Source organism: Macrotis lagotis, chromosome 1, assembly GCF_037893015.1.
Source record: "Macrotis lagotis isolate mMagLag1 chromosome 1, bilby.v1.9.chrom.fasta, whole genome shotgun sequence".
Lineage (NCBI taxonomy): Eukaryota > Metazoa > Chordata > Mammalia > Peramelemorphia > Peramelidae > Macrotis > Macrotis lagotis.
The window spans coordinates 782,714,659-782,786,747 of NC_133658.1; the positions used below are offsets into that span (position 1 = coordinate 782,714,659).

Here is a 72,089-nt window from a genome sequence, read left to right on the forward strand (position 1 = left end):
TTGTGGAAAACAAATTGGAGCTGTAACCCCAAATTCACTAAGTCGTGCGTATTTTTGACCTAGAAATATCACTGCATGTCTATGAACCAAGGAAATCAAGAAAGAAGGAATCCATAGGTCCAAAATATTTCTAGCAGTTCTTTTTGTAGTAATATAACAACCATTTTAAAAACTTTTTCTATATCTATTCAAAAGAAACAGAAGAAATCTGTGCTAGATGATCTATATTTTAAAGACTCTTAAATCAAAGGCAATTAATTTTCAAGATATCTTTAAGAGGAAATTAAAAAAAAAAACAGAAAATATCATGAATGGTACTATCACCAAAACAGACGACTAAAAGAACATCAGCAATTACCAAGCCAGGTAACAACTTATTCTTCTCTGCAAAATATAAGAATGACCTGTTCATTTTTTGAGGTTACCCTTGCTGCCTGATACTTACATTCTCTTGAATTATTTTAAGTTTCACAACTGTCTTAAAGGTATAGAGACTATAAAATTCCTTTGTCTGTTGTTATTTATTAATTTTAAAACAATCTTTCACTTGGCCAAACAAAATGCAACCTTAAAATCTTTCTTGAAAGATTGTTAATATGCACATATTAACATCTTGCAAACTACCATGACAGGTGCTACCATGGAAATAATCTTAACAATTCACTGAGTAGCAACATCAATCAAGGCATAAAACAGGGAGACGTGAAATATTCACCAGGGTCATGAGAGTCAACATAGTGTAGTGGAAAGAACAAGATCTTAGAGACAGAAGAACTGTGAGCTTTGCTTCAATTTTTGCTAGCTGTGTAATCCTGAATAAGTCACTTAATTTCTCTGACCCTCAGATTCTTCATATGTAAAATGGCAATAATAGTAATAACAATACTAATACCTGTGTCAAAGTGGGAAAAAACACTTTGTAAACCTTAAAGTAAAAGAAATGTGTTATTATTATTATTATTATTATATCTGCTCAGGGATAACAATATGCTAATTTCATTAAATTCTAAAACATTGGAATACCTGCCAGTGAAATCCACAGTTAATAAGTAGATCAACTTAGTCATCCGCATTGTAAAAACAAACCAAGTGAAAAAAACACGTTACCTAGATTATGGCATTCTCATAGATGAATGGGGCATTGAATAAGTCCATCTTGTTCAATAGTGCAGAGAGTTAATAAACAGAACCCATCTGAATGAGGAAGAAATCTGACTGAATTGCTCTTGTAAAGCATTTCAATGAGTCTAATATGATCTCTCTTACAAAAGTCAATTTTTTTAGTATCAACTTGGAATCAACCAATTATTTTGATGTACTAAACTCCCAATCACAAGGTCTAATATTAGAAAATCCCTCGTCTCTATTGAAGGAGAAAAAACGTTGACAAATTATTGACAAACAATGACATGTTAAAATCAGACAGTGCCATCTCTTATTGACATGCATATTTGTCATTGAAAAAGGAACCCTAGGTCAGTGAGGTGAAGTAGTGAATAGAGTACAGAATCTGTAGTCAGGAGAACCTGAGTTCAAATCCAACCTCAGACACTTAATAATTACCTAGCTGTGTGACCTTGGGCAAGTCACTTAACCCCATTGCCTTGTGCAAAAAAAAAAGAAAAGAAAAAGGAACCCTGCAGTTTGACCATGTCATGCCCTTAACTTAGTAAATACCAGTCATCATCTATTACCAGTAGGAATTAAATACAAACTCTTCCATCTGGAATTTAAGCCCTTGGTTACCTGACTCCAACCTATTGTTTCACCTTCATATACATCACTTAGTGAAGAGGAGTGATACCTATCAATTGAGAAAAGGCTAGACAAATTATAGTGTAGTAATATGAAGAAACACTATTGTGCAGTAATAAATAATGAAGGGGATGACTTCAGAAAAAACCTGGGAAGACATGTATGAATGTATGCAAAGTGAAATACAATAGCAATACTGTAAAGATAATCAGCTTTGTAAAACAATAACCAACCACAATTTCATAATATTCTGCCCTTGGAAACATGCTATCTACTTTGAAGTAGGAAGCTGATAGATTCAGATTTAAAACTGAAGCATATTTCCTTCTCTTTCTTATTTCTTTCTTTCTTTTTGGTCATGGTTAATATAGGAATAATTTTGTATTTATTTTTCTTGCCTTCTCAATTTGTGGGGTAAGGAGACAATTCTGAACTCAAAATAAACCTGAATTTTTTAAAAGTACTTTGGCATTTTATGTATTTATTTTGCATATAATAATTTTGTTTAAGCTTACATGTGTATTGTCTCCTATTACTAAATGTAGAATAGCCTTTTGGAGCAGAGACCTTTCATTTTTGTTTTTGAAACTTCAACACAGTAGTGTAGTGTTGAGCATATTATAGGTGCTTATTAAATGTTTCTTGATCAATTCATTGAATAAATCAAAAATTTATTGATTTAATACTCCTTTAAGTCAGAGATTCCTCACTTTTTTATGTACCCTGAACCCCTTTGACAATCTGGTGAATACCGACCATGGATCCTTCTAGGAATATTGTTTTTAAATGCACAAATTAAAAGACATAGGATTACAAAGAAATTCAATGGTATTGAAATATAGTTATTAAAATATATTTTTAAATAGGTGCATAGATCCTAGATTAAGAACCTCTACTCTAAGGGAATCTTGAGCAAGAAATACACAAAATGAGGGGGCATAGATGGACTGTGATTAGCAATTGTGAAAGAAATATCCACAATGATGAACAATGATAATGTCACAATCACAGAAATTCAAAGTTATAATAAACTGTCAATCTAGTTCAATTCATATCTGAACAAAAAGTTGTGCTAACACACACTCAACAAGTATTATCTAGCCTTTGACTAAAGACCTCCCAAGAGGGACAACCAAGAGGGAGTACATTCTACTTTAGCTATAGTTGTTTGGTAATTTTCCCTTATATCAAGGCCTTTTTGATTCCTTCTTCTGTCTTTTACAGTAAAAAACAAACCTGATCTCTCTTATATATGACAGCCTTTATAATGAAAGATGAACATAATACCTTCCCCCCTTCCCCCAGGCTTCACTACTTCAGAAAAAACATTCTCACTTCTTTCAACCAATTCTCATATGACCTGATCTTGAGATCCTTCAGCAACTTTCAGCTCACCCTCCTCTGGAAATTCTCTAGTGTATCAACGTCCTTTTTAAATTTTACCATATCTAGAAATAAGTCTAAACAAAAATATCTCACTATTTTGTTACTGGTTTTTGTTGCTGTCATTTATTTGTAACTAGAGGTCTGGTACCACATAGTTACAGTATTCAAGGTACTAAAAATAGATGCTTTTCCATCCTTATCTAGGATTTGTCTGTGAATCTCAACTCTATTTAAATACAAAGTGTGTAAATGAATGGAAATCAGGCAATTTACAAGCAAGATCTCAATCAGATGTTATTGGCTAGAGTTTGAGTTATATGCTACTGTCACTTCATGCATGTACTATATAAAGGAGCAGCTACTAAAAGTAATTTTCATTTTATTTACTCAGGAAAAAACATTTTTCTTAAAGAACTAGAACAAATATAACAAATGGTATCATGCTACAAAATATAGGTGACTTGATGGAATAGCTAGATAGATGATAGATAGATAGATAGATAGATAGATAGATAGATAGATAGATAGATAGATAGATAGATCTGGAATGTCTTATCAGACCTCTCAGGGAGACTGAAGTTCTAGCTTTGTGAGAAGCATATATATGACTCTAGCTGGGCAATTACTCCCTCACTTTCCTATCTTTAAGAGGACTATTGAGCTTAGAATTATGTACATCTAATATACATCAGCTAGTTGAAGTCTAGGGGCATGATTCTTCAGGGGTTTTTAGTATAAAAACCAGTTTCCCTGGTCACTATACAGAGGGAAGTGCTTCTGCCCCAGACCTTGGGGTAAATTGACCTAATTTCAGTCATATAAAGATTCCCTTCCTACCATCTAGGGCAGGTAGGTGGTACAGTGGATAAAGAAGCAGACCTCAGTTTTGTAAGTTCAAATCTGGCTTCAGTTATTATTAGCTGCATGACCCTGGACAAGTCATTTAATCCTACTGTTTCAGTTTCATCATCAAAATGAGCTGGAGAAGGAAATGGCAAACCACTCCAGTGTCTTTGCCAAGAAAACTCTAAAAGAGGTCACGAAGAGTTGAACATGACTGAAACAACAGCATCCCTAACACATGCTTATCCCACAAAAGACAATCACAAATAATGAGCATATAAATTTATCAAAGCAACTAAAATAATAATTGTGGAATCTAATGAAGACTAGGAAACTCTGACCCAGGAGTGAGATGAAACTTCAACTGGGGAGAACTATCTTACCCAGCGTAACTACTCTTAGCAGTTTCTGGGGTATATTGACCATGAATCAGGGGACATATTAATCACTAGCTTTCCCCTCCACATACCTGTATCTTTGGATTTGCCATTTGCCATGCAAAGTCCATGCCCTCTCTTGCTATCTTTCTCTGTTTTCCTTCATTTATCCATACCAGAAATCTCTCAGCCAATCAAGAATCATATCTCCCTTCACATATACAAGATCACATGTTTATTTTTCATGAAACTTCCAAACTCACTAGGACTAAGACTACATTAAAATGAATTTTAATGTCAAGTTTTCAAACCCTAGATGCAAAGTAGACTCCATAAAAGTAGATGAAAAGAAGTAAAGGGGGAAACTGAGATAAGAAGCCAAGAAGAACTATTGGTTTTTATAAGCTCCTAAAGCAAATGAGACATTGATTCTGAATATCAAAGTCAGCAATTTTTTTGGAAGTGTCATGCCCATGTATTTATTCTGCTGGATATTTTTACCAAAAAGGACTTATATTCAACATGTTGTTTAAAAGATTCAGATTCCTAGAAAAGGAGGTGGCAGAGTCATATTTCAAAAGCACATGAGTTGTATTAGTATCCATGTAGTACTTAAAGATTCCCAAAAAGAAGTTCCCAGAATATTGGGTCATTGTCCTTCACAGAAATTATGAGAAGATATGAACAAGAATCTCACAGGAGGAAAAACAAAAATGAGTTATCATCTGTATAGCATAGAGAGTATTCCACCAAGATGATATCATGAATCCATTATAGGTTTCTTTGACAATGCACACATATTTTCTAATGTAACACAGAAAAGTACACATTGGAAATATGTCCTTGGGTAAAATCACTCTTGTTCCATGCTGTCTTTAAGGTCTTCGGCAGGGAAAAAGCAACAGAAAATGGCATCAATCCCAGGGTGGTCACTGTATTAGTCAGTTTTACTTAAATGTATTTTAGTTGGAAAAGGACTATATTAAAAGCAAAAAGCATAGATCAATTTTTTTTTAAAAAAAGATGTTTGTTTAATTGAATTTGCTTGTTAGTGTATACTGAGATAGATAAATCAAACTTTGGCTCTTTTAGGACAGCATATGGCTAAGATTAGGAAGCTGTATTCTGTGGTATAAGTAAAAATTGCCCAATCTGCTTTACAGCAGTAATTTGACCCTTGTTTGCTACAATAGTCCAGTTCCACTCATTGCACCTTTTTTATGGTTAACCTTCAAAGTATGCCCAACTCATTAGGCAATATTGAGTGGTTTATAAACACTGTCAGTGGTAGGAAGGCAGGCTGCTAATGACTGAGAGATCAAAAGAAAGTGAAACAATCCATATTTCATGAAGAAATAGCTGTTAGATATAAAAGCTGTCTTCCCTTTCCCATGATTAAATGAGAAATCAGCATCTAATTATCTTTTCACATGTGTCCCAGCACAGATCATGCATCTTGGCCCTGAACAAATGAAAGGCATTTCAAAATATCTTCGCATCTGCACAGGCAATAAAACAAGAAAAGTAACCCAGGATGAAAATTAATAAATTTAGAATAAAGAAGAAATCAAATTAGCTTCCCTGGATATACCATCAACTGCTTTCATATTTTTTGTGTACGTATATATTTGTATGTAATTAATTTTATTTTTCTAATTACATATAAAAACATATTTTTAGCATTCATTTAAAAATGTTGAGTTCCAAACTTTCTCCCTCTCTCCCTCATCTCACCTTATCTTAAATGTTAAGCAATTTGAAATAGGGTATAAGTGTGGAATCATGTAAAACATATTTCCATATTAGTCATATTGTAAAAGAAGAAGCAGAACATAAGAAAAAAATCATAAAAAAGAAAAAGAAAAATAGTATGTTTTAATTTGCATTCAGGCTCCATCAATTCTTTCTTTGGAGGTGAATAGCATTTTTTCCTGAGACTTTTGGAATTGTCTTGGATCATTGTATTTCTCATCATATAATATTGCTGTTACTATATATAAAGTTCTCCTGGTTTTGCTCACTTTATCTTACAACAGTTCATGTAAGTCTTTCCAACTTTTTCTGAAATCCACCTGATCATTATTTTGTATAACAAAATAGTATTTCATTAAATTTACATACCACAATTTGTTCAGCCATTCTGAAATTAATGGACATTCCCTCAAATTCCAACTTTTTGCCACTACAAAAAGAACTACTATAAATATTTTTGTGTAAATTGATCCTTTTCCCTTTTTTCATCAACTATTTTCAAAATAAAATCATTATCCAGATGGAATTGTGCTACAGTGGAGCAAGGGCAGATATTAGGTAATTAAAAAAAAATAAAGGAGATAGAGGAAAAGGTCATTTGGAGATGAAAGGTAGATTGATTGGTCCTTAAGGATAATTGAAAAACTAAAGTAAAGAACTGTACATGTACTTTCAGAAAAGAAAGAGGAATATTTGGAGAGGAGGGAGGGTAGGTGTTTAAAGTATAGTGTCAGGGGCCGCTAGGTGGCATAGTGGATAGAGCACAGGCCCTGGAGTCAGGAGTACCTGAGTTCAAATCCGACCTCAGACACTTTCTAATTACCTAGCTGTGTGGCCTTGGGCAAGTCGCTTAACCCCATTGCCTTGCAAAAAAAACAAACAAACAAACAAACAAACCTCTATAAAGTATAGTATCACAGTGGCAGGAACTAACTATCATGGGCAAATAAAGGATACTAATACTGTCTATGAGTCTTTCTATGAAACTTTATCTGTGTCTAATAGAAAGAAAAACTGCCCTGAACAGCTAACCAGTGCATTGTATCATTGTGAAAAGCCAATCTGAAGTATTTCAAGGTTTATTTTGTCCCTAATAGAATAATTTGAGACCTGCATCTTCTATGTAGTTTCTTCTTTTTTCTCTATTTTGTCTGTGTAGATTTGGCCTTGTTGCTAATTCTTGGCACTGCTGTTGTCGTTGTTGTTGCTGTTGTTCAGTTTTTTCAGTTGTGTCCAACTCCTTGAGCCTCATTTTGGGGTTTTCTTGACAAAAACACTGGTTTTCCATTTTCTTCTCCAGTTCATTTTACAGATGAGGAAACTAAGGAAAACAGGATTAAGTGACTTGTACAGGGTCACACAGCTAGTAACTGCTTTTGGTCAGATTTTCATTCAGATATATTAGTCTACCTGATCTGGCACTCTATTTACTGTGCTACCTAGCTGTCCTATGCAATGACTATCTCTCACATGGAAGAAGAACTCTAATGATCCTTGAGTTGTATCTTTATTCACATTCAAGAGTCAAGTATAACTAATAAATATTCTGTGATTTGGAGCAGTGCCTCTACTTGGCTACACCATGTAGGAGGGATTCAAAAATGACAAATTTCCATTACTTCTATAAATGTATATGTAAGTTTCTTTAATAGTTCATTTCCAGTTTGAAAGATTTTTATTCAGCCAGTTAATTTGCATAATGATAGCAAATAACCATGGGCATAAAGTATTTTTAATGCATTCACATAAATGAATAGAAATGTAGTCCTGACACTCCAGGTTGACTTCAGCTCAAATCCTGGGCAGCTGGCAAAACCTTGCCTGATGTCAAATATTATATTGTCAATGGATTATAGAATGAGAAACATTATTTTGTTGTTGTTGTTTTTGCAAAGCAATGGGGTTAAATGACTTGTTCAAGATCAAACAGCAGGTATCAAGTATTTATGGTCACATTTGAATTCAGATTTTCCTGACTGAAGAACTGCTCCTCTCCTCACTGCACCACCTGTCATTCTGTCCCAAAAATGATAAAATTTAGAGTAGAAGGAAGCTTAGAGATCATAATGCCCAACTTCCTCATTTTACAATTAAAAAATGTTAAAAAAGAAAGAAAATGAGATTGTTATTTTCTTAAAACAGAACTGATAATGTCCTTTTTTTACTCAAAAATTTTCAGTGTTCCCTAATTCACCCAACACAAAGTCAAAAAGCATTGATTTAGTACCCACTATGTGCAAGTCACTGTGAAAAGTGATTTAGTAGACAGCTAATGAATAGTGCCCTGGACCTAGGGTTACAAAGACCTAAATTCAAATCCAATCTCAGATTCCCCAGAGCTTTGCAATACTGCACAAATCACTAAAACTTTGCTTGCCTTGGTTTCCTCAATGGTTAAATGGATATGGTAAAACCACTTACTTCATAGTTTTTAAAAGGATCAAATATTATAGTTTCTAGCACAATAGAAGTTAAATAAATACTTATTCCCTTTCTTTCTCCTTTATCACCTAGAATACAAAGACAAAAGGGTGACAACCCATATCTATTAGGGGCTTACATTCTATTTGCATTCTATTACCAAAAATCCTGGCTTTAATGTCCTCCATAGTCTAGTTCCCATCAACTAGTTTACATTTGTTTCATATATAAAACTTTTGCTGTTTCTCCCAGTTTTTAGTACTCTCTACCTCAAGAAATTATTTCAATCAGTTAATAAGAATTTATGAAGTACCTACCTACTATGTGTCGGTCATTGTGCTAAGTGCTGTGGATACAAAAAGAAGCAAGAGTCTCTGACCTCAAGAAGTTCACTATGTAATGGAGGAGACAACAAACTGTCCAGATACTATTAAGAGACATCCTGTGTTCTTGAGTTAAGACCCAGCAAGCAAAGCTGGGTCTGAACTTGGCATAGCACACTTATGACCTCCAAATGAACCAAACCAGGTGCCCTGCTGTTGCTCCTGGTCAGCCAACCTTGGTTCTATGCCCTGCTGAATAACCACAAGACTGAATGACCCCAACAACTTTTAGACAGTTTGTTGTGCTCCAACTGTGGACCCAGAGACTATTTATTCAAGACCCAAGAAAGAGTGTGGTCTAGTCAAGCCAATTGTCATTTTCATGCTTAAAAACCCTACCCTTGTCAAAAACAGGTGTCTCCCTTCTCAGGAAGGAGCACTTCCCTTGCAAACTATTTCCCTCACTTTGAAATTAGACTTCTTTTTGATTCCTGACTCTTCTGACCCTAGCCTATTCTATTCAGCTCCAGCCATTCACAAGTTAGAGATCAGTTCTGCTTGATAAAACAGATCTGTACAAACTAAAACAGGATAAATAGGAATACTTAACAGAGAGAAGGTACTAGAATTACTTAATGATTCTCTGTGTTTATGAGTAGCAGTGTGGTATAGAAGAAAAAATGTTGGAGTTGAAATTCCAAGATATGGATTCTGCCATTCACTGACTATATGACCTTAGGCAGCCTCTCTGAGCCTCAGTTCTGTAATATGAAATGATTGGGCCAGATGATCTAAAGGTGCTTTCTAGTTCTCACATTCCCTTTGGTTTTTGCACTGGTTACCCAACATACCTGGAATGCTTCTTTCCTCTCCACATCTAAAAATCACTTTCTTTCAAAAATCCACCTAATGCAGGAAACCTTCTACCTATAAGGTTATCTTCTATCTACTGTGTGTATTTGAATGTACCTAATTATTTATAGATTTTTTTTAACCTCTGAATATAAGCTTTTTATGGGCAGAGACTGTTTCTGCCTTTCTTATCCCCGGTATTTAACTTGCCTAATGCATTGCTGTTGTTCTGTTGTTTCAGTTGTGTCCAACTCTTCATGACTCCATTTGGAGTTTTCTTTTTTTTTTTAGTTTTTTTTGCAAGGCAAATGGGGTTAAGTGGCTTGCCCAAGGCCACACAGCTAGGTAATTATTAAGTGTCTGAGACCGGATTTGAACCCAGGTACTCCTGACTCCAGGGCCAGTGCTTTAACCACTACGCCACCTAGCTGCCCCTGGAGTTTTCTTGGCAAAGAAATTTCCTTTTTCAGCTCATTTTACAGATGAAGAAACTTAGGCAAACAGGTTAAATCACTATCTCAGTCACAGTCAGAAGACTCTGAGGTAGATTTGAACTAAGGAAGATGAGTCTTCCATCACCTACCCTAGAAAATATTTAATAACTGTTTATTGATTGATTGGTTGATTGTATCAATTAAATACACATTATATCAATCAAATAAAAACTGCTTGAAGGTAAAGATTATTTCCTTTTTGTATTTTCATCATTAACACATAGTAGCATGAATCTGCAGAGTACATGCTTAATCAATACTGTATAATTGAATGAATGTTGAATTATTCAGTGCCTGGTACACAGTAAATGTTTAATAAATCCTTATTGGTCGATTGATTAGGGATTCACTGAGGATTTTTGAATATAGTAGACATGGAAGACAAGTTGCTTTTTTTTTAATTTAACAGAAGTGACTTGTCTATGCCCCCTCGGGACCAGACCCCCATTCTCCTCTTTCCAGTATAGAGCCCTCTCCAATGACTAATCCCAATTCGTAGTCAGAAGAGATAATGTAAGTAGAGGGTAAAGAGAATTACAAATGATGTTTTTAGAGATTTAAAATTTTTTATTTAAATGACAGCCATGGTGACTAATTATATCACATTTCTTTCTTTCAGAGAGTTGATTTTTAATTGGATTTAGAAACAATGTTAGGGAGTAAGACAGACAAAGGGGCTGATAGATAGGGAGCTGGAAGCTTGGAGACAGCACATGGTACAATCTTGTTTCAGGATGAACCCCATTTCAAATATGTGGTTTTATTGACATCTGTAGAATCTGTAGAAACATATCCGATGCCCACTTGAAAGCAACTTTTGCCAAACTTTGAACAAAGGAGTTTTGGAAAAACATAAAATCATATTGCCATAGATTTCAGAAGCATGAGCTCATACACCTGGAGCCCTAAAACACAGCATTAGCACAGGACTGAAATGATTCTGCAAAGGGAAAATTCTCATTCTCTCCTAACTACATTGGGGTATAAGTAATTACAGGCAAGGATATCCTAAGGCATACTGAAACGCAAGAGAGCTCCCATGTTCTTGAGGGTTCTTCTGTGCTGTTCAATCATAGGATCTCTGGCTTCAACTTCTTAGTATTGATATGACCTCACCAGCAGCCACATGAGGATCACAGTTATGAGGACCACGGTAAAGTTGAGACATATCTCTCTTGTAGATCTCTCCATGCTCAAGATGGGTCAACAGGAAGCTTAAGGCAGCCTTCCTGAGCAACTGCCTGTCCTTTGCCTCCTGTCAGTGAGCAAAGAAAGAAACACACACTGAGGCTATAAAGTACCTTATATTGCTTGGAGTGAATGTTATTTCTTTCTTAGAAGTTTATGGATGCAGTTCCAAAGTCACAAGTACAAGAGAAGCTTCCCACCTTCTCCAATATCCACAATTTTGCAAACATTACATCCATATAATCCTGAAAACACCTCTCACATAATAGGCAATCCTAGGGAGTAAGTGCTAAATTTAGATGTACTGCTATTTTAATAAGAGCTTAAGCCACTTAATCTTACTCAGGTTATGTTAAGATTAGAAGTTTCTCGAAAAGGGGGCTATAAATTTTTTGTCTCGCTACATAGTGCTTGACATATTTTGTGGTGCTCAAGAAATATTAAATGATAGAATCATACTTACACATTTTATGCATTTGATCAGATTCAATAATTTACCAACCACATATCATATAAATGACACTGTGGCTATATTTTCTCTACATAAACCAAATAAACTGAACATCTACAATTAGGTAATATTAGAGAGAACTTGAATCCAGGTCTTCTGTGTCTAGAACCATGTTGTAGACCACGAAACCAAAACCCAGTCAGTTCATTTTTTTAAAAATCTGTTAGGTAAAGGTAAAAGGGGAAACTTGTAAAGCAATGTAAAAATAAATGTCATTAATAAAAATTTACTTTGAAAATATTTATATTAACAGCTTCATTAGATGGAAGAATGGAAGGGAGAGAAAATTAAAGTCAGAAGGTCTATGTTCAAATCCCCTAATTCCATTTTCAAACTTTAACTCCCTAAGCCTTCATTTTTAATCTGTAAATTACAAATAATAAAACTTGCCCTTCCTACCTAACAGGAGGGCTGTATAGCTCAAACAAGAACATCTTTGTAAATTTCTACTGAATATCTGCTACTATTTTTATTCTGGCATCTTAGAGATAGTACCATATATAGCAGTAAGTCAGCAGAACTTCCTAGAGATAAAGGAAATAATTCTAATACCTTACATCAGTATAATAATTTATAGTTTTCAGAGAATTTTTGAATACTTTATCTCATTTAATACTCATGATAACTTTATAATGCAGACTGTTTCCAGTTGAGGAAATGGCGGCTCAAAGAAATTTAATAACTTGTCCAAAGATTATTAACTTAATCAAAAGAGACTGTGACAAAGGAAGAGCATGGATTTGATATCAGAAGGCCCAGATGACCTTGGATAAATCACTTTGCTTCTCTAAGGTCTCAGTTTCTTCCACTATAAAATAAATGGTGTTAGAGAGTGGGGTTAGCCCTAAACTATGAGGACCTTTCCGGTTATGCCATGCTATGATGACTGACTACTGGGATTAACAAGTTTAGTAGATTAGAATAGCTGTAAATTCCCAACAGAGCATTCTCTTCTGATAGGCTGGCTGACATATTGCCTCTTTCTTGATGTTTATCTTGCAGAATTACTGGCTCTTTGAAGGTGACCCTGAATAGATTTGTTACTATGCATCATAAAGCATCTTGCAGTCTCATACTTGAAAACAATTTTTAAAGGAGTTTCATCATTAAACCTAAGAAAATGTAGTACAAGGACACTTTCCTTGGAAATAAAAAAAAATTGAAGGTTATCAGCCTGTGACAGTTTTTTAAGAACTCCTCAGGTTATTTTTATATAACCACAATCCCATAAGGGACATGAAGCAAAATATAGTAAGGACTCAGAACAGCAAACTTTTATTTTCCAGCAGATTACCTTCAAGGATTTATCATTATATCTAGCACAGAGAGTTAGGGGATAAACAGACGATATCATTGGCACTGATATTTTTGTTCAGTTGTTTCTGTCATATCTACTTCTTCTTGGCCTCATTAAGGGCTTTCTTTGGCAAAGATGCTAGAGTAGTTTGACATTTCCTTCTCTAATTCATTTTACAGATGAGGAAACTGAGGCATATTAGGTTAAGTGACTTGTACAGGGTCACAAAGCTGGTAAATGTCTGAGGCCAGATTTGGAGCTCAGGAAGATGAGTCTTCCTGACTCCAGTCCCTACACTATAACCACTGTGCTATATAGCTATGTATAAGGAATTACTAGTTGAAGAAACTTCTGCTGCCAAAGAAAGATGGTACTTTCTCTACAATTCATATAGCCTTAGTGAGTTGCTTAGATTATCTTTCAAGGGCAGATAACCAGCAAGTGTCAGAGGCAGGACTATAGAACCCAAGGTTTTTGTCTCTGGGTGGCTCTCTATTGATTGCACCATGCTATCTCTTATCTGACATATAGTAGGTGCTTGATGCATGCTTCTTGATTGGTTAACCTAAGGACAAGTTTCACCACCTCTCAAATAACACTCAGAATCCAGTTCACTTCACACCTGATGTCAAACCATCCAATTTTAATTGGGTGTCCTATCATGGGCTCATGATGTTGGTGTTGGAAGGGTCCTTACAGGTCATTTTACAAGGGAAGAAAAGGAGATCAAAAGTGACACACAGATGTGAAGATCCAGCAATCAAACTCATGTCCTCCACTCTTGAATCCTGCCCATTTTTCACTCTTCCTCACTGCTTCTTAATGTGGTATTGTCCCAGTAATAGGCTCATAGTTTTAGAGCTGAAAGAAACCTCAGAGGTCTGGTCTAATACCATCATTTTATAGAGGAGGAAATGAATCCCAGAGAAGTTGAATGATTGCCCAAAGACCCAAGTGGCAGATCTGAGAATCAAATGCTCTTTTCCACTGAATCACACTGCTTCTCATGAAATATGGATGAAAGGGAAATCCAGAAAAACTCAGATTAGTAAACCAATGCAGAAACTAGATGCTTTGCATGGAAATTTTGAGAGGATTATCATCTATAATCTTGAGACAAAACTCAAAAGGAGAAAGGGACTAAAAAAAAAAAGAGAAGAGGGAAAATAACCTCAAACCATGTGAAAAAAAATCAAAATTGCTATTCCTCTGATATTATAAGGAATATTAAGTGTATAATGTTTTCTTCTAAGCACATTTTCCAAAATCAATAACCTTTTGTATTCTCATTTGCAACTTTTACACACTCACACACATGCATACAGATATTCAACATAAATATTAAATGACAATTCTTTGTTACCAGGAGAGGATAAATGAAGCACCCTCGTCTGGGTCTTGGTTCTGAGCCTTTGTTCTGCCCTTGCTGTCTTTCCAGTGTTGTCTGGACTCCCAGGCTCTTGAGCAGCAACTAAAGTAGTCAGACCCAGGGAGGAGGGCCACAAGGGTGGTGGCAATCAGAGTGATGTCATTAACCAAGCATTTTCAAGGAGTAACCTGGACAGATGGGTGGCTATTTATGCTTTGGGGGACCAGAGGGTTGTACTGACTTACACATTTTAGTCCTATTCTTTGCTATCAATTGCTATTAAAATTATGGAGACCTCAAAAATGCTATGATTCTCACTGACTTTTGCAGTGCTTTCACTGATTCCTTCTGTAGAAGGTTTTAACAAATAGGGACTACGGCATCTGCTTTCAAGACTCACTAACTAAAAAAAGGATTAAGATCATCCTGGAACAGGACATTTGGTTGTCATACACCAGAATGGAACTGAGTATTAGAGAACCATCCCAGGATTGAGTTATTTGAACTAGAAAATTCTTACCCAGCACTGAATGAAGTCATCTTTAGTTTTTTCAGAACTGATTAGAGGCCAGACAGTATAATATTTACACCTGTTGCTGCATGATATTTCAACTATGGTTTTCTGCACGTCATCACACTAGCATATATTTTAATCTAAGACAACTGTGGAAAATGTGATTGGTTGCCTTTTATAACAAGAAAGGTTATTAGTATATCTCTGAAATTAAAAACTCAGTAGGTTAAGTTGGAAGAAAAGAAAATCAAGATTCATAAAATGAATGATTTCCTCTAAATCAGTATAGGAAATTTCCAGATCTTTCTCCACAAGATGCAAATTAACCATTTATAATTTTAGAGGTTTGCCTGTGATGTTAAATGATCTACAAATAGTCACTTAGCTAGAATGTGTCCGAAGAAGGACTTAAACCAGAATCTTTCTGATTCTGAATCCAGTCCTCTATCCACTACAAGTTGTCTTATAATTTGATGATTTTTGGAGTTTTGGGGGTAACAAGTTTCTGGGACAATAAGTTGTGTCTCAGGGAAAACTGAATTATAGAGGATCTCATCAAATAAAGCTTTTTTATTACTTTTAAGTAACTATAAAGAGTACTTAAAAGGTGACTTAGATTATCTGATTGATCTCATAATAATCCTAAAATGTAGGTAGGGATAGTCTGATAATGATAACTAAGTGGAGCAGTTGAGAATGTATTAGGTCTGGAGTAGAGAAGCCTTTAACTTGTAAAAAACTAATAAAAAATAAAAGTAAAAACTAATAAAAAATTTTAAAAGGGGACAGCTAGGTGGCACAGTGGATGGAGCACCAGCCCTAGAGTCAGGAGTACCTGAGTTCAAATCTTATCTCAGACACATAATAATTACTTAGCTGTGTGACCTTGGGCAAGTCCCTTAACCCCACTACCTTGTAAAAAAAATTAATTAAAAAAAAAAGAAGCCTTCAACTTCCAAAGGTGGCACCTACCTCCCAGAGTTGTTATGAGAATAAAATGGAATAATATTTGCAAAGAGTTTTGACATCTTTAAAGTCCTATATGAATGTTGGATATCTTCATGGTTACTATGAAGAAATAGAAACTACTTTTACAGAGATTTAGGCAGATCATTTAACCTTTGCAACTCTCTTAAGACTATAAATTGCATTTAAAAAAGTTACAAAAAAAGCCTCCCCTGCTTTAGTAGACAGTTTCCTTCTCCAGTAGTTTCCTTTAACAATGAAATCACAGATTCAATTCCTCTCCCTCTCCCTTTCTTTTACATGTTTATCTAATTTTAGCCTTATGACAACCCAGGAAGATAGTGCTATTATTAATCCCCTTTGACTAATAAGGAAATAGAGACTCAGATGTTTAGTGACTTACCACAACCACACAAGCTAGAAAATTTCAGAGGTGAGATTTGAATCCAGGTTTTTCCTGACTCCAGGTTCAGTATCTTTTCACAATAGTTCTGTTGTTGTTCAGTCATTTTTCAGTCATATTCTACTCTTCGTGACACCATTTGGGTTCTTCTTGGCAAAGATACCAGAGGGATTTCCCATTTCCTTCTCTGTTCATTTTATAGCTGAGGAAACTGAGGCAAAGTTAAGTGACTTACCCAGAGTCACATATCTTTTAACCATCTGAGGTCAGACTTGAACTCAGAAAGATGAATCTTCCTGACTTCAAGACAGGTGCTATATCCACTGCACCACCTAACTGGACCTACCTTTCTACAAATGAGGAAACAGACTTGGAAAAATCAAGTCATTTGACATTGCTGGTAAATAGAAGAGCTGACGCTTGAATTTAGCTCTTCAGATTCTAAGTCCTTTGTTTTGAATAAAAAGAGTAAGTGGAACTAACAAACTTTTGGTTAATAGTTTTTCAATTATTTAAATTATAATATTGTTACCCTTTTGAAGGGATTCAAAACATTGGAATGTAAAGGGGAAGTTTTTCTAGAAGCAAAAGAAACAATCTACTTCTCATAAAGGAGCTTAGTCTTAAATAGATCTTTGAAAAGACTAGAGAAAGCAGTAACTTTCCCCAGAAAACAGATCTCTCTTAATACGTTTATCATGGTCATTCATCTACACAAGATCCAATGAGAATATAACTGATCATCAGAAATAGAGATTAAAACTGAAGGAAGTCATCCATGAACAGGAAGAAATAACAGGGGAGATTAAGATCAGAATATAGGCTCAGAAGGAACTAACAAGGAGAGGCTTCTGCCATGAAAGAGACTCATACTACTCCCTCTAAAAAAGATCATTGCAGCACTCTGGCTGAAGAAAGCCTAGTACCACCCAACCAAGTCTGTGGTTGAAGGTGGTAAGAGATTGTAACACCCAGAAGAGTCCAGCAGAGATACAATGGTTCAGTGGTCATGCTAGCTACCAAAGTCATTCTAAAAGCAGCTGCCCAGGAGTTAAGTGACCTGCCTATCTCAGCCAGGGAGCAACTGGATCTTGTAGGCAAGAAAACTGTCTAGTCTATCCCAGGAGTCACTGAGTTCAGTGAGGAGTCAACTCAATAGCCAAGTAACATGCTTGATCCATTCCAGCAATGAATTAACTTAGCCATCTAAAACACCATACTTTGCAAGAAATCAGTTCAATTGAGCGAGGAGACAACTTTTTGTCATCAGAATTATACTCTACTTCTAACTTCATGAGGACCCTCCAGAAGTCAAAATAAACAAAAAAGACAAAACCAAACAAAAGTTATGACCCTACAGATCCAGATTGGTGGGTTGACTTGGCTTTGCATATGCTTCACACATGTACCCTATTACCACTGTACTTAAAATTTGTATCTATCCTTTCACAGACTCTGTGTGTCTTTGTGAAATAGTATACACAATTTTTTAAAGGATATACTTTGTAATAATTGGTTGTGCTATATCTCTGAATAAATGTTTTTTTTTTGCTATAGAACTTATTTTACTGTCTAGTTGTTAAAGGTGAGCACACAAGAAAGAGTTCATGTGGTATAAAGAGGATAGCCTCCCTAGAACCCTGAAAGTGGGAGTAGTTTCCTTTCTTGGAACACAACCTCCTTGGTACCAGTGTGGGTTGAGGGAATGACACTAAATGGAGTGTCACATAATGATTAGATATAACTGATAATCAACATGACTATTTTATGTATTTAAAGGTTGTTTCTAAAGAGTTTCAGTGTTGTTGTTTATCCTCTTAAATACTTTAAAGGTCCTCCTTATAATCATCTATATGTTATTATTTTATTAAACAAAATCTTAATTCATTGATAATACAGCATAAAGCAGTAAGGTTTCTACATAACCATAAATTTATTCTACCTAACACATTATCCCCGAATATAGACAGTGCCTTTAAAATAAGAACTCTCTGAAAAGAGATGAATGTGTGGATGTGTGGATGTGTGTGAATGTGTGTGAGATAGGTTGTGTAAGTAATAAGAAGAGAACTGGTCTTAGAGCTTAGAAGACCCGAGTTCAAGTCTATTCTCTGACAAATTCTGAATTTGTGATCCTGGGGAATTCACTTAATCTCTGAATGTTTTAGACAACTAAGATTATAATTGGCAGAGAATTGAATTGGAGGAGAACTCTTGGAGAGTTCTCTGTATCAATAAGATTACAGATCAAGTCCATATCTACATATTCCTAAATATGCCTATAAATAAGTATATGTAAATGGACTTTCATGTAGAAATATCATACTAAAATAGCATGAAATACATTCACTATCAAAGTGAGGATTTTTTACATTTCTTTTCCCTTAAATGAATGCTTTATTCATTTTTATAATCACTTTTTCTCTCTTGAAAAGTTTGTTCAATATCCAGATTATTGACAAAGATGATGTCTACCATCTGGACCCCATTCTCCTTTCCAAGGAAAGCTAATCACACTTCACCATTCCATCTGCCACATAAAAGCTCCCTCTTTCATTGCTGTTTTCTAAACTGTTTGTTCATGAAATCATAACTTTAGATCCGGAAGGGATCTCAGATTTCTTTTCTTTTTTTCTTTTTTTGTTTTTTTTTCAAGGCAAATGGGGTTAAGTGGCCACACAGCTAGGTAATTATTAAGTGTTTGAGGCAGGATTTGAATTCAGGTACTCCTGACTCCAGGGTTGGTGCTCTATCCACTGCACCACCTAGCCGCCCCGAGGGATCTTAGATTTCTAACTCAATTCTCTAAGTTAATAGATAAGGAAACTGAGACCCAAAGAGGCTAAGTGACTTGACCAAGGTCACACAGGTCATGTCCTCTGACTCTAAATCTATCATCCCTTCTGCTTCACTGTACCGTCTCTATGTTTCCAGTAATGCTACATGTTGAGATTAAGAAAAATTTGTAACTAATGGCATACCATCTGGCAGATTCACTTGTATTGTTCTCTTATTCCTGACCATCCTGCTAAGGGTGAGATTGCAGAATTTTTTACAAGGCCAGATTTAGAGAAGAGGAGAGGAATTGTGATCTATGTTTGGACCAAAATGTTAATGAAAGTTTACTCTAATTCATGCACAGAGAAACCTGTATGTGTTTGTTTTCTCAGATGCACATTTTCCATTATTCTTCAAAGCTTAGTGGCATTATTAAAGTGAATAAACTACTCTGTTTTTTTAGTATAACATAAGCCCAACATGGCCTGATGAATTTTTTTTCCTCCAGCAATGGGCAATCTTGATACAGCTTCTGTCACCACATGCCTTGTAATAAGATAGCATCCTGGAATGACAGAGAATGAGTAATAATTTTAGTACAGTCAAACATTCACAACTAGTTGGTTGCCATCTGGCAGATTCCTCACATACAGTCTTCATCTTTTGACTCTGAGACTTTGCCTGGCTATTTCAAATTCATGTAGTAACCTCCTTCCTCCTCTCCACCAAATTCTGTCTTTTGCCTCTTTTACATTACTTTTATCCAGATATTTTTCTCTTTGTATAAAGTTACAGTAAATTAGGCTTTATGAAGGAAATGACAACCCAGATTTTAGAAACACTTTTGATCTCTAAAGGGTAGGTAGCACTTATATTGTGGATGTCTGAGTATAAATTAATGGTGTATTATATTCAATGTATGATACAGTGTATATATGTGTGTGTATGCGTGTGTGTATATATATATATAGTGCCAAAAATGGATAATTTTATCAATTTAACCAAAAGTTGGTCAATTGAATTTGTCTTAGGAAAAACTATCCAACTGTTGGTCTGATCAAATGAATGAATCTATTAAGTTTAAATTTATGTGTCTAGTTTCCCTTCCAAATATTTATCAAAACCTGAGCCATAAACATTAAAGTTTCCTACTATTATTGCACTACTATCTATGTTTTCTTGTATTCATTTTTTCCTTTATAAGTTTGGATGCTATAGCATTTAGACTGCATAAGTTTAATATTAGTATTGGTTTGTTGAATTTGGTTCCTTTCAGCATAATGTGATTTCATTGCTTATCCCTATTTCTATTATGAATTTTTGTCTTTTCCTTTTTATGACAACAGTTATATGATAGCAAATCCTCTTTTGGATTTACCTAATACATATAAATTTTTTCCCACATTCTCATTCTTATTCTGTCTATGTCTTTGCATTTTAGATATTTTTTCCCTAAGCAAGAGATTTTAGGTTATCACTCTATCCAATCCATCATTCTCTTTAATTTTAATGGATTTTAAAAATCTCTTCACATTAAAAATTATGAGAATTAGGTTTATATTTTTCTCCATTTTTACTCTATTATTGCTTTTTTGAATTGGGATTTTGTTATTAGTTTTGTTTATAAGATATTATTTTATCTTTACAATTTTTTTTGTTTACCTACTTTTAGATAATTCTATTCTCAAAGACACCCTTCTCTTCATACTCAACCCCATCTCCTATTTGTTGGTCCTTTCCCTGGTACTATACTTTTATTTATTCCCTTCCTTCTTCCCTTCTTTTTCTTCCTCTCAGTTTAAATAATTTAAAAAATCCCCTCCTTATCTTTCTTTTTGACTTCTTTTGCTTGTAAGAAGGGTTTTTCAAAAAACTTTTCTGGTACCTTTTTTTTTTTAGGTTTTTTTCAAGGCAATGGGGGGGGTTAAGTGGCTTGCCCAAGGCCATACAGCTAGGTAATTATTAAGTGTCTGAGCCCAGATTTGAACCCAGGTACTCCTGACTCCAAGGCCGGTGCTTTATCCACTATGTCACCTAGCTGCTCCTATCTGGTACCTTTTTCTAAAAGAGATTTATTTATCTTGTTTTTTATTATTAATTCTCTTCCCTTTCAATTTTTTCTAATATTTTATTATTGAATTCATGCTCTTTATATTTCTTCTTTAGTTCTTTATAATTAATACAGAATTAAAGGTCTCTCTTCTAAATGTCTTATAGATCTTACTTCTTCCATATTTTTTTTTTGGAGCAGGAGACCACCCCATGTTTATTCTGTAACTTCTTACTGAGAGGCCTTGTTGTTTATTATTAGCTTAATAGAGGTACATATAGGTACATGTTTCTTTCTATCTTCAACCTTCCCTTTCTCTTTTTTATGCACTCTTATTTTTCAACCTAGTCTCACAAAATACATTAATTAACTGGGGGAGGGGGAGAGAGGACAACTTTAGGTCATGGTTTTTCAGACCTGTTCTTCTGCTACTAGTATTCATTTTTCTTCAAGTTTCAACTTAAATTGATCTCCTTTTGAACTTTTAGAAAGAAATTTATTAATGGCTCCTCTGTTAGTATTTTTTTTTTGGAGGAGGCTGTAGAGATTAAGTGACATGCCCCAGGTCACATAGCTACTATCTTTCAAGCATCTGAGGCTGAATTTGAATTTGGGTCCTCCTAACTCCACTGGAAAGCTTCCTTTTGTCAAGCAATCTGTTGATTTTTTTTTAACTGAAAGGCATCTTTCTTTTCCTGTGTATTTTTTCTTAATTGTCTCTAATGATGGAATAATTTATAACACTAATGTTTTCTTTGCAATTGCATTTATTTACCTTTGTATTGTTTCTGTGGAAATATTGTCTATATTTTTTAAGAAATATTTCAAAGGCCTCTCTTTTTTGTAACGTCCATCTTTCTTCAGCATTAAGCTGACATTTGCAGAGTAGGTCATTATGTCTTCTATCTTGAGTTCCTTTGCTCTTCAGAACACATTATCCCATTCCCTTCTTGAGTTTCTTAAGGGTGCAGAAAAGTTGTTTTATTTGAATTCCCTTTTCCTTATATTTGAAGGTCCTTTTCCCGGTTACCTGTGGAAGCCTGGATGCTTTTGTTACTGAAATTGTCACTGAAATTGTGAAACAGTGAAAAACACTGTTTCTTGAAGTTTGAAGCAAAATTTTTTTGTTTTGTTTTGTTTCTAGAAGCCTGCTTTGGATCTTTTGATTAGAATTTGTCTTCTGTCTTCCTAAGTTTTGAACAGCTTTTTGCTTTTACATAATGGTACTTGGGTTGGTTTTTTTTTTTTTGGTTGTTTTTCATGTTCTTCTGGGAGATTTGCAATATTTAGGTTCTCTCAACTCATTCCATCTTAGTGATCAATGTGTTTTGTTTGTATAGAGTTCATATGCTTTTTTTGTTTTGGTTCTTCTAGATTATTCTTCATTTTACTTTATTATATTCCCAATCAGTTCTCTTTCACTTCTTTGGAGAGATTTGCCAAGATGGATTTATATTTTTCTGCTTTACCAATTGGTTGTGCAGTGCAAGCCATAATTTTTCCCACTTCCCCCTTAAATATTCTGATTTCCCTTTTGAATCCTTTCAAAACTTTTTTTTATGGTTTAATGCTCTTTTGAGAATCTGAAAAGTCCTGTCTTTCATTAGTTTTTGGTTCAATTTCCTTTGCCTTGGAATATTTATTTAGAGAAGCTTGCAGCCACCTTCCTTTATGACATTAGTATCTTTCCTATTGATTACCTGCTTGTCTTCTAGACTTTTAACTGAGTTTACTTTCTCCTAAAGATCTTAGTTGGGTTTGGGGTTTTTTCCCTTTCGCTCACTTTCTGACTTTTGTGGTGGGTTTACTCCTGGAGGCTGGCCCTAAAAGTTTGGATTCTCCTTCCACTTTAGATCATTCATTTTTCATTGACATCAGTCCCAGTCCCAAGAGCCTTTTCTTCAAGATCAGATGGCTTCACCTACTGATAGCCTGTCCTATTTCCCTCTATTCTTTAGAACATGGCCTCCACTTTCCCATTCCCTTCTACAAGTGGCTGTGACAAAATTAAGGTTTACTGCCTATTGGCACAGATGTTGGGATGTGAACAGAAAATGCTGTTACTAATTGTAACAGATTCAGGGAAATTAATAAATGGATCCTAGAGTATAATCCATTGGATTAGATTGTGAGCCATGATGGATTGTGAAAGTTGCTGGGGGGCTAGGAATTTTAAGCAAATAGATTAGGAATTATTGCTATTTATCTTGTTTGACCTCCTGATTTCTTGTCCTATTAAGACAACTATAAATACATAACTCATCTTTTAGAAGTTTTTAAAGTGTGAATTAGAAAAAATACCTACTCCTTATTGGTCATATGATCTGGAAGTTTGCTCCTTTAAGTATTAACTGTGATAGATTATTTTGTCCAGATAGATGTGGAAGATTTCCATAATGGCAAATCATTACTTAGAATTGACAAAAGAATATTAATGATTGTGGCATCATATCACTAGAAGCTGGAGTTAAAAGCAGGACAGAGGCAAAATTCTACAGTTTTCTATCACTTTATTCTTTTCCCCTTCTGCAGAAAAATGTGACTTATCCACCAGTTACATTAAATATTTGAGTATGCTAGGGTTTGGAGTTAGAGGCTAATTTAGCCCAGTAGACAAGAAACAAATCCCAACTCTACCACATATATATGCTTATGTGACTTTGGACAAGTCATTTAATCTCTTGAGGACTCAATTTCTCTACTATCTCTAGATTTATGATTTTATGAAATGTTAAAACACCTAAGGAAGATTTTTAACATTGTGCATGACTGACTGTTGATCTACACCGGTGGAGAGAGTATCTACTTAAGTAATTTCTTGATCCATCAAAGCATTTGTTTTAATTATCTGAGGGGTATATGCATAATTTAATTGTATTTACTTGCTATCCTTCACAGAAGCTAGGGAATAGACTAATGGGCTCTGACCTCCTTTCTCAAGCTATGAATCTTTAAACCTTAGTTAAACCCTGGAAAGAATCAAGAATTAACATTTGACATTGAAACTCTTACTGGCTACTTTCCCAGTGTTAATAGATTTAACATCTTTTGTGGTTAAACATTATACTCTTGGGGAAGTGTTTTGCAAGATGAGATACTGAAACAGCTTCTTCCCTCCTCCCCCCCACCCCCTCCACTTTGGTTTTGGAAATAAGAGCCCAAGTTTATTGAGTCTTTGAATTCTGCAATTTTACGACTTGCTTGGAAATTTGACTGGTAATCAATAGTATAGGCTCCATTCCGAGTGTCACATCTTCCCACCCAGTACCAAGTAAGCTAGTTATTGTGCTTACCTAGGTAAAGATGGGAGATCTTTATCACTCTCCCTTACACTCTGCACCATTAACTAAGAAAAATAGTTAAGGAAATCAACCAGTACAATGATCATATTGGATAGTTTGTGCAATGTTCTATATCCATAGCCCTCTTCCTGTCTTCCAAGAGAAGGAAGAAAACATATTTCCTCAATTCTTTTCCATGGAAGAGGTGTAGAATAACATGTCTTGGTGTTAGTAAGCAAGATTATACTATCAGGGAGAATCCATAAAAGAATGCCCATCCCCTCTCTACCCAAGACCTAGTAATATTGCTCCTCAAGCTTCGGGAGGAGGAATTCCCTTCCAGAACATCTTTGTAAACCACTAGAAATCTTCCTGTAGTCAAATTGGCACTAAAATTTCTAACCTGATGTGCAGAGAAACAAGCTCATTGTCTTTGTTACCAGGAAGGATACATGTATCTGTGTGTACATGTGTGAGTCTGGGTCAGAGTCTGGGTGTATGTGTTAAAAAACAAAAGCTTAAGAAATCCTGGTCACTTTTCTGTTTTTTCAAAGCTAGAAAAAACATTATGTTTTTGTTTCTTTTTTCTTTTGAAAGGAAATCAAACAATTTTGATTCTCTGTGGAATTACAGATTCATAGCATCTTGGTCCCTATATCCAATTCCAACATCAGCAGAAAAAGATTTTAGGAGACATGAACATGTGCTGGTGACGAATGATTGCCAAACTCTTATCATTAGAGCTAAACTGGAATAGAAAAATTCCCTAAGGAACACACAAAAAAGAAAAAAAAAGCTTAGAAAAGGCAGGGACAAGCCTTCTTGGAATAAGCTTTTTTTTTTTAACAAAATCCACCATCAGTGACATATTATCATTTAATTAGCGATTAGGTGAATTATTAACAATAAGGTGGAATTTAAATAGAATGATATGATTAAGCCTAATTTAATAGAAAAAATATGCATCAAGAGGCTGAGTACTACACTGGCCTTGGGAACATGAAAAATACTAACTCACATTTGAATAATAGTTCAAGGTTTGCAAAACACTCTACTCACAACAATCCAATGAGTCAGGTAATGCATTTAGTATCATCACTATTTTATAGATGAGGAAACTGAGGCTCTGCAAGCTTAAATGAATTGATCATAAATACATAGCTAGATAAGTAGTTAAGGTTAGAATAGCAGATCAGCCAACAAATATTTAAATGTTTTCCTATGTGCCAATCAAGTCAACAAGCATCTATTAATTGCCTACTATCAAATATTGTTCTCGTATTAGAGATAAAAAGGCAAAAACATGGTCCTGCCTTCAAGGAACCCACATTGTAAAGACAACATATAAATAAATAGGCAAACCAAGACATAGATATAGAGATCTATAAATGGGCTGGGAAAAGTGAGAAAGGAAAAAGAGAGACAGAGACTGACAGAGAGAGAGACAGAGACAGAGACTGACAGGGAGACAGAAAGAGACAAAAAGAGAGACATAGAGATAGAGACAGAGATAGACAGAATGAGACAAAGAGAGAGACATCAAGACAGATAAAGAAATGAGAGACAGAGACAGTCAGAAAAAGACAAAGAGAGAGACATAGAGGCCAACAGACAGACTGAAAGAAACAGAAAGAGAGAGAGAGAGAGAGAGAGAGAGAGAGAGAGAGAGAGAGAGAGAGAGAGAAAGAGAATAGAATTTAAAATCTAATCAGAGGGAAAGCACTTGAGGTGGGGAGAAGTACCTTTCCTGAGAAGACAGAGAAAAAGCCTCTTGCAGAAGGCAGCATTTATGTTGTGTCTTTGAGGAATTCAGAAAAGTTAGAAGACAGAGATGAGAAAGGGAAATATTCCATGTATGGTATACAACCATTATAAATGTATAAAGTGTGAAGATGGAATGTTTTGTCTAAAGAATAGCAGTGTTGTTGGATTTTAGAAATGTGTGGAAGATCGTAAATTGTAAAAAGACTGAAAAAGTAGGAAAGGACCATGTGGTCAAGGTAGTTTAAATGCACCTTGTTTACTTTATCCTGGAGGTAATGGGGAGCCATAAATTTGTTAAGAGTGGGGAAGGGGCAATGTGGTCTCAAGAGACATTCTTACTAAATTATTAAAAGATATAGACTATCTACACTATTACTTGTATAGTAGCTGCTTCTCTTTCTTAAGGCTTTTGGTGAGTATCTAATAACCTATACCATTTAGTGAATGTATCATAAAATTTAATGCTAGATAAAAATATTGTCCTGTAATGCTAACATGTGGGAACTTTCTCCACCATCACAGATGAAGAGTATGTCACTTGTATTATTAGGTGCTCGTGGCTCAGAGAGATTGTGACTTGCCCATGGTCACACAGCAACTAAGTGCCAGAGAAAGCACTTAAATTCAAGGCATTCTGACTCAGAGCCAAGACACTTTCCATTAGTTTTTGCTTGTAGTATCTTATAGCTACTGTCCTATATTGCTATCTCAGTATCATAAGTGTATGAAATTTATCTCTAAGGCTGAGCTGTAAGTTTTGGGAGGGCAGAGAGAGCTGATATTTTGCTGCTTTTGTCCCTCCTGCTGTGCCCAACCTGGAACTGACCTCACAGTAACTGCTTTGTCAAATACTTTTTGATTTTACTGACTTTACAACTTTACCTTTTAATTTTTTTCTTATCTAAATTTGTTTTTCCTTAGACAGACAAAATCTTTAAGAGGCAATATCACAAAAATGGGAAAGGAGGGGAAACGTCAGGAGAATATATACATGACACCCAGAACTGAAACTTTCTAAAGTCACTCTGGTTTTTTTTAATTAATATTTTCTTTGTTTTCCAATTATTTACAATAGTAATTTCTACCTATCATTTTCTGTAATTTTACAATTTTTCCCTTACCCCTTCCCTCCCCCACCTCCCATAGAAGACAGTGATAATCTTTACATTGTTTCCATGTTATACATTGATAGAAATTGAATGTGTTGGGAGAGAAATCATCTCCTTAAGAAGAAAATAAAATATTAGAGATAGCAAAGTTATGTAGTACATAAGACACTTTTTTCAAAAAAAATTGAGGGTAATAGACTTTGTCTTTGTTTAAACTACACAGTTCTTTCCCAGGATACAGATGGTATTCTCCATCACAGGTGCTCTAAAATTGTCCCTCATTATTGCATTGATGGAATGAGCAAGTCCATTAAGGCTGATCATCACCCCCCATGTTGCTGTTAGGGTGTACAATATTCTTCTGGTTCTGCTCATCTCTCTCAACATCAGTTCATACAAGTCTTTTCAGGCTTTTCTAAAATTCCATCTCAGTTTCTAACAGAACAATAGTGTTCCATAACATACATATAACACAATTTGTTCACCCATTCCCCAATTGATGGACATTCACTCAATTTCTAATTCTTTGCCACCATATACATGGCTGCTATGAATATTTTTGTTCAAGTGGTATTTTTACCCTTTTGTATGATCTCTTCAGGGTATAGACCCAGTAGTGGTATTGTTGGACCAAAGGGTATGCACATTTTTGTTGCCTTTTGGGCATAATTCCCAATTGCTCTTCAGAAGGAACTCCGCCAACAATATATTAGTGTTCTATATGTCCCACAACTCTTCCAATATTGAATATTGTCCTTTCTGGTCATATTGGCTAATCTGATAGGTGTAAGATGGTACCTCAGAGCTGCTTTAATTTACATTTCTCTAACCAGTAATGATTTAGAATAATTTTTTGTATGACTATGGATAGCTTTGATTTCCACATCTATAAATTGCCTTTGCATGTCCTTTGACAATTTGTCAATTGGGGAATGGCTTATTTTTTTTTTTACAAATTTGACTCAGTTCTCCAAATATTTTAGAAATGAGTCCTTTATCAGAAATACTAGGTGTAGAAATTGTTTCCCAATTTACTACATTTCTTTTGATCTTGTTACAGTGGTTTTGTTTGTGCAAAAGTCCTTTAATTTAATGTAATCAAAATTATGAAATTTGTTTTTAATGATGTTCTCCATCTCTTCCTTGGTCATTAAACTACTTCCCTTTCCATAGATCCAATAAGTAACTCTTTGAACTCTTAGTTTGCTTATAATATTGTCTTTTACATCTAAATACTGAACCCATTTTGATCTTATCTTACTATAGGATGTGAGATGTTGGTCTAACCCAAGTTTCCTCCATACTAACTTCCAATTTTTCCCAGCAGTTTTTATCCAGGAGAGTTCCTTCTTCACCTATTTTTTCCAAAGAGTTCATATAGAATTAGAACTAGTTGTTCCTTAAATACTTGATAGAATTCACTTGTGAATCCATCTGGCCCTGAAGATTCTTTTCTTAGGGAGTTCAATGATAGCTTGTTGAATTTCCTTTTTTTCTGAGAAAGGGTTATTTAGGTATTTACCTCTTCATTTAACCTGGGAAACTTATATTTTCATAAATATTTATCCATTTCCCTTAGATTACCAAATTTATTGGCATATAGTTGGGCAAAATAATTCCAAATTATTATTTTTGATTTCCTCCTCATTGGTGGTGAGTTCACCTTTTTTCATTTATGATACTAGTAATTGGGTTTTCTTCTTTCTTTTTTTAAATCAAATTAATCAAAGGTTTATAAATTTTATTGTTTTTTTTTCATAAAACCAACTTGGTTTTATTTATTAGTTCAGTAGTTTTCTTACTTTCAATTTTATTAATTTCTCCTTTAATTTTTAAAATTTCTAATTTGGTATTTACTTGAGGGTATTTGGTATTTACTTTCTTTGATTTGTTCTTTCTCTAACTTTTTTTTAGTTGTATGCTTAATTCATTGATTTCCTTTATCCATTTTATTCATGTAAGCAGTTAAAGATATAATATATCCCCTAATAATTGTCTTGGCTGTATCTTATAAGTTTTGGTATGTTGTCTCATTTTGTAGTTATCAAGGATGAAATCATTAATTCTTTCTATAATTTTTTGCTTGATCCACTCATTATTTAAAAAAGAGGTTATTTAGTTTCTAATTAGTTTTAGATCTGTCTTTCCATGGCCCATTATTGCACATGATTTTTATTGTATTATGATCTAAGAAGGAAGCATTCACTATTTCTTCCTTTCTGCATTTGATTATAAGGTTTTTATGCCCTAGTATATTGTCAATTTTTGTGTAAGTGCCATGTACTGCAGGACAAAAAGTATATTCCTTTCTATCCCTATTCAGTCTTCTCCAAATGTCTATGATGCCTAGATTTTCTAATATTCTATTTACCTCTTTAACTTCCTTCTCGTTTATGTTATGGTTAGATTTATCTAAATCTGAGAGAGGGAGATTAAATCTCCCACCAGTAGAGTTTTGCTGTTTATGTCTTCCTGTAACTCATTCAGTTTCTCCTCTAAGAATTTGGATGCTATATAACTTGGTGCATACATATTTAGTATTGAAATTGCTTTATTGTCTATGGTATCATTTAAAAGGATATAGTTTCCTACCTTATCTCTTTTAATGAGATCCATTTTAGCGGCTGCTTCGTCTGAGATAAGGATTGCTACCCCTGCCTTTTTTCACTTTGGCTGAAGCAAAATATATTCTGCTCCAATGTTTTACTTTTACTCTACATGTATCTCTCTGCTTCAAATGAGTTTCTTAAAGGCAGCATATTGCAGGATTCTGGTTTTTAAACCACTCTGCTATTCACTTATGTTTTATGGGAGAGTTCATCCCATTCACATTCAAAGTTATTATTACTAACTCTTTATTGCCCTCCATATTATCTTCTGTCTGTTTGAATTTTTCTCCTTTTTTTCACTTTATTCATATTCCCCAGTATTTTACTTCATACTACCACCTCCTTCAGTGTAATTGCCCCTTATATCCACCCCTCCCCATCTTTCCTCTTTTCTTTGCCCCTTCTTCCTTCCCTTTGTTCTGTTCATTTCCCTTCCCCCCCTCCCCTTTCCTGTTTTAATATTTGAAAGGTAAATAAGTTTCTTAACTTAACTGAGTATGTGTATGTTAATTCTGCTTTGAGTCAAATCTGATGAGAGTAAGAATTCAGGCAGTTTTCACCTCCTCCCTTCTTCCTCTATATTGCAATAGTCCTTTGTACCTCTTCATGTAATGTGATTTACCCCATTCGATCTCCTCCATCCTCCTATCTCTTTACTATCCCCCCCTTTTAAAGGAGATATTATTTTTTAAATCATTCTAAGTCAGTCACAGACAGGTTATGAATGTCCATTACTTCTGGCTAAGGATATTCTCTCTAACAGAGTTACAATTCTCAAGAGTTAAGAGAATCTTTCTCCCAGATGGGGATATAGCCATTTTTATCTTATTGGTTAGCAATTTTTTTCCCTGAGTCTCCTGTTTGAAGTCCAAATTTTCTATTTACCTCTGGTCTTTTGGTCAGGAAAAGTTGGAAGCCTCCTATTTCATTAAATGTCCATGTTTTCCCCTGGAAGAGAAGGCTAAGTTTTGCAGGGAAGTGAATTCTTGGCCACATTCTGAGCTCCCTTGCTCTTTGTAATATTGTATTCCAGGCCCTTCAATCCCTTAACGTTGAAGCAGCCAGGTCCTGTGTAATCCCTACTGTGGTTTCTTGGTATCTAAATTTTTTCTTTCTGGCTGCTTGCAGGATATTCTCTTATACCTGATAGTTCTGAAACTTGGGCACAATTTTCCTTGGTGTTTTCACTTTGGGATCCCTTTCAGGAGAAGATCAATGTATTCTTTCAATAACTATTTTGCCCTCTGGTTCAATGATATCAGGGAAATTTTTCTTCCAAAGATCCTGGAATATTGAGTCCAGGATTTGTTTTTATCCTCAATGTATCCTCAAAGTATTCAGGAAGCCCAGTAATTCTTAAAGTTGTCTCTTTTGGTCCTATTCTCTAGGCCAGTAGGTTTGCCAATGAGGTATTTTACATTTTCTTCTATGTTTTCAATTTTGTGGTTTTGTTTAATGGATTCTTGTTGTCTCATGAAGTCATTAGTTTCCATAGATTCCATTCTATTTTTTAGAGAAGAATTTTCTTCATTTAGCTTTTCCAACTCCTTTTTGAAAGAATTTTCCATTTGCCCAATTGTGGTTTTCAAAGAATTATTTTCTTTTTGTACTTGTCCAATTGTATTTTCAAAGGATTTTTTTTTCTTGTTTCAGGGTGTTAATTTTCTCTTGCAAGCTGTTAATTTTCTCTTGGGTTTCTTTTTCCAATTTTTCCAATTTCTTTTTAAACTCTTTCCTTATATCTTCTAATAAGTCCTTCTGGGTTGAGACCAATTTATATTCTCCTCAGAAGTTCTAGCTCTCTCTGAATTAGGGTCTTTGTCTTTGAGGTAACTTTCAATGTACCCCCCCCTTTCTGATGGCCTTTCTTCATTTTCCTAGGATCTTGTGTTGAGGGAGAGGCTGGTTCACAGACCTTTGGTTTTGAAAACTCTAGAGGCTTAGTCCACTGGGTTTATTAACTCCAAGTGGGCCAGCCACTAAGGTGTGCTAGAGGCTTTCTCTGGAGTCTTTGTGACCTTGATTTGCTGCCCACTCCCTAGGCCTGGGCTGGGGGAAGCAGCAGGGTCTGGATTATCCTTGAACAATGTGGGCTAGGCCCTCAGGCTATTATTCATTAAATACTGAGAGAGATCTGCTGCACACCTGGAGGGGGGGCAGGAAAGTTTTTACTGTGTTTGTTTTGGGAAGAGTCCCTTTTTCTCACAGGGATGGGGAGGGGGGTTCAACTGGAAACATGGGGACTCCAGTGAAGATATAGGGCCCATGGCCCTGGTCTTCCAGGCCAGTGGACCTGACTGGATTGATGTCTAGCCACCAGGCACTCTCCTACCCCCTGCACTAGAACTCTCCCTCCAACCTTGCTGGAGCTCTCCTGCCCAATTACAAAATCAAAAGCTTCTGCAGTTGTTCGGAGGTTAGTCCCAGATCTTACCCCACTTCCCCTGTGCTGGCTCTCTGCTCTCTGCTCCCAGCTCATCCATGTTCCCTTGAGATAGACTTTGTTGGTAGATGTTCTTATCCTTTGTTCTTCTCTAGATTTTGTGGATTTGAATTCTGTTAAAAGGGTTGTTTCATATTATTTCTGAGGGAAAGCCAGAGACTTTAGCACAGTGCCTGGCTTCTCTCTGCTCTCTGGGCCAGAAGTCTTAGATCATCACTCTGGTTGCTACTCAATATCACTGTGCTTCAGTTTCCTCATTATAAAATAAAAATAATTATGCCTCAAAAGAGGCATTAAATAAAAATGCATTTCATTACTTTAGAAGCTCACAAAAGAGATTTGCTTATATCTTTTTTCTTTCCTAGAACAAGAAAATAACTGTACAAAAATAAGATTGTTATAAGTAAATGATTCCTCACAATACATTGAACATAGCTTCTAAAGAAAAAAGAGCCAGAAATGTGTTTACTATTAAGCTAATACCATCTGGCCCCAGAACACTCCCAGATTTAAAACTCTTGGTTAATTTTTTTTCTTGATGGATAAAAATAGCTCAGCTCCCTTTTTAGATATTCTTCTTCAGAATCAGCATAAAATTCTGACCAGAAATTGGTACACAAAACACATCATGACTTGAATTGAATTGAAGTATTGTGGTTTAGTTGTTTCTGTCATATCCAAATCTTTTGGTCTCATTTAGAGTTTTCTTGACAAAGATACTGGAGTTGTTTGCCATTTCCCTCTCCAGCTCATTTTACAGATGAAGAAACTGAGGTTAAGTGATTTATAAGATTTAAGAAGTTATAAAAATGAACATGCATAGTCTGTATATGAAAATAAATTAATACCATTATCTATCAAAAAGTAGCCATGCTCCTTGTGATAGCAAAAGTCTGAAATGAATATTTTAGCTGATTAAATTATGATATATGAATATAATGGAATATAACTGCTCTATATGAAATAAGGATTATGAGCAATTTGGAAAAACAAGGGAGGAATTAATTAACAAGTCAAAGAAAGCAGAACCAGGAGAACAATATACAGAAAGATTACAAATGAAGACAGTACTAAAAGATAGCTGACCTTCAGATTAAATAAAGAGGACAGAATACAAAACCCACTTTTGTCCTCTCTCTCTCTCTAGACCAAAAGGTGGTTTACAGGTACAGAATGTTCATTAATTATCAAATATAGTCACTATGATGTTTGGTTTTGCTTGACTCTTTACCTTTGTTATGTGGTAAGGTTTCATGTGTGTGGGTAAGAGAAGTATATTAGGAAATGAATGTGGAGGGAAGACAAAAAAAGTGATAATATAAATTGAAGTTAAGGAACAACAGTCAAAGCAGTTGAGGGTTGGAGGGGGTGGGCAGAGTAGAGATTAACCAGATGGAAGTTATGGGCTCATTTTCCCCTGGGATTAGACTTGCAGTTCCTCAAGGGTAATTGGACACTCATAATTAAATCTAGGAAATAAGCTAACTTTTTTTTGCACATTTACAAGGTGAACAACAACAGCTTTGCCTGAGGACGGTATCCTGGGTCTGTCCAATAAGGCCTTTAGATCTTTAAATGGACAATGCAGCAAATAATATTGACTGATTTTCAGAGAATTCTTTATCTTCAAACTGGGTTCAGAGTAGGAAATAGCTAATCTATACTTCAAATACAACATATAGTATTCCTACTTGAAAGTAATGGGCAATTAAATGCTTCAAATATCTTATATTCTTTAAAATACCTTTCTGACCTTTTATTTGTTTGAGTAGGAGAAAATGATGTTTACAGGAGCATTTGTAATTTGACCTACTTATGTTTTCTAGATCTAAGAATAGTACATTCTAGGCTTCCTCCCACTGAGCAGGACTAACAGCTGTTTGTGACATTAGCACATAACATACTTGGAGGGGATTTTTTTCCCCTGCTAAAGAAGTTGAGCAATGAGTAATGTATTTATTTTCTTATTTTTTTTTTTAGTGCTGGTTGCTATAGAAAACAAAACAAAATAAAGCAAAAATTTATTTTAAAAGAATAAAAGTTTTGAGTTTGATTCTCCAAATTGATTATCCTTGTGCTCAGAGTCATAATGATAATATAATAGGAATATGTTTTTAAAAAATCACTGGATTTGGAATCAGAGGAGCTAGGGTCAAATCTTAACTGTTATTCACTATTATCTTTGTGACTTTAGACAAGTCACTTCATTAATTTCCCCATTTATAAAATGAGAAGATTGGACTGGATGATTTCCTATGCCCCAAAAGTTTTTTTTTAAATCTTTTCAAAGCATTTTTAAATATTAAGTAAGCGACATTTTCATTTACACCTTCCAATCCTGTGTATCTCATCCATGTTCTCCTGGAAACCCTTCATCTGAGGTTCCAACCAAAGGGTTGGGGATTGTCCTTTTGACATTGAAGGCATATCAGCGGAGTACATGCCTATTTACCAATTATCTATCTCTCACTGTATGATCAACCTATCTTCTTTTCAGCCATTCAACTCTGCAGAGATGTGATGCTATTTTTTTTCTCCTCAGAGTACTTGATCCTTACACTCTCTTTGGGATAGGTAGTATAGAAGATAATATAGCTAAGAAGTTTTATAAAATTTAAAGCACATGTAAATGTTAATTAAAAAAGCCTAAGAGAGACAACTATAAGGAGTTATTAGGAGTGGAAGTAGAAGGGTAGGAAGAGGAAAATAGACAACGTCATTAGCCCAGATATTATCAAGTTAGCCCATCTATTACTATTTACATGGAAAAGAGAAACATAGCAGAGTCACACACACACACACACACACACACACACACACACACACACACACACTATTTCACCATTTTCTCACCACAGCAGAACTTTGAGAATGTTTAAAGGGGAAAGGGGTGACAGAATATGCTAAGATCTAAGAACTAAATAGGATTTTTGACCAGAAATTAAAGAAAATTGAAATGAGGGACTCAGAGGAGAAAACAGTCAAATTCTAGGACAAGTCCAAAGATGAAACCTGATCTTAATTGTACCTTTGCTACTTTCAGGTACAATTTGAATGGGAGAAAAAGCTTCTTAAACAATTGACTAAGAGGGTTGAGGGAGGAAGGGAACCAAGGAGGAGGGACAGGTAAGAAGGAAAGAGAGGGGGGAGGGGAAATAAATATTTATATAACATCCAGCATTTTATTAACAAATATTATCTCATTTGATTCTTACAGCAGCCATGTCAGGTAGGTAGTATCATGACTACTTTTATAAATGAAAAAATTGAGACAGAAAACATAATTGCAAAATAGATAATTTTTACTACATCAAATTAAACAGTTTATGCACAAATAAAACCAATGCAATCAAGGTTAGGAGGGAAATGATTTTCACAAATGCTTCTAATAAAGGATTAAAATATAGAGAGAATTGAGTATAATTTACAAGATTACAAGTCATTTTCCAATTGATAAATGGCCAAAGGATACAAACAGGCAGTTTTCAGATGAAGAAATTAAAATTATCTATAGTCATATGAGAAAATGTTCCAAATCATTATTGATTAGAGAAATATAAATTAAAATAACTCTGAGATACCACCTCATACCTTTGGCTAAAATGACAAAAAAGGAAAATGATCAGTGTTGGAGAGGATATGGGAAAAGTGGGACACTAATGTTGGTGGAGTTGTGAACCGATCCAACTATTCTAGAGAAAAATTTGAAACTATGCTTAAAAGGCAAGAAAACTGTGCATACCCTTTGATCCAAAAATACCAATTCCCAAAAAGATCATAAAAAGGAAGAAATACCTACATGTACAGAAATTTATAGCAGTTCTTTTTCTAATGGCAAAGAATTGGAAATTAAAAGGATGTTCATCAATTGAGGAACAGCTGAACAAACTATGGTATATGAATGTTATGGAGTACTATTTATCTGTAAGAAATCATGAGCAGCTAGACTTCAGAAAAGCATGGAAACACTTCCATGAACTGATGTTGAATGAAGCAAGCAGAACTAGAAGAACATTATACACATTAACAGCAACATTGTGAGATGAACTACTATGATGCATGCAACTCCTCTCAACAGTTCAAGGACAATCTTGAGACCCCTGTTAAGGAAAATGCCACATCCAGAGGGAAAAAAAAAACTATGGATTCTGAATACTGAGGAAAATATATTATGTTCACTTTTAAAAACTGCTTTTATACTTTTTCTTCTTTTTCTCATGTTTACTCCCATTAGTTCTAGTTCTTTCACATTTTGATTAATGCTAAAAGAGATTTTACATGTACAATCTATATCAAATTGTATGCTCTCATGGGGACTGGGAAGGGAAGGGGGTAGAAATCTGTGAAACTCAAAAGTAAGCAAAAGGATGAAATTTGAAAACTATTTCTGTATGTAACTGAAAAAATAAATAAAAAGAGGGAGAGGGGCGGCTAGGTGGCGCAGTGGATAGAGCAACAGCCCTGGAGTCAGGAGTACCTGAATTCAAATTTGGCCTCAGACACTTAATAATTACCTAGCTGTGTGGCCTTGGGCAAGCTACTTAACCCCATTGTCTTGCAAAAACCTAAAAAATAAAAAAATAATAATAAAAAAATGAAAAGAGGGAGAACTAAAAGCACAATACTGACAAAAAAAAAAAAGAAAAAATTGAGGCAAAAAGAATTTAAGTGATTTTCTCAGGATAATGCAACAAGTAACTGTATGAGACTGGTGACACCAGGCCCAGAGCCTCCAGCTGCCTCTAAACTGAGAAGAATAATATCCCTTTCCTAAGAAGAGAGATTTACTATTCGTTAACACCCCAGTAAGCAAAGGAGTTGACACTTATATTGCATTTTAAAGTTGGCAAAGTACTTTATAGTCATTATTTCATTTGAACCTCATAACAACGCTATGAAATAGGAACTATTATTATAATTTTACAAATGAGGAAACTTCTCACAGAACTAATCTGCTCATGGGTTAATGTTAAAGGTCAGATCTCTCTGAAAAATAGAGAGCATGCTGGTTTCCTAAGTGGGCCTTCTTCTCACTTACAGGGGATTCTTCCTTCCTGCAAGGGACGGAGAAATGCCATCCTGCTCACTCCACCTATCTCCTGGTCTGTTTATAGAGAAAGAAAAGAAACACAATTCCATTAGCTCCCCACACTGATCCCCCTCAACCTAACTGCCTAACACCCAGACAGAATTGTACCCTGAAACCAAACCCCTAAAGATGTCAATAATGAAACAACTCATTTGTCAACAATTAACAAATACCTACCCTATTATGTCCTCTCCAACCTGCTTGATTTTGTATCTCTATCCTGGCTGTCATTATTCAAACTTATTCTCATCCTCAGCTGCCTGCTCCCTTATCACTATCCCCTTTAATCTAAACTTCCCTGCCAGCTAGAGTGCTGGGCCTGGCATCAGGAAGACTTATCTTCATGACTTCAAATCTGGTCTCAAACACTTAATAGTTTTGTGGCCTTGGGCAAGTCACTTAACCCTGTTCACTTCCTCAACTGTAAAATGAGTTGGAGAAGAAAATATCAAAGCATTTTAGGATTTTTGCCAAGAGAACCCCAATTAGGGTCACAATGACTATACAACAACTCTTCCAATGTCCCGCTCTAAAGCAACCCAACCTTTACATTGTTGAATAATCGCTCCATAGGTAACACTTGCTATCTTAAGTTTGTTTCCTTTTTTCATTTCTTTCATCTTTTGACACTCACTGACATCTAGTTCCCTTCTATGTTAGATCACTGGTCTACCAGCTAATACTGATGCATTTTCTTTTATTCTGTCTCTCTCCTCCTCCCAATTCACTGACTGAAATAGGGAAGTTGGATTACTACTTGTTTCCCACTGCCATTTTTAATCTCACACTCTATCACCATCACTCAGTAACCTTCTCCTCTTTTAAGAGTCACTAAATTCATTTCTTACCCCCCCCATCACAATTCTGGTAGATGTTCTCTACCTATTTTAAGGGAATTTCCTTTCTTTCTTCAATGAATTCAGTCCCTGGGTCAGGTTTTTTCTCTTCTACTTCCTTTTCTCATACAAAGAAATTTCAAGATGCAGAATCTTTCCTCAAACACTCTATTCTCATATATATTCAACTTAGTCACTTCCCATGACCTATTCCTCCAACACACTTCAAATATACATAGAGAAGATCATAACCTTGAACTTGCCATTGCCCATAAATGTACCACCTCCATCTTCAGGATCTCTAAAATTCTCTTATCTGATCCCTCTCTGTTATGATTTCACTTGTTCCTCTGCTTTGTTACCTCAAATCCTGTTCTTCATTATTACTATGACTTTGAACTTTTAGTTCTTTCCCAGGCCATCACCCCTGCATTGGCTATACTCTCTACCCTTCCCCATTTTAGCCCTTTGGTAAACCAGTTCCATTCAATGAACTTTCTTCCCTTGAATCTTTTGCTTCATTATCTAATAATTAATCTTTTTTCTTTTAAGCCACAGCCCCATAATACTCCTACTATCCTCTGCCTTCTTTCCCACTAAAGAAAACTAAAGAAAACCATAAAATCATGCTGACTGGATCCACTACAAATTTGTGTTTCATAACCTCAAGCGATCCCTTAATGATGCAAAGCAATCCTTTTATACCTCCTTAATTGGCTCACTGTCCCATTCACCACAGTGACTTTTCCAAATGTTTTCATCCCTCCACAAATTTTCCATTACTCCTCTCTTCCCATTCTCTGAGTTGAGAGCTTCTCCTGATATATTTTTAAAATTTTTTAGTATTTTTATTTAAAATTTTTTGAGTTCAGAATTCAATCCTTTCCTTCCTCCTCCTCCCTCCCCCATCTGAGATGGTATGAATAATATATATACAATTATATAAAACATTTCCATAGTAGTCATTTAGTACAAGAAAACTTGAATTAGAAAAAGAAAGAAAGAAAGTGAAAAATAGCATGCTTCAGTCTGAACTCAGTCAATATCAGTTCTAACTGTGGAGGCAGATAGATTGTTTCCACCATTAATCCTTTTGGATTGTCTTGGATCATTATATTGCTAAGAATAGCTAAATCAAGCTTAGTCAAGCTAAGTCAAGTTCTTCAGTGAACAATATCAATGTTCTGTGTACAATATTCTCAGAGGCTTATTATTCTGGATGACTTTAATGCTAGAGTAGGTTCAGACTATCAGATATGGCAGAGTGTCCTTGGGAAGAATGAAGTTGGAAACAGCAATATCAATGGTCACCTTCTGCTGAAGACTTGTACTTCTCAAGACCTCCTCATCACAGACACTTTTGTCCATTTACCTAAATGCAACATCACTTACTGGATGCATCCTTGTAGCAAATATTGACTTTTAATAGACCATGTGATTGTAAGGAGGAGAGACAGAATATGAAAGTGACAAAGGCAATGTGTGGTGCAGAGTACTGGACTGATCACAGACTCATCCTCTCCAAGCTAAATATTCACACTCAATCAAATAGACAGCCCCAAGGCAAAATGAGAACTAGAAGAATTTTTGTTTGTTTTTTGCAAGGTCATTACATTAAGTGACCTGCCCTAGATGACATAGCTAGGTAATTATTAAGTGTCTAAAGTCAAATTTGAACTCAGGTTTTCCTGACCTCAAGATCAGTCAGTGCTTTATCTACTGACCACCTAGCTGCTCCTACTAGAAGAATTAATGTCAAGAGATTAAGAGTGTCTTTCTGAATGGGAACAGTTTGTTGCTAACTTTGAGGGAAATCTGAGCCAACACACAGTTGGCAACAGTGGAGCAGAAAAAGAGTGGGCAGCCTTCAGAGATCTGGTATACAGCTCTACGTTTGCTCATCTGTATAAGAACCCTTACAAACATCAAGACAGGTTTGATTAAAATGATGGGGGAAAACATAGGCCGTTAATTGAAAAGCGAGAACTCTACAGGGTTTGCCAGCAGGATACTTCATCCATTTCTAAGAAGGCAGCATTTAATTCCATCAAAAGCAAAAGTACAAGCAAAACTTAGAAAGGTGCAGGACTCTTGGCTCAGTAAGACTGCAGATGAAATTTAGTTTTATGGAGATGGTAACAAACCTAAGTTCTTTTATGCTGCCCTGAAGACTATTTACAGGTCAAAGACATATGGTGCATCTCAGTTACTCAGTACTGATGGAGACCTATTGATTAATAGAGAGATGGGCTGAACACTTCCATAGTATTCTTAGCAGACCATAACCATAACCAGTCAAGGCAGGAGCCATTGACTATTTACCTCAAGTTAAAGTCAATCATTCCCTAGCTGAAGTTCCAGTTGAAAAAGAGGTTTTGAATGCTAGTTGGCTTCTTTAAAGTGGCAAAGTTTCTTGAGCTGATTCTATTCCAGCTGAGATATTCAAGGTAGGAGGTTCATTGCTCATTCAAAGGTTGACTGAAATTTTCCAGGTTATAAGGCACAAAGAGGTTTTCCCCCAAGAATTCAAGGATGCCTCCATTGTCCATATCAATAAAGATAAAGGGAATAGATTTTCCTGTGACAGTCACAGCAGTATTTCTCTTTTGGATAATGCTGGTAAGATTCTTGGCAGAGCCCTTCTCAATAAACTGTTCATTCACCTGTAAGATGATCACTTCCCTGAGAGCCAGTGTAGCTTAAGAAAGAGCAGAAGAAAAGTTGGTATGGTGTTTGCTACCTAACAACTACTGGAAAAATTCCAGGACAGAATAGAAGTCTGTATATACCATTTGTAGATCTGATACTATCAGTCATGAGAGTTTATGGAAAATTATGTCAAAATTTGGTTGCCCAAAGAAATTCATCAATATTGCATGTTAGTTTCACAATGACATGCTTGTCCAGGTTCTGAATAATGGATGATGCTCTCAAGATTTCCCAGTCACCAGTAGAGAGAAATAAGGCTATGTCCTTGCTCCCATGCTTTTTAGCATTATATTTTTAGTATGTTATTAAATACTTTCACTGAAGATGAACATCAAGGTCATCTACCTCACTGATGGAAAATTCTTCAACTTGAAAAGGCTACAAGTTAAGACTAAAGTGGAGGGAGTGTTGATGCATGATCTTCTGTTTGCAGATGATTGTGCCCTCAATGCAGCCTCTGAAACTGAGATACTACAAAGTCTGGATCAAATTTTCTGCTCTTTGCACTAATTGTGGTCTAATAATAAACACCAAGAAAGCACAGGTGTTCCATCAGCCAGAATCCCCTATCCATATGTGGAACCATTGATTACAGCAAATGGAGAAGTTTTGAGTACTGTGGACAAGTTCATTTACCTTGGCAGTGTCCTTTCCAAGGAGGTGCATATTGGTTATGAGACTGACACTTGCATTGCCAGAGCTGGCTCAATATTTTGGAGGTTCTAAAAGAAAATATGGAAGAGAAGAGGTATTAGACTGACTATCAAACTAAAAATCTACAGAGTCATTGTACTGACCTCATTGTTGTTTGCCTGTGAAACCTGGACAGGCTACCAGTTCCAAGTCAGAAAATTGAATCATTTCCATTTAAATTGTCTTAGAAAGATTATGAAAATCATCTGATCCAATCAGACACTGAGGTCCTTTAAAGCTAAAATGCCTAGCATTCCAATATTACTATAGAGAATACAACTAAAAAGGGCTTGTCATGTTGTTAGAATGCCAGATATACAATTGTGAAAAAGACTATTCTGTGAGGAACCCACACAGGGCAAGTGCTCACAAGGGAATCAGAAGAATCAATACCCTGAAGGTCTCTCTTAAGAACTTTGGAATTGATTGTACAGCATGGGAAACACTGGTACAGGACCTCCCAGCATGGCATGCTCTTATCAGTAAGAGTGCTGCATTGGGAAGGCAGAAATGAAGCAACTCAAAGGAAATGTGAGATAGTAAGTTTAGAGTAAGCACACCAGGTATTCACATGGACCATTTCTACCATTGTGAGCTCTTATGGATCTGATCAGCCACAATAAGACACACTGTAATTTGTTTCAAACACAGTGATGTCATTTTGGTTTTATGAAGGACAAGAGTCAATCAACCAACAACATTCTCATGATTCTGTTAATTTCACTATATATCAGTTCATGTAAGTTTTCTAGGTTTTTTTTTCTGAAATCATTTTGCTTATCATTTCTTTCAGCTAAGTAATATTCCATTCCAAATATATACCACAGTTTGTTTAGTCATTCCTCAATTGATGGGCATCCCTTTGATTACCAATTCTTAGCCAACATAAAAAGCACTGCTATAAATATTTTTATACAAAGAGGTCTGTTTTCCCTTTTTTTGGATGTCTTGGGATATAGATCTAGCAATGGTATTGCTGGATCAATGGCTATGCACAGTTTTATAGACCTTTGGACATAGTTACAGATTGCTCTCCAGAATGTTTGAATCAATTCACAACTCTACCAACAGTGGATTAGAATCCCAGTTTTTCTATATCTTCTCCAACATTTATCATTTTCCTTTTCTGTCATTTTAACCTTAACTCTTAGAGTTGTTTTAAATTGCATTTCTCTGATCAATAGTGATTTAAAGCATTTTTTCATATGTATATAGAGTTTTAATTGCTTCATCTGAAAACTGTCTATTCATTTCCTTTGACCATTTATCAATTGGAGAATCCTTGTATTTTTACAAATTTGACTCAGTTCTCTATATATTTGAGAAATGAGACCTTTATCAGAGATTATAGTTGAAAACTATTTATTCTAGTTTAGTTTTACTTTATAAGTATTTTTGGTTGCATAAGTTTGTTTGAAAAACTTTTAAATTTTATATCATCAAAATTATCTACTTTATATTTTATAATACTCTTTATATCTTCTTTTGTCCTAAATTATTTCCTTATCCATAAATATGAAAGATAAAGTATTCTATGCTCTCTTAATTTACTTATAGTAGTAGTGGCAAGGTAGCATAGTGGATAGAGTATTGGCCCTGGAATCGAGAGGACCCGAGTTCAAATTTGGCCTCAGACACAATAATTACCTAGCTATGTGACCTTGGGTAAGTCACTTAACCCCACTGCCTTACAAAAACAAAACTTATGGTATCATTCTTTACTTGTAAATCATGTACTCATTTCGACCTTATCTTGGTATATTGTGTGAGACATTGGCCTGTATAGTTTTGTCAAATAATGAATTTTTGTTCCAAAAGTTTGCATCTTGGGCTTACTATATACTAAATTACTATGATCATTTACTATAATGTAATCTGCACCAAATCTATTCCACCATTTTGTGTCTTAACAATACCAGATTGTTTGATAATTACTGCTTTATACTACAGTTGAGATCTGGTACAACTAGATCATTTTCTTTCTCATTTTTTTTCATTGATTCCTTTGATATTCTTGAGCTTTTCTTCTTCCAGATGAATTTTATTCTTCTTCTTCTATCTCCTTTAAAAAAATTTTAATTGTTTGATTGACATTGCACTGAATAAATCGATTAATTTAGAATTGTCATTTTATTATATTGGCTCAGTTACCTATGAGCAATTAATATTTTCCTAGTTGTTTAGATTTGACTTTGTTAGTATGAAAAAAGTTTTATAGTTGTGTTTATATAGTTCTTGGGTTTGTCTTGGCAGGTAGACTCCCAAGTATTTTATCTTCTCATATTTCAATTGAAAATTCAAGCCAAGAGGTCTCTCTTTTCTCCTCCTCATATCACATTATCCAGATGCTTCCTGTCACTCTATCCTTCACCCTTGCCTCAAATGAAGAAATAACTCTACTACTTTCCTTAAATGCATACAACTAACCCCATTCCATCTTCTCCAGAAGACTCTCCCTCTATCATTCCATTCTCCCCCTTATTTTCAGGCTGTTTGTGGCTGCTGAATGCTTTCCTGTCATCTCAAGGATGCCCACATTTCCCCCATCCTCAAAAAACTTTCAATTAATTCATCCATTCTCACTAACCTTCACACATCTCTCCTCCCTTTTATGGTTAAACTTCATCAGAGGCTGTCTACAATGGAATGCTTCCCCTTTTTCTCTCACACTATCTTCTTAACTCTGTAGTCTGGCTTCCAAATTTATCATTCAATTGAAACTACTCTCTCCAAAAATTACTAATGATCTTCTATTTGCCAAATCTAATGACCTTTTCTCCATCTTTGTCTTTGACCTCTCTGCAGACTTTGACAATGTTGAAATCCCTTTTCTCTTCAATTCTCTCTTCTAAGTTTTTTTGACATTAATCTTTCCTGGTTTTCCTCCTAACCTATCTGATCACTGCTTCTCAGTTTCCTCTACTAGATCTTCATCCAGGACTACTAATCCTGAGATTCTCCAAGATTCTATCCTGGGCCTTCTTCTCTTCTCTTCTCCATTTAGTATATTATCATTTAATGAATAATTAATTCATCAGTTTCCATAGATTCAATTATCATCTCCATGCAGAAGATTTGCAAATCTACTTATCTAATTAGCAACCCTAAGCTTGCTACTGACCAATTGTCTCACATGTCCAATTGTCTATTGGACATCTCAAACCAGATAGTCGACTGGTGAGACTGCCTACCTCAAATCTCACTCCCACTCCAATCCATCCTCCCCATTTAGGTCAAAATGATCTTTCTAAATATCAGGTCTAACTATGTCAAGCTCCTTCTCAATAAACTCCAGTAACTATCAACTCCTTGGATTAAATATAAATTTCTCTATTTGGCATTCAATACCCTTATAATCTGCATCAATTATATTTCTGGGTTTCTTAAACCTTGCTCCCCCTGATCCCCAGACATAGTCTCCATCTCCCAACTTGGCATTCGCACTAGCTGCCCATTGCTGGAATTTTCTTGCTCCTCTTCTCTACTTCTTGCTTTTCTTGGCTTCCTTCAGGTCAGCTAAAATTCTACTTTGTATGAGAAGCCTTACAATCTCCCTTAATACGAATTCCTTCCCTCTGCTTATCATCTCAATTTATCCAATATAATTTGTTCATGGGTCTTTTTTATGTCATTATCCTCATTAGACTGTAAACTCCTTGAGAGCAGGAACTATCTTTCATCTTTCTTTTTAGTTCTAGAACTTAACCTAGTGCTTGGAAGATAACAAGTATTTAGTAAATGTTTATTGAGTGACTAACTGAAATCTTTCTGACTTTTAAGTCAAACAGTTCCTCTGTTAAGGCATGCTGTCTGTCATCACATTAGAATGGTAGTAGCATTACCAGTATCTTTTCTTGATTGCTAATTTCAGCCTTTCATCTATATTTTAGCTGGGGTTTTTTTACCCCAAACCATGGAAATCCATGAAAACATCCCCATACTACTCAAAGAATTAGCACAATTCCCATACTATACATTAATTGCTTGTAGAGATGATTAATGACGATAATGATGGGAAGTGGGGTATGGAGGGTATCATCAAAGGACCAACTTTAGGCTCATAGTTTTATAATTTGAAAATTCATTCAGAAAACATATAGTCCTTGGATGGAAAAAATAACCCCATAAATGCACAAACTCCTCACACATATACATACACACTGGCCTTTTGATGATTCAATAGAAGAACAAAATGAGACCAAGTTAAAAGAAGATAAATAGAAAAAACAAGAGAAAAGACATAATATACAATCTTCTTCCCTTTTCCAAAAGGCTTAAGGAAATCCTATGAATTTGATCAACATTTCTCATAAGAGATTGCATCATGTTAAATAATTTTACTCTTAGTTGTTAAAACTCAAACTTAACCCTGAACTCATTAAAGAAAGAAAAGAGACTTTAAAGATAAAGGCCAGTACTGACTTTTATGAATATTTTATATGGATATAAGAGATTGATATAAGATCCAGCTTGGAAATCTCTACTGCTAGAATAAAATTTCACCGTTTGAAATTTTTGTATGCATTTTTTGCAGTAAACCATAATTATTAGCTAGAAAATATATTACTATGTCAATTTTTATTCAGAGGTATTACTTTCACCGCTCTTTAGGAGAAAGGTGAATATGTGAGCAATCTTCATCATGAGTAGGAACAAATTTCTAACAGAATGCTGGAATAATTTTTTTGAGTAGCACAAAATCTAAAGCTGAGTTTAGTTCAATGAAAGCAGAAAGAATCATTTTTAATAGTGGCATTGAAAGAAGTTCATCTTCTTCTGCATCCTTATCAAAATGGAATCAGTCCATTTAGAAACAACCAGAAGCCAAAGGGGATATTGCCCCCCCCCCAGATGATGAATTGGGAGTATTTGCTATCCGTGTAGGGATATTCAGACCTGTAAATATGCTCAGAGTTAGCAACTATTCCCAGGATACTTCTATTAGTGTTGTTTCATAATACAATATTTGAAGGAAGACATGACTGGATAGATCCTAAACAGAATAGTCTTGGAAAGGATTGTTGGCATCATTTAGTCTATCATTCCATTTTACACAAAAAAGAAACCAAGGACGAGAAAAATGAATTGACCTGCCTATTGCCAAAGAGATTGTAAACAGCAGACATAAGCCAGTATTTTCCATGCTTGAGCAAATCTTACTCAACACCCTGGAGAGAGCTTCCCCAAAACTACATTGGTTAAGCAGCATGAGAAAGGACCTCAGATAAATTCATTTGTGGAGAGTGAAAACAGGAACTACCCTCAGAGTTCTAACACTAATTATTCTCTGGTACTAATCTAGTCTAACTTGCTAATTTGCTAAGTTTGTTCTATGCTACAACAAAAAAGTACAATACAAAATACACCCTCTGAATTTCAGTACACTAAAGCAATACACTATTTTCCCAGCCCTAGTTACAGTTCAGGAAGCAAAAATATAGGGATCTGGTACATGGAATGCTATTGTTCAATAAGAAACTATAAATAGTCAGACTCTAGAGAAGCATGGAATGAGTTACAGGATCTGATGCTGAGTGAAGGGAACAGAAGGAAGAGAACATTGTACACCTTAACAACAACATTGTGAGATGAACAGCCTTGATGGAAGCAGCTCCTCTCAGCAGGCCAGAGAGTTAGGACAACTGTATTATACTGGGTATTGACTATATCATCCCTATCCAGAGGAAGAAAAACAAAACAAAACAAATCACACATACAAACCTGGCCCCCCCCAAAAAACCCAACCCTTTAGAATCTGATGAACACTTTACAAAAATTATCTCTTATGTTTCTCTTTCTCTTAATGCTTAATTCCTCACACAGAAATTACTAATCAGTAAATATGGTTATAAAAATATGTAGATACAATGCTAACCTGACTGTTGCTGCTGAGGGGAAGGAGTTAGAGAGTGAGGGTGGAAGGAAATTTTGTAACTTAAAAATATACATGTGCATATGGATGAAAATAAATAAATAAGTTTTAAAAAATAAAGATCATTTGGACATAATAGAAAAAAAACCCAAAAATATAGGGATCCTCTCACTTCAAATCCAGAGCTCTTTCTGACCCATAATAGAGTACATTTGAGACAATGTCTGTTGGATAAATCAGCAGAACTTTACAAGACAGTGTTACAAACCAGGGTAGATGGGAGTGAAAGGGATGAACTATCCAACAGCAGAAACACTGCAAATGAACCTATTCAAAATTCATGCTCAGAGAATTCTGAAGGTGTTTAATTAAAATTGTATTTCTAAACTAAAATGTGTTAGAAATATATTATATGCTCTCACCAGAGGGTATGTGAAATTTACACTTTCATTTTAGGGATGAAGACAATCAGCTCTGAGAAGGTAAATATTTCATTGACTAAAGTTATGGACAAGCATATAATGAGCATTGTGGCTGGTCTTTGACCAAAGAATTCAACAGCTATTTAAGGACTACTCAGTTTACTTTATAAATGTCAGTGACAAACTGTCACAAGAGTAGAAAATGCTGGAAACAGATGTAAACAACACCAGTTTCTCCATTCCATAAGGCAATGTTTTGACATGGGAAGAAAAAAGCAGAATTTACAGCCAGATCCAAGCATGCCTAATTGGAGCATGCTTTTTTTTAGAACCCATCATTTTGATAATCTGCAAACTTCATCATTCTTCTGACTTCAGATTCTGCTATAAAGATTTTGTGATGTCTCTTGTGACATATTATTCTCAGCATTTGGTCCTTTAATTTGCAGAAACCTAGTTCCTTTCTATTTTTTATTGCCTTTGAGCCAAATTCCACAGAAGGTATTATTGATTTCTGCACTGTGTCCAAAAAAATAAAATTTCAATCTATGTATTATGAAGAACTTAAGGTTTTCTGAAGTAAAGATGAATGTTAATTTTAAGTGCTATTTTTCCTCATGAAAATCCTACTCACAAACCTCATCCCAGTTCAGTCATTCTCTAGACTTTACTTTACCTTGGCAAAAGCAGCCTTGCTCCCTCAAATCCCCCCTCCTCAGGCCTGCTCTTCTGATTAATAAATTCCTAGAACAGATTACTATTTCTTTTAAAGATTACAGCCATGCTCACTTCTCCTAGTTCAACTCATTCTCCTGACTTATCTATCTCCTCTGAAAGTTGCTTATCTCTTTACCCAGCTCCTCCCATACTTTTCAGTTTCCCTTTATATAATAACTTCCATTAAAATGTAAACTTTGTGGGAAGTGAATGACTTATTGGTTTCTGTTTATTAAGGAAGCAGCTAGGTATAAAGCATATTGGACTTGGAATCTGGACAGGGTTCAAACCTTGCCTCAGACACTTTCCAGTTGCATGGAAAAGTCATTTACACTCTGTGCCTCGGTTTCCTCATCTGTAAAACTGAGATAATAATAGCAGGTACTTCATGAGGTTGCTGTGAAGATCAAAAGAGTAACATATATAAAGTATTTTGTAAACTTTGAGGCACTATAAAAGTGCTTGCTAGGAGTGGTTTAGTAGTGGTAGAAATTGTGGAAACAGTAGTAGTAGCAGTATTATTCCCAGTTCTTAGCACAATGTCTAGTACATGATAAACTGTCTGTCTATCATCTATCTATCTATCTATCTATCTATCTATCTATCTATCTATCTATCTCCCAGCTTTATCTTTTCTCTCCTTACTCTACTTCTAACTCTTCCAATTTCACCACCTTAGCTACTTTCTCAGCCCTCAAATTCCCTCCATGCCTGTGATTTTCTCATCCTTGGACAGTCATCTGTCCCTGCAGTCCATTCCTGAAACTTCTAGTTTGAAGAAGGGACCCAGGTCAGTCATCCTTCATTCCTTTCCCAACTCTGCTTCTGGTTCTCTGTACTGCACTACCATGTTCCTGAGTGGGTACCATGTCCCACCCCTTGTTTTTCAGCTCCCTTTTGTGTTGTCTTTCCCCATTAAAGTATAAACTCATTGAGGACTGAGATGTCCTTTGAGTTTATTTGTATCTCTAGTGCTTAGTAAAGTGTGTGGACATAGCAAGCTCTTAATAAATGCTTTTTTACAGACTACCCGTCTACCTATCAACTATCCATCTATCTTTCTTAACATGATGTGAAGTTGACCTTGGAATGTTGAAGACCACTGGAGTGTAAAGCCACTGAGTCTGGCAGGTCCTATTTAGAAAGATATAATTTCAAAATAAACCTGCCAACAAAAGTCCAGTCTAGCTAAGTTCAGACTTAGTTCATCACCAGAAAGTTACTTTTTGGGTTGTTGTTTTTTTTTTTTTTCTGTATCATGGGAGACAGAGTGGTATAATAGAAAACTAGACTTAAAATCAGGAAGACCTAGGTTCAAGTATTACCTCTAATTCATGTTGGCTGTGTGATGTTGAGCAGATCACTTAACATTTCTGCATCTTAGCCATCTCTAAGACAATATCACAAAACAGATGCATTGACCAAGTAATTTCCCTATTGGGCAACCCCCCACCCCATGAAATTGGTTCCTCATAATGGTGGCATTATGCTAGAAATAGCCACAGGAGAGGCAAGAATCACAGAGTTCTTAGTCCTACAACATTCTTTTAGCTGGTTATACTCAACATCTGGTCTTTGATTGACAATCTTTTCAACTTCCCTTGGTATGTTTTCTTCCATCAGATTGTAAGTTTCTTGAAGGCAGGAACTTTCCCTTTTCCATATTTGCATCCAAAGTGCTTAGGACAGTGCCTGGAGCATAGTAGACATCGAATTGATTTGAATTACATTCAGTTCCTCATACAGTTTCTTGAATATGACTTAATAAATAATTTGTTAAATTTAATTGAATATTGACACTTTCGCAATAAATGAAACCATTAGACCTAAAGAAGAAAATAAGGGATGAGACTGTCAGTCAGCCAATAAGCATTGTTGTACAAGACACTGTGCTGAGAATGATAAACAAATAATCATTCTATCAAAAAAAACTCAGATCGTTAGGGAGAGATGACATTCCTAAGGATTATCCCTAGTTCATTCATACACAGGTGTGCATGCCTACACACAAACACACACACACACACACACACACACAAATCATGGAAGCTAATCACATATTCATATTTGATCACTGAAAAAAGCCCTATTGATAGAAGATTTTTCCACTATGACTCATCTAAGACAGTTCATTCAAAAGTCTAATTTTATATTTCAGTGAACCAAAATGTAGATACACAACAGTACGTCCTGTTATGGAAAAGCAACAGCTGCCAACCCATATAAAGAAACATCCAGATTTAGAAAACATCTTCTAACTCTCATCCCATGTGTGCACTGCGAACAAGGAAAGGAAGTTCAAAGATCCAGAAGCACAAAACTTGAACCTGTGTATTTCACTCAAAGAGAGTAACTGAGCTAACTTTGTCCATCTGCCCAGAGGCCACTCATTCTCTTATATTCTAAAGAAAGAGAGGCCTTGAGAATTTCTGGTCCCAAAACAAGAGGCTTGTGGTTTAACCATCTATTAAGAGGAGACGTGCATCAGATGAAAGGAGATGAACTAGACAACTCATAAGGTTCTTTCCAGCTATAAGAAGCTATGATTTTGAACATTATGTTCACTTTTTTAAAATTTTCTTATGTTTTTCCTTCCTATCCCATGGTTTTCTTTCTTTTTTACTTGGACCTAATTCTCATAGCAAAAATGATTAATATGTAAACTTGTTAAACACAAATGAACTTGTACAACATTGACTAGACTGTTCACCACTGATGGGAGAGAGGTAGGAATGGAGGGTGGAAGAAAATCATGTAACTAAATATACTAGTGAATGAATGTTGAAAAACTTTCATAGCATGTAGTTAGAAAAATAAATATCAATCTAATAATAATAATAACAATAATAATAATAATAATAAAGAAGCTAAGATTCTTCCCTGATCCAAATTAAAGGGATTCAGTAAATATGTCATGAAAAACTAGCAAGGAAGGAGAAAAGCAGTCACAGTGGAACAGTGGATAGAGTATCTGGCCTAGAAGCAGAAAGACTCATCATCCTGAGTTCAAATTCAGCCTCTCTTACTTACTTACATATTCACATATGCTGTGTGATTCTGAACAAGTCACTTAACCCTGTTTGCCTCAGTTCCTCATCTGTAAAATGAACTGGAAAAGGAAATAGCAAATTATTTCACTCTCTCTGTCAAGAAGACCCCAAATGTGATGACAAAGAATCATATATGATTAAAAAATGACTCCATGAGAACAACAAATATACCATTCTGGTCCCCAGCATCCATTGGTATTCAAGATTTGTTGAAATAACTAACATCTCTGTACTCATAACTGAAATACTTTTTTGAATGGTGAACTTTCTGAGAGTGTAATCTTTCCCCTCTCCCCCTAAAAAAATCATTAATCTAATACCAGGCAAATAACCAACTGGTTTTCAGTTTCTCCTAATCACCAGAGAAGGAAACTTATTTTAATGTCATTTCAGACAGTTCTCATAAGTCTCTGGAATCCTAATGAGTATGTGAAAAAGTTAATTTCCCTCCTGAGATTCCAAATGATTTCTTTGAAAAGTATGTTAGGAATTGGAATTTTTCTTTGACCATAAAACAAGCTCTTTTGTGATTTATCCCATCCCTTTGCCAAACAGCTCAGAGTGGTATATTACTCTCCATTTATTGCTCCCATAAAAGTTCTGCATAATACTTTGCCTTGACTGATTACATTTCCTGAAGCCTTTATCTGCTTTTATTTCCTTTCACCCCTTTTTATTTCTATCCAAGAGAGGAAAGAGTCAACATTTGACCCCTCGGCCCCCAACCCACCTTTCTAACCTTACTCAGCATTGATCACCTTCATGAGCTCTACAATCTGTTTGGACTGACCTTGTTGTTTGTCAAGCCTGACCCTCCATCTCCTGTGTCTTCAGCTCTGGCTATTCCCATGCCTGGAGCAGATTCCCTTCTCATCACCAGTTCTTAAAAACCCTGACTTCCTTCAAAGCTCAGCTCAAGCATCACCTTTTACTTGAAGGTTTTTCTGATTCCTCTTACTTCCCCCCAGCTGTCACTGTCTCTGTCCCATTGCCCCCAAAAGACTTTGAATTCATTTATATAGATTTATGAGCAGACTTATAAACTTATGGGCTAGATGGCAAACATTATAGATCGGGGTTTGATTTATTGCTCTATTGATTGTTTTGGTTTTTTAAAATGTTGGAGAAAATATTAATAATACAGATTAATGACCAGGGCAGCGAGGTAGCATAGTAGATAGAAAGCCAGTCCTGGAGTCAGGAAGACCTGAGTTCAAATATGATCTCAGACAATTGACACTTACTAGTTGTGTTATCTTGGGCAAGTCACTTAACCCCATAACCCTACAAAAACCAAATGATAATAATAATAATAATAATAATATAGATTAAACTTTAAAGTGTGTTGGGTACATTGCTTTGGGAAAGCTAGTCTTTAACTACTCACCAGTATAGCCCTATTTATATGTGGATGCAATGTTTCTCCCAAAGAATCTAAGCCCCTTGAGGGAGGAGATTGATTCATTTTTGTGCCTGCCATAGTTTCTAGCATGTAGTATGTTGTGTTGGATTGATCATTAGTTCAAATAAAGAAACCTCAAGCTTGGAGCACTAAGGGTCTTGTCTATGGTTATATATCTAATACAAGTGTCTAAGGCAGGATGCTGACCCAAGCATTCTTGATTCCAAATCCAGAGTTCCAATATGCTGTTGTCTCAATATACTATGCTGCCTTTCTAATAATAGTTCCTTGGTACACATAGGAATCTTCAAACTGTATCTCCAAGTTGCTTCCACAAACATATATTGTACCTTTTTCAAAGCACAATAAATGTCAAAATGTAGAAACTCAAAGAGAACATAAACAACACACACACACACACACACACACACACAGAGTCAAGAGAGACTAATTCTCCCAGAGACAAGATATAAGTCATTATAGGATCCTAGATCCAGGACTAGAGTGGACCTCAAAGGACATGTAATCCAATCCCCCACTATTTTACAATTGAAGAAACAAAGGTCCATGACGTTTATGTGAATTAGCCAAGGTTACATCAAAGATAGAAAAATATCAGAGATGAGATTTGAGCCTGAGTCTTCCAACCCTGCTGCCTCCTTGTCTTCTGCATAGGAGTAGAAAAGAACAAAGGGAAAAAGGGGAATTCTTACTGTGCATTTTGGATGTGTTACCATGGAAGGAAGCACAACAAATGTACATTCCCTAGTTATGTCCCAATACTAAGGAAAAGCCAAGTGGACAGCCACAGGTAGGTACAACTATCATATAGAGCCAGATCTGTCATTTCCATTATAGAGAGTACATGGAAAAGTGAGTGAATAGAGTACTGACTTCTTCAAGTCCAGAAGGCTTGGTTTCAATCCTTTCTCTTAACAGTTCTGGCAACCACTCTATTTCCCAAATTTCTTTATCTTTAAATAGGAATAATCATCAATACCCATAGTAAGAGGCAGCTTGGTATCTTTAAAGCACCCAGGTTTGTAGCTAGGAAGTGCTAGATTCAAATTTTGCTTCTTATAGTGTAACCTCTAGCAAGTCACTTAAAGTACCTTAGTGTCCCCTGGCAACTCTGTAAGATTCTAAATTACTGATAAGTTGCTGTACTGTTTCAATGAAAGGAGTTACCATGCAAGGAGTTTCCCTACAACTACAAAAGAATAGATCCAGAACTCACCTTTCAGGATTAAAGGGAGACACCATGCCTAACAACCTGTTTATTTATTGACTGAATGTTTATTGTTTATTGACTGAAATGAAATAACATTCATCAAAGGTTTGACAAACATTAAGGCACCCAATCATGCCTGTAGCCAGGCTTTCTGTGTTTCTTCAGCTTTCTGCGTTTCTTGAGCTCAGGTACAATAAATACAGCCTTTGTTCACAGTAGCTCCATGGCTAGAGTCTGACGTAACCCCCTAACATGCATCAATTCAGATTCAGCAGATTTACTCAGTGCCTGCGTTGTGTGAGACTCTATGCTAGAAACTTTGGATGACACAAAGATGAATAAAACCTGAGTGAAGATATAAAAATGGCTCCATTATCAAGAGAACAGAAAAGAAAATCTCTTTTCTGGGAATCCACCAACTTCTCTCCCCCTTCTTGCTTGGGACAGATTGTTGGTAGAGCTTTCCTGGGCTCAAGGCCAAAGTGTGACAGAGTTTTATTGTCCCAATCTATTCATGCCAAGGTCTATGTACTACTCTAAGGAAGAGGTTCTGGGAGTGACACAATCCTTTATCAAAGTGAGCATAGAGTAGGGCAAGGAGCCCAGGAAATCTCACACTGCTCTTACCTTTTCAGATGGACAGACTTAGGTGGCATGGAATAGATGCCTCCGGGGGCTATGATAAAAATGAAATGAGATTCCAAAGATTGAAAGATTTTGAAAAAGAAAAGCAATTTACCCTCCCACATGAGGTCTTCCCAGGTAATTCCCAGGTACCAGAACTCTGTCTCTTCTGAAATTACTTTGCACATATTTTGCATTTATTTTTCTGTGCAAATATACTATTAACTGTGATGATGTTGGGTTGTTGGGGGGGGGGGGTATTGGTCCTTCATTCTCTAAAAAGACCATGACATCAGGTAGGTGATGCCATGACAAGCATGTGAGTTGGATTTGAATGAGGGGGTGCTATGCTAAGTCACCAGCCTCACTGTCTCCTCCAGAGCCAACTGGGTCCAGTGGCCAGATATGAATCAGGATGATGGAGAGCTGCTCTATTGACCCTGGTAGAGGCCAGCTCACAGGGATAAATCCGGATTAATTGGGGGGGGAGGCATGAAAGGAGTAGAAATTGCTGGAAAAACGCCTGATGAGAAGGTGAAATTTACTGTACTCTTTTCCTCTCCCCACAGTAAACTCTTACTCATTTGTAAAATAGTGACAATAATACTTGCATTATCAAAAGATCATTGGCAGTAAATTGTAATAAATAGTACTATATAAATGTGAGTTTAAATAACTCAATTAAATGTGTCATCCCCTCAGTTGGCACCAAAAGTCCCAGAGCTTTTCTGGGAAAAGAATTATATGATCTTGGAGTTACTTGAAAGGGGCGGCCCAGCTTCACGACAGTCAGTGCATTTGGAATTTTTAGATGGACCTTAGAGAACATTTAGTTCAATTAGTGAAAGGAGGAAATGGAGTTCCAAATGGTTGATTGAATGTATTTTATGTTAGTTACTCAGCTACTGAGGATATTGGACTTGAACTCAGTACATCTGGGTTCTAATCCTGGCTTAGCTACCCTTAATAATCCGCACCCTGTGATGCACCTGTCTTCGGGCTATCCTTTGATTGCTTGGATATATCTTATTACTCCTACTGAATGTTAAGAAGAATCAGGACCTGGTCCATAGAAGCTGCCCAATATATGTATTTGATGATTGAAAATGAATAAATAATCAGATAATGTGCAGAGTAATATTTATTTCATATAATATTTGTAAAGATGGGGGAGGGGAGTTCATCTCATCTCACTTTAACTGAAGACAACTGAGAAGTGACTAATTTTCACTTTGTAATCGAGTGAGGTTTTTTTCCCTTGTATGAATTCTCAAAAACACTCATTAAAAAGAGAGATGCATTCATCTTCAGGTCTGGACCTGATTAAAGTTCCTTTGATCTGTTCCCTTCTTTTTCATTATTTCAACCTGCCATTTATAAGATCATAGCTCTAGAGCTAACTCCCTTCAATTTATAGATGAGGAAACTGAGACCCAGGGAGGTAAAGTCAAGCAATCAATTAAGAAATATTTGTTAAATATCTTCAATGTGCCAAGTCCTGGGGATACTAAAAAAAAAAAGGCAAAAGAGACAGGCCCCAAACCTCAAGGAGCTTACAAATTAATGAAAGAGACAATGTTCAAACACATACAAAATAACTTATATACAGAATAAACTGGAAATAATTAACAAAGAGAAGGCCCTGGAATTAAGAAAGATTGAGGAAAGCTACCTAAAAGGTGGGATTTTAGTTGTGACTTGAAGTCTTGGAGATCAGTAGTGAGAACAGAAAGGAAAGAGAGCATTCTTGGAGACATCCAAAGAAAATACTCAAAACTTTGAGATGAAGCTGTGGAACAGCCAGAAGATCCATGTCACTGTGTACTGAAGAGTACCTATAGGGAAATGATATGTAAGAAGACTTAAAAGGTAAGGACTTTGAATGCCAGAGTATTTTGTATTTGATGTGACCACTGTGAGATCTCAAGGGAGCAAATATCACAACTGAAAACTGAACTCTGATCCTCTGTCACCAAGACAGAGCCAGTGCTCTTTTCCCTGGACATTGTACTCTGACTCTTGAGACAACATCATAAGAAATGTGGATGGATTTATTAAAAGGAATCTTTATTCTAATATTTCAAGGATCTCTGATTTCTTGTTGATGGCAATCCTTCCATGACTGATGGCAATCTTTCTTTAACTCACTAGGTGATCTTTTTTTTTATTAATTTTATTTTTTAATTCTCATTTTGTACAAATGGTTTTTTACATTAATAAAATATTCTTGCTTAAGAGTGAACAAAATACCCCTCCCCCCATGAATATAGACTTGCTTGGGCAATAAAGTAAAGGGGAGAGAAAAAAATTAAAATAAAAAAAAGAATAATAGTAATAATTGTAGGTATGGCCAGGTGGCACAATGGACAAAGCACCAGCCCTGGAGCCATGAGCATCCGAGCCCACAACCAGCCCCGTAGACCCAACAATCACCCAGCCGTGTGATATGCAAGCCACCCGATCCCCACTGCCCTGCAAAAACCTAAAAGAAGGAAAAAAAAAGACCCAAAATAAAATAAAATAGTAATAATAGTAGGGGTGGCTGGGTGGCAGAAAGAGCCCTGGCCCTTGAGTCAGGAGCACCTGGGTCCAAATCCAGCCTCAGATACCCAAAGATCACCCTGCTATGTGGCCCCAGGCAGGCCAGCCAGCCCCATTTGCCCTCCCCCAAATAATAATAATAAAAAATGTGCTTCACTCTTTGTTCCAACACCAACAACTCTGTCATGGGTGGATCGCATTCTTTATGGTAAGACCATTGCAAAAGTTATTTCCATATTTTTCCAACATTGCCATTGCTGATCGCAACTCCCTCCTTTCTTATTTATCCACCACCATGAACTATATTTTCTCTCTCTTTTCACTCTGACTCTGCTGTAGGGTCGCTGAGTGGCGCAGCAGACAGATCGCTGGTCCTGGGGCCAAGAGGCCCTGAGCCCCCATACCACCCCTTAGGCCCAGAATCCACCTGGCCCTATGGTCCTGGACAGGCCTTCCAATCCCAGCCCCTTGCAAGAAGTAAAAAAGGAAATGTGTTATATCTGACCACTGTCCCCCCCATGGTCCATCCTCTCCTCCTTTATTCACATCCCCACCCCTTTCCCCTGCTCCCCAATCCTTCTTACTCCAGATGTCTATACCCCATTGAGTATATATGCTGTTTCCTCTCCTAGCCACCTCTGATGAGAGCAAAGGTTCCCTAATTCCCCCTTGCCTCCCCCCTCTTCCATATCATTGCAATAGCTCATTGTAATAATAAAAAAATCTTATTATATAAAATATCTTAGCCTATTCCCGCTCTCCTTTTTCTTTCTCCCATTACATTTCCCTTTTTTTCTATTGACTCCATTTTTACACCATATTTTATCTTCGAATTCAGCTTTCCCTGTGCTTCAACTATAAAAGCTCCCTCTACCTGCACTATTAACTGAGGAGGTTCATATGAGTATTATCAGTGTCATTTTTCTATGCAGGAATACATGCAGTTCATCATCATTAAGTCCCTCATATTTCTCCCCTCTCCTCCAATCTCCATGCTTCACATGAGTCCTGTATCTGAAGATCAAACCTTCTGTTCAGCTCTGCCCATTCAAAAAGGAACATTTGAAATTCCCCTGGTTCATTGAAAGTCCATCGTTTTCCCTGGAAGAGGACATTCAGCCTTGCTGGGTAGTTCATTCTTGGCTGCATTCTAAGCTCTTTTGCCTTCTGGTATATTATATTCCAAGCCCTACGAGCTTCCAATGTAGTTGCTGCTAAGTCCTGTGTGATCCTGACTGCAGCTCCATGATATTTGAACTGTGTCCTTCTGGCTGCTTGTAATAGTTTCTCTTTGACTTGGGAGTTCTGGAACTTGGCTATAATATTCCTAGGGGTTGGTTTTGGGGGATCTCTTTCTCGGGGGGATCAGTGGATTCTCTCCATTTCTATTTTGCCCTCTGCTTCTAGAATATCAATTTTCCTGTAATAATTCTTTGAAAATGATGTCAAGGCTCTTTTCCTGATCATGACTTTCAGGTATTCCAATAATTTTTAAATTATCTTTCCCAAGTCTGTTTTCCATATCAGTTGTTTTTTCAATGAGATATTTCACATTTTCTTCTAATTTTTCATTTTTTTGGTTTTGAAGTATTGATTCTTTATTTCTGGTAAATTCATCAATCTCCTTGAATTCTATTCTTTGTCTGAAGGATTTGTTCTCCTCAGAGAGTTTTCTTATCTCTTTTTCTATCTGGCCAATTTTATTTTTTAAGGCATTCTTCTCCTCAATAACTTTTTGAACTGTTTTATCCATTTGACCTAAGCTGGTTTTTAGCATGCTATTTTCTTCAGCATTTTTTTGAATTTCCTTGACTAAGCTGCTGACTTCATTTTCATGTTTTTCCTGCATCTCTCTCCTTTCTTTTCCCAGTTTTTCTTCCAACTCCTTCATTTGGTTTTCAAAGTCTTTTTTGAGCTCTGTCATAGCCTGAACCCAATTTCTGTTTGGCTTGGAGTCTTTAGATGCAGGAGCTTGTACCTCCTCATCTTCAGACTGAGTATTTTGATCCTTCTTGGGCTCATGAGCAAAATATTTCTCAATGGTCTTCCTCTTATTTCTCTGCTTGCTCATTTTCCCAGCCTGAGCCTGGTTTTGGGGTGCTTCCTGAGCTTTTGGGACACTCCCACAAGGGTCTCAGTGTGTGTGAGACTCTGTCCTCCCTCCTGGTCTGTGAATGAGCATAAGCGCCCCCCTCTGCCACGGGCCGAGGTGGGGGGGGGGGCTGCTGTTCTATGGGGGGGGGGGTCCTAGACTGCAATCAGGATCTGAATGTGGTCAGAGCCCCAGAGTCCTGTTCCAGGGACAGAGCTCTGCAGTCTCTCTTCACTCCCCTCCCTCAGCTCAATGGGCTCATGCCCTGGGGGCTCCTGCTTCCCGGCTCCACCTGCTTCTGTTTCCTGGATCAGGGCTGGGGAAAGACCAAGGTGCTGGCTGTGTGCCCTGAGGGCTGGGCTCCATGTGCAGAGGTCCCCCGCTGTTCCCCCACTTTGTGCCCTGTGCTCCCCGGGGTGCAGCTCAGGAGACTCCCCCACTGCTGTGAGCCGAGGCTCCCAGTGCCCTGGGGCTGCCTCTGGGAGGCTGAAGTTCTTTTGCTCTGGGGGGGGGGCCGCCCCTCCGACCCAGGGGAGCAGAGCCTTTCTGCTCTTTTCCAGGTTACCTTGAGTAGAACTTCCTCACTGGGTCCCTTTGTGGGTTCTGTCTCTCGAAAGTTTAGTTAGAGTCCTTAGCTTATGAGTTTTATCAGAGAGCGCCTAAGACTTGATCCCTTCTTGTCACCATCTTGGCTCCGCCCCCACTAGGTTATCTTTGAGACTTAATGTAGACAAAAACAAAAGCAAAAGCAAAATACATCACTGTAAGACCAACCTTGTGTTGAGACTTAGCTGGACTGGTCCTTAGACCAGACAAGTATAATCCTTCAACTAGGCAACTACAGGATGATGTTGGCTCATCGTAATATGAAGGTGACTTTGTACTCTGGAAATCTTTGCCAACTGAGTATAAGCTCCTACCAAAAAATAAGTGGGCTTCAGCAATGGGCCTAGTAATAATTAAAAAGAATAGCTTATTTAAAATTATAGAATCTTTGAGGGGTAGAGTCTCTCTAGAATTCATTAAACTTACGCTTCTTCTGCCTCCATATAGGATTTTATTTAAACTGTCCTATCCAGCAATATTTTTCTCTTAGTTTTAGTAGAAACTCCATAGCCCTCTTTAATAACCCATTTTTCACAGATACAAAGCAAAATAGTTCATGATACTTTGCAAGATTTTTGGAAGGCAAGAAGGTAAAACTATGTCTCTTTTAGTAAAAGTGTAAAATTGAAATGAGAAAAAATACAAAAGTGGGGAAGAAAAGAAGGAATATAAATTCGTTGGAGGCAGGGATGATTTATGTCCTAATATTCCCTTTGCCTGGCATAAAGTAGCCACTTAATTCATTTTAAACTGAATTTAACTGAGGAAAGATGAGTGCTATCATTAATAGACCTTCTTTTTTATTTTTTAATTTATTTTTTTTAAATTTTCATCCAATTTTACATGTATGTTTTCAAGTTACAAAATTCCCCTCCACCCTTCCTTCCCACCCCCCCTCCCCTCAGTAGGGAATAATCAGGTTAGCATTTTGCATACATATTTTGTTAAACATATTTAAAAATTAGTAATTTTGGCATAAGAAATTAGGATTAAGAGAAAGAGATACATTTTTATAAAGTGTTCATCAGATTCAGTACGGGTACTTTTTTCTGTGTGGTTTGTTTTGTTTTGTTTTGCTTTTTTTGCAAGGCAGTGGGGTTAAGTGGCTTGCCCAAGGCCACACAGCTAGGTAATTATTAAGTGTCTGAGACCAGATTTGAACCCATGTACTCCTGACTCCAGGGCCGGTGCTTTATCCACTGTGCCACCTAGCTACCCCTTATTTTGTTTTTCTTCCTCTGATTGGGATAATATAGTCCATAACCAGTATAATGCAATTGTCTTAGCTCTCTGGACTGTCAAGAGGAATTGCTCCCATCAAGATTCTCATAATGTTGTTGATGTGTACATTGTTCTATTGACTCTACTCCCTTCATTCAGCATCAGATCCCGTAAGTCATTCTATGCTTCTCTAGAGTCCATTTATGGTTTCTTAAAAAAACAATAAGATTTCATAGTATTCATGTACCATAACTTGTTTAGCCATTCCCCAATTGATGGACATTCCCTTAATTTCCAATTCTTTGCCACTACAAAAAGAGTTGCTATGAATATTTTGGAACATGTAGGACTTTTCCCATTTTTTACATTCTGCTGGATATAGTCCTAGAACTGGAATTTCTGGGTGAAAGGATGTGAACAGTTTTATTGCTCTTTGGGCATAGTTCCATATTGCTCTCCAGAAAGGTTGGATCCATTCACAACTTCACCAGTAATGCATCAACCTCCCAATCCTCCCACAGCCTCTCCAATGTTAATCATCTTCCCTTTTACTCATCTAGGCTAATCCAATAGGTGTGATATGATACTTCATTGTTGTTTTAATTTGCATTTCTCTAATCAACAGTGGTTTGGAGAATTTTTTCACCTGATTATATACAGAACTCTAATTTCTTCATTCGAAAACTGTCTGTTCATATCCTTTGAACATTTATCAATTGGGGAATGACTTGTGAACTTATAAATTTGATGCAATTCTCTATATATTTTAGAAATGAGATCTTTATCAGAACTCCTGGCTGTGAAGAAGCAGTTTTCTGATTTTCTTCTAATTTTGGCAGCATTGATTTTATTAGTGCAAAAACGTTTTAATTTAATGTAGTCAAAATCATTCATTTTGCAATTTATAATGTGCTCTAATTCTTGTTTGGTCATAAATTCATCCCTTTCCCATAGATCAGACAGATAATCTTTTTGTCTATTAACTTATCTATGGTATCACTCTCTATGTCTAAATCCTGTACCCATTTTGACCTTATTTTGATAGAGGGTGTGAGATGTGGATCTATGAATAGTTTTTGCCATGCTATTTTCCAGTTTCCCCAACAATTTTTGTCAAATAGTGAGTTCTTATCCCGTTATTCTACCTCCTTCCTAATATGCTCAGACTCTGGTGTACCCTTCTTTGACCAACCTAATCCTTGACCCTTCAGCTATCCTAGACTTTCAGTTCTTCACTTCCAACTCCCATGCCTCCTGCCTCAACTATGCCTCAGCTAAGCTTAGCAATAGTGAGACTTTAAACCTCCTAACTCCCCTCCAACTCAATTTGCTCCAGGTTCCAGAATGCTTACTTAAAGCCCTGGGAATTAATCTAATTACTATCCTCTGTTGGACTCTGCATTTACCGAATCTCTCCAGTGTTCCAGAATGACACTAATTGGCCAGAAGATTCTTCAGTGAAGTTTCCCTTCTGGTTTTTAGACTCTATTTTCCCCATCCTATAGGAAGGTGGGGAATTTATTGTTGCTAGAAATTGGGCAGTGGGAAAGGCCACTTTCATATATTATCATAGTCATATTATCATCATCTACTTTTTTAGACAATAATTTGGGGGGTTGAATATCTTTCTATTTAAAAAATATTTATTTAATTTCAACCTGCTGTTCATGAAATCATAGCTCTAGAGCTAGAAAGAACATCAGAGGCCTTAAGTCAAACCCCCCTCAATTTATAGATAAGAAAATGGATATATATATATATATATATGTATATATATATGTATATATACACACATATATATAATGTAATGTGTGTGTGTTTATAAGATAAATAAAAATTATTTTTAAAATAGAATTTTTAAAAGAATCTTGTCTAGAGGGGCGGCTAGGTGGCATAGTGGATAAAGCACCAGCCTTGGAGTCAGGAGTACCTGGGTTCAAATCCGGTCTCAGACACTTAATAATTACCTAGCTGTGTGGCCTTGGGCAAGCCACTTAACCCCGTTTGCCTTGCAAAAAAAACTAAAAAAAAAGAACCTTGTCTAGACTGGAAGTACAAAAGCTATACACAGATCCAATTCCACCACTGATTAGCACAGGAACTTTGATCTGCTCTGATTTCAACCTGGATCAGTTCATTCCTTTATAAATGGTCAGATTTCCACTTACCCTGCTCATCATATTAATACCATACTTTAGTTCAAACAAGTGATCTTCATTGCTCACTGTAGCTCAGAATACTTGAGCTCAAGAGATCTACTAGCACCAGTCTGTCTAGTAAGCTGTGATTACAGGTATGCACCAGAATGCCCAGCTATCTTTTTTTTCTGTGAAGAGTATTTTACAATTAGTTCAAACTCTTTTACAACTTCTCTAGATTTTTTGTGGAGACAATTGGGGGTTAAGTGTCTTGCCCAAGGTCACACATCTAGTAAATGTCTGAATTCAGATCTTAATTCAAGGTGGGACTGGTAATCCATCCACTGCAGTACCTAGCTGCCTCTTCTCCATATATTTTTGGGGATTCCTTTCAGGTGGTGAACAGTGGATTTTAGTTTATCCCCTGCTTCTAGAATATCAGGGCAGTTTTCCTGGTTAATTTCTTGTAAAATGTTCAGACTCTTTTTTCTGGATGACTTCCAGGTAGTCTAATAATTTTTAAATTATCTCTCCTGGTTCTGTTTTCAGATCAGTAATTTGAGATGTTTCACATTTTCTCCTAGTTTTGTTTATTGTTTCTTGATTTCTCACAAAGTTATCAGCTCCCCTTAAGGAATTGTTTTCTTCAATGAGCTTTTGTATCTCCTTTTCTATTTGGTCAGTTCTGCTTTTAAAGGTATTCTTCTCCTCATTGGCTTTTTGGAACTCTTTTTCCATTAGGCCCAGTCTACTTTTTAAGATGTTATTTTCTTCAGTATTTTTTGCCAAGCTGCTTTCTCAGCTTTCATGATTTTCCAGCATCACTCTCATTTCTTTTTCCAATTTTTCCTCTACCTCCTTTCTTGATTTTCAAAATTCTTCTTGAGCACTTCTATGACCTGAGACCAATTTGTATTTTTCTTGGAGATTTTAGATGTAGAAGCTTTGACTTTGTTTTCTTCTTCTAATCTTCGATATGACTACAGTAACTGTCTGTGGTAGGATTTCTTTTCCTTCTGTTGTTTCCTCATTCACTCAGCCTATGACTTGATTTTAACTCTTTGTTAAAATGGGCTCTGTTTCCAAGGAAGAGGATACCCTGTCCCAAGAGTCTGAGAGTTTTCGTAGCTGTTTTCACAGAGATACTTCTAGGGACCTGCAAATTCTCAATTCTTCCAAGGTCTTATGAGAGGTTACGACTACTCTCCTGTCCTGTGCTGTGGTAGGAGTAACCACACTCCTTTCTGCCCTGGAGCTGTGAGGAGAGTCCCTAAGCTTCTTGTGCTTTTGTTCCGCTTCCTGGAACTGGGGCGCCAGACTGTGACCCAGATCTGAGTTTGGGCAAAGCAACAGAGTCCTGCCCCAGAGAAAGCAAAGAGATCCCTGTGATCTTCTGACCCCCCCCTTACTGTCCATGGGCTGAGAGCTCCAAAAGCAGCTGCTCCTGCTGATTCCAGGCCTATCCTTGGTCTGCCGGGTTGGGTCTGCAAGGCCTTGTTGGACTATGCCCCAATCTCACTCTGGTGTGGCAGAGTTTTCCTGCTGACCTTCCAAGATGTCCTTGGTAATCCCTGGACTGAGCGGTCTGGAACCACTGCTGACCAGGTACCTCACCATCTGTTCCTGGATGACTGGGGCTGGTTAGCTCTGGTGTGTCCTGGGCTGGTCTTTCCTAACCCCAGGCAACAGACCTTTCCTGCAGATCTTACAAGTTGTCTTGGACTGGAAAATTGTGTCACTCAGTCTTTGTGAGTTCTGCCACTCTAAAATTTGGTTAGTCATTATTTAAAGGTATGTGAAGTGGTATAGAAGAGAACTCAGGCACATGCCTGTCTTTATTCTACCATCTTGGCTCTACCTCCCCCCTCTATATATTTTTGGTCTTTTTTTGGGGGGGGGTTGCAAGGCAATGGGGTTAAGTGATTTACCCAAGGTCACACAGCTAAGAATTATTAAGTGTCTGAGGTCAGATTTGAACTCAGATCCTCCTGACTTCAAGGATGGTGCTCTATCCACTGTGCCACCTAGCTGCCCCACCCCGTGTATTTTTAATTAAATCTCTTATTAGCCCCAATTTCTGCATTTTGCTGCCTATATTTATGAATATTAATAATTTATGTGGATCTATTTATATTCAGTGAAGTGTCACTGAAATTATTTCAATTAATTTTTTAAGTAATTCTCTAGTGTATTTTAAGTTCATCATCAGATACCTGCAAAAATGTTTCCTCTTTGCCTATACATTTTCTATCAATTTCTTTTTCTTGTCATATTGCTATAACTAACAATTTGAGCATCATATTAAATAATAGTAGTAATAAGGGTCATCCTTGCTTTATCCTGATCTTATTAGAAAGACCTCTACTGAGGCAGCTAGGTGGTACAGTGGATAGAGCATCAGCCCTGGAGTCAGGAGGACCTGAGTTCAAATTTGACCTCAGACACTTAATGATTTCCTAGCTGTGTGACCTTGGGTAAGTCATTAACTCCATTACCATAAATTTAAAAAGTTTTAAAAGAAAGGCTTCTAGTTTTTTTTCACCATATATAATGCTTGCTCTTTAAATAAAGAATACTTATAATATTATGATGCATCTCTATTTCTAATTTTAAGATTTTTTATTGAAATGAGTGTTAGGTTTTATCAAAAGCATCAATATTTTTAATTATTATAGTATTAATATGATTTCTAATATTTATAGTCTTCCTTATGATGATCCAAACTTGAGTTTTGGTGAATTAAACTTTCTAATATGTTGTTACACTTGCTAATATTTTATTTTAAAATTTTGCATCAGTTTCTTAAGAATAATGATCTAAAAAGTTCTATTTCTGCTTTGTCACCTTGCTCACTGGTTTAGGTATGAAGACTATTTGCATCACAGAAAGATGCTGGAAGCGTGCCTTTTTCATATTTACAAGTAGTTTATCTAACATTAGAATTAATTATTCATTGAATTTATAGAATTCAGATAAATCAATCTAATCTTGGAGTTTTTTTTCTTTGAGAATTCATTTATGACTTGTTTAGTTTCTTTTTCTGATATTGGATTGTTTAAATAATCTTTATTCTTGCATCAATTTTGGAATTTTATATTTTATAAATATTTATCTATTTCCTCTAATTTATCAGTATTATTAATATATAATTGATCAAAATATTTTCTTTTTTACTTCTTTCTTCCTTTCCTTCTCTCTTCCTCCTTCTTTCCTTCCTTCCTTTCTCTTTCTTCCTACTAGGTTTCTCTATGAAACCCCAAGCTGAAAGTGCAATGGTCATTTATGGGGTCCATACCACTGCTGATCAGCATGTAAATTTGCCCTGCTCTGTTTCCAACCCGGACTAGTTTGTTTCTGTTGACAGTCTACTAATTGCCCCTCCCCAATTTCCTGGAGACTCACTATGTTGATACTGAATTTAATGAATAAAGCCAATTGGCTTTAGCTCTAATGCAGCTCAGAATTTCTGAGTTCAAGATCAAAATATTAAAGAAAAAGATAAAGGAAGGACTCTGTCATGAGGGAGGGACTCACTATTTGACAAAAACTGTTGGGAAAACTAGATAGCAACCTGGCAGAAATTAGTTTTATTAATACCTCCCACCATATACTATATAGAAACCAAGACCTAAATATTTTAAAATTACATCATAGATAAATTAAAGAAACAAGGAAGAAATTACATTTCAGATCTTTAGATATGGGAGGAGTTCATGGCTAAACAAGCAGAGTATACTGGTAAATGCTTTATAATTGTCATACCAATATAAACAGGTGATAGAGAAGAACATGCAATATAAAACTAAACTGACAAAATAAATCTAATATGGTTAAAATTAGAAGAGAAAAAGTCTTTGCAACAAATTTCTCTGATAAAGGACTTTTATCAATCAATCAATCAATAAACATTGATTAATTACTCACTTTTAGTCAGGCAATGTACAAAACACTGGAAATATAAAAAGAGTAAAAGACAGTCTCTGTCTTCAAGGAACTTTCAATCTAATGAGGAAGTTACAATCTAATCTTGTATATCCAATCTATATAAGAAAATGATTCAAATTTAAGTCTAAGAACCCATTGCTCAATAGGCAAGTGGTCAAGGAATATGAACAGACAACTTTGGTGGTGGTGGTGGTGGAGGTAGTAGTGGTAGCAAAAATAGTGGATACTGGGACTGGCTTGAGTCCCACTTCTGATTCATGCTTTCTATATAACTCTGGGCAAGTCACTTAACCTTTCAGTGTTCCAGGAAATTCTAAGACTATAAATGGTGGAAAAGTTACCACTCATCATTGGGAGAGTTGCTTCCTTAAAGGGAATTCCCCATTTGTTTAAAAATTTAAAAAGCAAACAACCTTGCTTAAGACTGTCCTAGTGTCTCTTGCCCCTCTTTTGTGCTGATGTCTCTTCTAATACCCTCCTTCTCCCAAAGGAGGCCCCAGAATACAGGGAGCTCTGCTATCTGATAGGGATGACACTGTTAATTATTTGCAGTGTATCACAATTACCAGAACACTTGTGCTAAATAACTCAGCTGCTGATAGACTTGGGACCATGTAACTGCCAGAAATTGCTCCCTTTTCTCCCTTGGTAAGTGTCAGGTTGTATCCTGGCTGGGTTACCAAACAGGGAATATATTTGCTATGATCCCAATGAGCTCTGTCAAGAAAGCACTTGCTTCTTGCCTACACCTGTGAGTTTTTATTTTCAGGACCACCTCCACCATGGTTACCACTGTACTCTGCCTCCATGAACAAACCCAAAGAGCCCACACCAATTTAAAAATTGTACATTTTTCATAGTATCTTACTTAGATATAAGGCCATAAATGATTTCAGAAGTCATCTAGCCAAAATTCTTCATTCAATTAATGAGGAAACTAAGGACCAGGGAGAGTGTAATTTACCCAGAGTCACTGAATGAACATCAGAAGTGGGATTTAAATCCAGGGTCCTCTAACTGCTGGACAGTTCTCTTTCCACTGTACCACACTAATTAAGGCAAGGGTTCTTAAACTTTGGTGTGTCATGGGCATCTCTGGCAGACTCAAGAAACCTGTGAAGCCCTCCTCAAAAATTCTTAATTGAAGGAAATACTAAATTTCATCTAGAGGTTGGTGAATATTAAGATATATTTTCCCTACCATTTAAGATCATGGATTCCTTGAAATCTCTCCAATCCTAGGAGAAGATGAAGGCTCCCATTTCACTTCAATGTCTCTAGTAATTTCATAATAACCTACCATTATAGTCAAGATTACTATTTAAGAGGAGAGAGATAATGAGGAGCCTTTCCTCTAAGATTTAAACCCTTAAGTTCTTCATGTGAAAAATGAGGAGGCTGGATGGAATGTTCTCTTAGGTCCCTTCAAGCTTTCAATATTTCTTTGACTTTAACATCAAAGAGAATTTAGAGTGATTGTAAATAAATGACCTTTTGTTCCGGTGTACTCTGAAAGGAGCTGAGAACACCCTTAGCTCTTACAAGGAAGAAGGCCTGTGTCCCGCTTTTTAAACTACAAAAATGTCTTTGTTTTATCATCATCTCAGAGGCATTCCACTATTATCTCCCAAGTTATACTTCAGGAACCCTGACTAAATTATTTAAAATTTACAGACTCCATAATTATGTGACCCAGTTATTTGATATTTAACATTAAGTAGTGTGATATTATAGCTTACCAAGTTTCTTCCCAACCATCCCTTTGAGGACAGTAATAGAAACATTATCATCCTCATTTAGTGTCATTTTCATGGGCTCAGCAGAGAGGTGAAGAAACTTGCTCACAGTTACACAAACAGTAAATGGTAAAAAGCCAGTACTCAGACAGACCCTTGACCACGTGTCACCCTGGTCATCATCCTACCATGTCCTTGTGTCTTTTCCTCTTTTCCACCTCTCCATCTATTGGTGTGGAAAAAGTAATCACATCAATAGTACCAGTGTTTTTTGGAAAGGGCCAATCATTTAATTGCCTTATGACTCTATCCACCATTCCTGTGATTTATAGGAACATGGTAATAACAACAACAGTAATTGAAGCTATCATTGATATATATATATATATATATATATATATATATATATATATACTAAGATTTGAAAAACATTACATATAGCTCATTTTATCCTCACAATAACACTGAAAGATAGCTAATGTTCACTGCCATTTTACAGATGAGGAAAATGAGACAGACAAAGTGAAATAACTTGCCCAGGCTCACACAGCTAGTAAGTATTTGAGGCCAGAATTAAATTCAGGTCTTCTTGACTCCAGGTTAAACACTTTATCTAGAACAACCCTTAGCTACCTAGCTCTGAAATACCCTTCTCTGATCATTATTCCCCTCTAACATGTTGTCTTAACTCTATTAGAATGTAAGCTCTTTTAGGGCAGGGATTGTCTCACTTTTGTATTTATAACTCCAGTGCCTAGTATAGTACCTGTTTCATATTAAATACTTAATAAATGCACTTTCATTTTATTCCAAAGGTCATCTAGTATAACCTCTTTGTTTTATAGGTAAGAAAACTGAGGAAAAGTGATTTACCCAAGGTCACAAAGATAATAAGGCAACAAGTCCATGATTCTGGATACAGAATTCCCAGATCTTCTATAAACAAATCTAGTGTTACAGACAGCTATGCTCTAGTAGTTCGATGTTTTTTCTATCTCTCATTATATCACCCTGATGACACTCCAGTGATACTTTTTTACCATCTAGCTATCACCTAGAGAGAGGGAGACTATGGTTAAGATGGGGTTTGAAAGGAAGCCACTTCACACTCAGATGGCATAGGGATAAGAAAATGCTAGTGGATCTACCACTAATTCAATAAGAAGCCTTAGACAATTTCCTTTATTTCTGGAACCTCAGTTTCATCTTATTTAAAATGAGGAAGTTGGACCAGCTATCTTCAAGGGCTATATTTATGATCCTATTGCCTATAAAAAAAGTCTGGGGTGCCCACATCAAAGAAGGCATTATGCTCTATGAGCGAAGCAGAATTGCAGTAGCTCAAAAGAAATGATTTATAGGAACATGGTAACAACATTTGGAGAGGAACTCCAAATGTTCCTATGGACTATTTGTTCCCAATCTGCAGTAGAACCTCATGAGTTCTTATTGGTCTGATCAGCCACAGTTGGACACACTGAACCTTGCCTCTGACATAGTGAAGTTATTTGGTCCTCTTTGAGAAAAAAGGACAACAACCAACAAAGCTACCTATAAAAAAAAAGGAAATTGGATAAGATGATTTTTAGGGTTTCTACCTATACTCACATTCTATGATTGTATAGCTCTCTCAATATTAAGCATGTAAGGGCAGAACCACGGAACAACAAATGAGAACTGACTCTGGAATCAGGGTTCAAATCCCACCTCTGACAATTACAAAATCATTTCATCTCTCTAAACACTTATTTCCTCATCTGTAAAATGAGACAGTTCGACTAGATTGCCTCTTAGATCACTTCCAGTTCTAAGTCTATGACCCACAAATGTTTCCTTTAATAACTCTGTGATATAGACAAAAGTTAATTATCAATCTGCTGCTTAACACTCAGAAAAAAATTCTAAAAAAATTTTTAAAAAAGAAACACAGAAAAATCCAGAGCTCCAGACAACAAACATGTATGACTTAATGGGGTAAGGAACCCACAGTTATTCCTACCACATTCTCCATCTTTGCCATGTAGACACACATATATATATATATATGTATATTTGCATAAATGTACAAAACTATATATAATACATATACATATATATATATATATGAAGTCAAATTAAAATGAACCTAGTAAGCATAGTCTTGTGTAGAGTCCTTATTCCCAATTCTTATGTTGAGTCCCAGTTCTGGACTCCCTCAATCTTTTTTTTTTTAGGTTTTTGCAAGGCAAATGGGGTTAAGTGGCTTGCCCAAGGCCACACAGCTAGGTAATTATTAAGTGTCTGAGATCGGATTTGAACCCAGGTACTCCTGACTCCAGGGCCAGTGCTTTATCCACTGCACCACCTAGCCACCCCGGGCTCCCTCAGTCTTTTCCAGGTGAGTGTTAGAGAGGCAGGACACTACGATGACAAAGTAGACAAGTACTCCATCAAGATTTCCAAGTTCTCCATTTATTCGCAAAACACCAGTGCCTAAATACTTTTCCAGTCTCTAATCCACTCCCATGGCCCTTAGCAAGACAAGATTCTGGTGTTCAAGGACACCAGGTGAAGATAATTCACAATACTCCCATATATAACATATCCCTCTTCTTGTTTTTGAAACAAAATTATTACATAATGAATGTCACATAAATTGTAAACAAAAATTCCCAAATAGTCTACACAAATGTCAATTAAA

General features: G+C 36.2%; 1 protein-coding gene across 1 annotated transcript; it reads right to left on the reverse strand.

Annotated features, from left to right (window-relative positions):
• Nucleotides 1-10,749: 10,749 nt before the first annotated feature.
• On the reverse strand, nt 10,750-14,669 carry SLN (sarcolipin). Its single transcript, XM_074216610.1, has 2 exons — nt 14,563-14,669; nt 10,750-11,458 (listed from the first exon to the last, which is right to left on the reverse strand). The coding sequence occupies exon 2, from the start codon at nt 11,392-11,394 to the stop codon at nt 11,299-11,301; it is 96 nt and encodes a 31-aa protein (XP_074072711.1). The 5' UTR covers nt 11,395-11,458; nt 14,563-14,669; the 3' UTR covers nt 10,750-11,298.
• Between the last annotated feature and the right edge of the window lie 57,420 nt (nt 14,670-72,089).

Excerpts from the sequence above, each read along its gene's own strand:
- SLN (XM_074216610.1), bottom strand. The coding sequence starts at position 11,394 with ATGGAGAGATCTACAAGAGAGATATGTCTCAACTTTACCGTGGTCCTC.